This window comes from Cupressus sempervirens, chromosome 10, assembly GCF_028749045.1.
Source record: "Cupressus sempervirens isolate cs-2001-9-10 chromosome 10, ASM2874904v1, whole genome shotgun sequence".
NCBI lineage: Eukaryota > Viridiplantae > Streptophyta > Pinopsida > Cupressales > Cupressaceae > Cupressus > Cupressus sempervirens.
The window spans coordinates 900899071-900971159 of record NC_143127.1 but is presented as its reverse complement, the minus strand read 5'-3'; the positions used below and the strand labels follow the sequence as shown (position 1 = coordinate 900971159).

The window sequence follows — 72089 nt, the reverse complement described above, 5'->3', positions numbered from 1 at the left end:
CAAAAAGAAAATAAATAAAAGGTTTGATGGTGAAAACCAAATTGTGGAAATGTTGGAACCTAAAAAAGTAAAAATAAAAGATGTATCCAAGGGTGAAAACCTCTCTGAGGCACCCGCGAATGAGATATTTGATGCACTTCCTAGCCACTTTTAGGAAAGATCATCAGTGTTGATAGAGGCAACACAGCTGATCAACTTGGGAACAGAAGAAAATCCTCACATGATACATCTTGCACAGTCACTATCTTTGAAAGAAAAAGAGGAATCCATATCTTTCTTTCAAGAGAAAAAGATAAACTTTGCGTGGACATACTCAGACATGCCACCTGGGACTAGATCCTGATCTTGTTATGCATCACTTGTCTATTGCTCTAGGAGTTAGACTAGTTAAACAAAAACTTAGGAAAATGCATTCTCATGTTGCATTACTAGTTAAAGCTAAATTGGAAAAGCTTCTGAAAGTTGGTTTCATCCACGCTATTGATTACATTGAATGGATTTCCACCATTGTTCTAGTCTCCAAGCATGAAAAATCTATCAGAGTCGGTATAGATTTTCGTGATCTAAACTTAGCATGTCCAAAGGATGATTTTCCACTCCCTAACATTGATATGATAGTGGACATGACGGCAGGATATGAGATGTACTCACTCATGGACGAATTTTCTAGTTATAATCAAATAAAAATTACACTAGAAGATCAAGAAAAGATTGCTTTTACTTGTGTGTGGGGAACTTTCTATTGGAATGTAATGTCATTTGGCTTGAAAAATATTGGTGCTACATATCAAAGGGCAGTTACTACAATCTTTCACAATATGATGCATAAGACAATGGGAGACTACATGGATGATACTCTGGTTAATAGCACAAAATGAAACACTCATCTTTAGGATTTGGGACCTATCTTGGATCGCATGGAGAAATTTAGTCTAAGACTCAACCCCAAAAAATGCACATTTGGCATAACATCTGGGGAACTACTTGGCTACATTGTGTCTGCAAAAGGAATCAAGGTGGATCTAGAAAAAGTTCAAGTGATCATGGATATGCCTCCTCCCCTTAATATTAGTTAGATGAGGGGCTTACAAGGAATACTTCAATCCATTCAAAGATTCATCTCATAGTTGGTGGATAGATTACAACCATTCATTAAAACTCTACAAATACAATTGGAGCGAAGATTGTGATCAGAGTCTCACACAGATAAAGAAATACCTTGCTAATCCATCAATCTTGATGCCTCCTATCTATGAGAAGCCTTTGATTTTGTACATCTTAGCAATAGAAACATCTATGGGTATCTTACTAGCTCAAGAAGACAATGATAACAATGAAAAAAATATTTACTATCTGAGTCAAACGCTGATTTCTTATGAAATGAATTACAGTATCATTGAGAAAGCCTGCTTGGTAGTTGTCTTTGCTTCCTAAAAGTTAAGACACTACATGCTTGCTCATACTACATGACTGGTTGCTAAAATTGATCCACTAAAGTACTTACTTAGTAAAGTAGCTCTAACATGGAGGTTGGCTAAGTGGGTCATGATCTTGAGTGAGTTTGACATTCAGTATGTTGAATAGAAAGCTATCAAAGGATAAGCAATTGTTGATCAGTTAGTAGAGGCACCAATGTAGAGTTTTCATCAACTAAACATTGACTTTCCTGATGAATCAATTCTCATGCTTACACATCAAACTTGGGTGATGTTCTTTGACGGTTCCTTCACACAATAGGGATCCGGTGTTGGGTCATTTTTTATAACACCACAAAAGTACTCACTGCCTAAGGCATACAAGATTTTGTTTCCTTGTATGAACAATATTGCAGAGTATGAAGCTCTCAATAATGGCATGAAGATGGCAGTTGAATGGAGAGTAGATCAATTGAACATCTTTGGTGATTCCCAACTCATAATCAACCAATTCAATGATGTATATCAAACAAAGAATGAAAAATTGATTCCTTACAAATGCATGGTTGATGACCTAAAGAAATACTTTTCTCATATCACTTTCCAATACGTTCCTTGAGCAAACAACAAAGCGGTTGATGCCATGGCTACTCTAGCCTCCTTGTTATAGATGCCAGAGAATGATCTCTGAAATGAGTTCATGGTGGAAATGTTACTCTACCCTACCTATGATACTCCTGAATCTCAGATGATATGTTCTATTGTGGGATATGATTCATCCCGCTACCACCATATATACTCCTATCTATGAGACCAAATAATTCTAGATGGTCTAACCCAGAATGAAAAATGTCACCTTATCTGCGATGCTTCATGGTATATTCTTATTACTGATGACTTATTTAGGAGAGGTCTTGACGAAACACTCCTTAGGTGTCTAGAATCCAATGATCTCAAATGTGCATTAAGCGATGCCCACGAAGGCATTTGTGGATCTCACTCAAACGGTTTGACACTAGCTCGTGAGCTTATTAGAGCTAGTTACTATTGGCAGAATATGAAGCAAGAGGCAATCAAATATGCTAAGTCCTACAAACAATGCCAGCTCCATGGGAATCTGATTCATGCTCTAGCTAGGGAGCTAATTCCATCTATCAAACTATGGCCATTCCAACAATGGGCCTTCAATCTTGTGGGTCAAATTTAACCATCTTCTAATTCAAATGGACATAAGTTCATTATTACAGCTACAGACTACTTCACTAAGTGGGTAGAGGCAGCCCCTCTCTCTATAGCAAATGGTAAAACTATAGCTTTGTTCATCGTGAATTACATCATATGTAGATATGGTGTACCTTCTTCCATCATGACTAACAATGGGGGACAGTTTAAAAAAAAGGATCTTAAGGAGTTATGCAAAAAAATTAGAATCATGCAACATTGGTCTTCTATCTATTACCCCCAAGGTAATGGTCAAGTAGAGGCATCTAACAAGGCGATCCTTAAGATCTTGCATCACATAGTTAACAAATCTGGGAGGGATTGGCACCTCCAAATTAATTCAGCTTTATGGGCTTATAGAACAAGTATCGAAATTCCAATGGGTACAACACCCTTTTCTTTGGTCTATGGAGCAGATGTTGTGCTTCCAATTGAAGTTGAGATTCCAACTCTGAGAATCTTCATGAAAGGCCTCATTACTGACGATGACTACAGAATATGTCAACTTCCAGAGCTAGTATTGTTAGATGAATGTCGACAAGTGGTGTGTGACCATCTTTGGGCTTATCAGCAGCGTATGTCAAGGAGCTACAGTAAGAAAGTTACACCATGTGACTTCCAACTAGGTGATTTCATTCTGAGAGAAAACCCTAAGAATCAACAACAAAAGGTAAAAAAAGGGAAGTTTGAACCCAATTGGCTAGATCTGTACATAATCACTAAAGTGTGAATGATTTGGTGCTTACCAAATTTCTATAGCTGAGGGAGAGGTGCTCAAGGAGCCCATCAACACTCTCCACCTGAAGCAGTTATATAGCTGATCTGATCTCAAAAGCTCTATGTATATACTTAAAAGTCCTAAAAAAAATATTAAAAATTGCAAAGTCTTGAAAAAAATCATTACCTTGGTGAAAACCTAGCAATAGGTACCTTGGTAATACCAAAAAAAATCAAAAATACAAAAAAATATGAAAAAAGAGAAAAATTGAAAAAAAATTGAAAAACAAAAAAAAGTGCCATTGATGAAAACCTGGCAAACAGGCATCATGGTAGCAAAAAAAAGAATTTTTTCCAAGAAGGTGAAAACCTAGTAAATAGGTGCCTCTTGTTCCAAATTTTATATCTTGTAGAGCATCTTTTGGCTTTCTGTACAGTTGCTTTCCTGCTTTAGTTTGCTGCTTTCGCTCATGTATCCATGGATTGAATCTTGTCATAACTCGAGGGAAACACCCTATAGTGTCATAGGATTCTCTTTCATGACAATCACCAATTGTTCTGACTGTGTCTGCCTACTATCACTAGTGTCACTTTTAGAGATTCCTCTCACAGAAGATCTCTCACATTTGTCACTAGTTTTTCTAATTGCATCTACCTATTATCGCTAGTGTCACTTTAGAGATTCCTCTCATGGAAGATCTCTTGCATTAGTCACCAGTTGTTCTAACTGTGTCTGCCTACTATCACTAGTGTCACTTTTTGAGATTCCTATCATGGAAGATCTCTCACGTCATTCACCAATTGTTCTAACTGTGTCTGTCTATTGTCGCTCAGTTTCCTACCAAGGTTCTTCTTCTTAAAGATTCCTCTTTGACTTCAATCACTAGTTTTTCTAGTTAAGTTTGTCTACTATTGTCACACTATTGAAGAGATTTATTTCATACATGTTCTAGAAATTGACACTTGACATCAATCTTAAAACATAGAAAATGAACTCAAAAATGATGAATCTGTTTGGGATATGCTAAGTTTTTCTTTGCTTGTTTTGCTTTTGCTTTATCATGTCTCTTCAAGCGACTCGGTGATGTCTCTTTCGACTAGGGAAGCAAGGACTGGGGGCATGATCTTTTCTTTGTTTTTTGTTTGTGGTTTAGTTCCAATGATCTGAAGCATCCATATAAAGAGGGGTGTCCACTATAAGAGCCTCCATCTTGTATTGGATGGCCATGTGTACCTCAATTCCTTTTATATGGACACTTCATTGAGGTTGGTTCTTTTCGTTGCTTGTTTGAGTGAATTTTCTATGCTATAGTAGATACTGATACTCTTCCTACTAAGTGAATGTATGGGTCACTGCAAATATATCTAGCATGCTTTTGTCTCAGGTTACGAACGCAAGGGTCATTCCGGACATAATACTTACTAATTACTTAGCATAATAAGGATCTCTTATGTGTCTGGTGTGCTTGCACATAAGAAACATTCTGGTCATCCTAATGTTTATGCTATGATGCTTATGTTAACTTACTACATTGAAAGGGACAAATGTTCTGGTCATTATGGCTTCTTGTGCCTCGAATGCTTACATTTAATCTTGAAAAAACTAGACCATATGTCTTATTCATATTCCCATGATTGCAATGTTAGTGGGAATTTTATGACATTTGGGATTTGACTAAATGCTCAATGATGATAATTTTTGAAGCTTGGTAACTAGACCTAGTGTTGCATCTAGTGTAGGGTTGCATTGCATAAGCACATGGTTCGATCACTAATCTACTTGCATCCTTTGTAAGGAGAGGTTGTTAGTTTCTTCAAAGTATCATGTTTCTTAACAACTACACAAATTATTGATTAATCACCCTCTTGGCTACTTTGGTTGCTTTGAATCCATTTTCGGGATCGAATTCAAAATCTGACACACTTAAGCATCTCAAAAATGCTTTCTAGAATTTTGGGACCAACACGATCAAACACTTGTGCAGTCAAATTTCTTTGACACTTTGTGCATCTTGGAACCTTTTCAACTCACAATTTCCTCAAATTTTCCAAAATTTTTGGAAAAAGTCAACTTTTGTCAAACTTTTTCTTTTGGACCTCGAAATCCCTTCGGATTGACTCCAAATTTTCTTTAGATCATTTTGATCTCTTCTCTATTCTTCAAAATCTCATATTTCTTTTGTCTCTCTTGATATATCGCTCTACATCATATTTTTGGTGTGTCATATTTTGATTTCGCTCTCGAGAGGGTAGGATGATTACAGCATTGAATTTGAGTTTCAACTCAATCTGAATCTTATGTCCTCATCACTCGGGGCATCTCATTACTCAAGGCATCTTGTCCATTCTATTTGGCATCATTTTCCATCTATCTTATCTTTTCATCACCTGATCAATCTTATAACAGTTTTTGTCAGAGTTTGATCGATACGTATCGGGACAGTCTATACCCCGACTCCTAAGGATCAAGCCTCATTCTAGAGATTATTCTATGACTCATGATAGGTCTTGTATCTCTTTTTATCAATCTAGGTATCTAGGTGTTCTATCTAGATTCATTAAGATTAAGCTCTGTTCTAGAGATAATCTTTAATAGATTATCAATCTAAGTATCTAGGCATTCTATTTGGATTCCTTAAGATTAAGCTCCATTCTGGAGATAATCTTTAAAAGCTTATTAATCTAGGTATCTAGGTGTTCTATCTAGATTCCTTAAGATTAAGCTTTTTTCTGGAGATAATCTTTAAAATCTTATTAATCTAGGTATCTAGGTGTTCTATATAGATTCCTTAAGGTTAAGCTCCCTTCTAGAGATAATCTTGAAAAGCTTATCAACTTCAGTATCTAGGTGTTCTATTTGGATCTCCTAAGGTTAAGCTTCGTTCTGGAGATAATCTTTAAAATCTTATCAATTGGTTTTCATGTCATCAATTTTGGAACCAATCTCATTTCTTGATCTATGCTTCATACTTTTGATTTCTTTGAATTGAACGTGTTGCTCACACATTCATTTGAAGAGGGGCAAAATGTAATACCCCAAAATTGGCACATTGTCATATTAACCAATTCTAGTCTATTCAATTATTCCTAAGTCCTATTTTACTAGGCAATTCTAATTCTGATAATCTCTACTTGACCTAAGTGTCAAATGCAAAAAATCATTAATCTGTATTAATCACTTTAATTAATTCTTGAATATTCATTAAATTGGCTAAATTAACCTTTTAATTGAATTAATTTAATTATAAGTGTTCATACGTTAATTAAATTAAATTCACCCCTTTAGCTAACGTACAAAAGAATTAAATATATTTGATTTAATAAGATATCTCCTCCTTTTAATTATTGAATTTAATTATTCAATTAATTAAAGTTTATCCATTTATGATGTCATATTCTATTTTATCAAATTAAATATTATCCGCAAATCTTCTCTTCAATTCAGAAATGGAAACTCTGGGTGAACTAAAATTATAAAAGGAATTAAATCAATTAACTCCTTTTTCAAATCAAAATTAAATCAGTTGACTCCTTTTCCCACTCAAAAGCAATCAATTAACTTCCTTTTCATAAGGAATTTTCCATTATGATTGAGTCTCATCTTCAATCTTGATCGTCCATTTTGATTGATCTTGACCGTCAATCAATTCTGGGGCTATATTTAAGAAGCCTTTGATTCCTCATTACAAAGGTTCAATCAAATTTGCATTGAACTTATGCTAGAATATCTACTCATTTTCTCTTGCATTCTTAGCTTAATATTCTTGCATATCAATCTCATATAGTTTAATAATTCATCCATTTAGATTAATTGTTCTTTCGCATTCTTAGAATAATCTTGCATACATTTAGATTAATCTTGCATATCTCATATAACTTAAAATCCTTCGTTCTAGAGGTTTGGTTGCCGCTTCTCATTCTAAGAGCAAAGGCAAAATATTTCTAGTTAGAAGGCAACGGGTCTAACTATTGGATTACTTGGATGAATAATCTCATATTCATTCTGGGATGATCTTTCAGATAATGACTATGTTGAAATGTGTGTGAGGATCTAAGACCCACAATTCACATATACGAGCACCACTTGCCATCACCCAAGGTCAAGGAGAGGACCAACAAGAAGAGGAAGTAGAAATTGTAGAAGGTGTCAAGGGAGAAGAAGCCAGTGAAGCACCTACAACTATTGAACAAAAGAAAAGAAAAGCTAAGGAACCTACAACAAACAAACCAAAGAAGGTTGCAAAACCTACTGAGCCTATAGTACCTACAACTAGGGCTAGCACAAGGGCCACTACACAAAAGGCTAAGGAAGTAGCCAAACCAAAGGAGAAAGAGCTAGTCAAGCTAGCAAGGGTGAAGAATCTCAAAAGAGACCGAGGAGAAAATAATTTGCTCTAGTTGAATTTGATAAAGAGAAGATTGAATCTGATGACAACAACCAATTTCAAGTGGTAAGTCATAGTTCTTCTTCAGACTTAGAAAATCTATGTGAGAATATTAGAAATCATGCTAATTTATCTGGATTCTCTCACATTGAGTTTGACAAACTTGGGAAGATTGAAATGAATCAAGTTGAAGAGGTAGTATATGCCATGATGGAAATATTTAAAAAGGCTCCTCTTGAACTTGCCAACTCCATACCCAAGAGTTTGTATGAGAGAGTTGAGCAGAAGTGGCACTATTGCCTGGATACTGAAAAACAAATAAGAGAAACAACACTTGCCCAGGTAATGCTAGAACTAAGTAAGGGTGCATGGCAAAAGCCATTAAGAAACATACTGGAAATTTTGCACCAAAATACAAGGCATTCAATATATTATAGAATAACATAGAGGATGTTGTATAAAAGACTACTTTGATGTGGAAATCACTATATGGTTTGACAACATCCTAGGCAATATTTTAGGCACCTATTGGTAGGTGAAGAAAAAGATGGTGAAAAAGAAGATGGCACTAAAATAGATACAATTGAGGGAGGCACAGATATGAACATAGACACATAGCAACCGACTAAGGATGAGTAGCCAACAGAATAGAGTGTACTAGATACACTAGTGCCAAGTGCTAGTCCATAACATGAGGTGAACAAAAATGATGGTACTATAAAGATAAAGGATGTTTCTGATTCTATCACTCAGAACATCAATCCCCTCATAGAAAATGATTTGAAAAAGATACTAGTGGAATCCACTACCCAAGCTAAACTTTGTGAAAATCCTATACTGGTAAGTGTTGATGAGATTGAGAAGGCAGATGAGATAACTCCAGGGGAGGAAGTACAGAAAAAAGTTACACCTACTGCCCCTCCTCAATTTTCTATGATACAACCTACATTACCCCTTGTGGTATATCAAAGGAAGGAGATAGCTACTCCCACCATCAGTACAATGGCACAAAGTACTGTAGTCTCAGTCACTATAGAGGAAAGTATACATGATAAAGGTGAGACAGATGGAAAGCAAAAGATGAGACAAAAAAGAATGACGAGACTCAAATTCAAATAGGTTGGGTAGATACCCCTGCACCTACAACACATAATCAAGGTGTTACTATTAGTACAAAGAAAGAGAAGGACACATCTGAAAAATCAAGTTTGACAACGAAGTCAGAGGAGTAGATAGCAATACAAACATTGGTAACATTACCAAAATCTGCCACTCCTCCCAGTCAATTTCTTTAGAGGCTAAGCATAGAAGCCACACTATTAAAATCCTCTAGGACAACTCCAAGTACATCCAAGGGAGTTGAAGTTACATCATTTGTTGATGTAAACCTGGATGAAGTAATTGAGTTGCCCAAATTTGACTATGCAACTATTACTATTGAGCAAATGGGTATAATCTAGGAAGCTCTAGCAAAGAAGAAGCATCAAGAATTTCTTAAATAGGAACTTAAGCAGAAGCAAGCTTTGATTGATATCAAAGAAATTCTTATTGATGCATTTATTATATCGGCTCCAAAAGAAAACAAGCCAATAATTGAACAATTAACTAGCTTAGTGGAGAAGTTGAATGACACAGACCTAGATTCAAATATCAAATTACTTGAATGGTCTGAGAGAAAGTTCCAACATCAGGTTAATGAAAATATAACAAGTGTTATTGCAGTGACACAGGTTGAATTAGCAACCAAAATAGAAAGTGTGAAGAAGACACTAGACAATATTTTCTCTTTGTATACCAAACTAAATGATACTACACTCTTCACAAGGGAAGTTAGGAGTCATATCCTAAACTTGGAGAGCATTATGCACACATCTGGCATAACTCTACCAAAGTCTCCATCCCAAAGTGAGAAACACTTCAGCACCCACCTACATTCCCAAAGTCAGTTAGCAACATTATATGCAAATGAAGCCAACATCCAGGCCAAACTAATATGCATGGACAATCGACATTGACTCCACACATGGAGATACTGCACAAGGAACAAGCCTACGTAGAAAATTTCATGAAGAAAGACTCATCTTTCTACACATAAAATATTAGTACACCTTGTTGTCAAGCTGGCCATCCAAATTAAGTCATTGGAGGTAGCTTGTGATAATTGGGATGCAACTCTAAAGATTATCCTTGAGATCCACAATCCTTGAGATCCACAAACCATTTTTGGAAAAACACACTATTAGTATATAACCCATTGACATAAGTGTCAAAAAGGGGGAGTAAGGACAAAGGGGGAGTAATAATGAGAAAGACTATGGGGGAGACGGAGATAGAGCCAAACAGATAGAAAATTTACTCAGTAGGAGAAAGATTTTGTACAAGAGTATAGTAGAGAAAAATCAACTCATAAGGAGTTATGAAATTGAAATTTTGAGGTATGACCGATAAGTCATGTGTTGCCAAATTTTGATATTTCAAATTTTTTTGTATAGAAGCTAAACAGATACTAGTTATCTATGTTATGTTCATAAAAATAAGATCATTAATGTATGACCAAGTGTTTTTGAAACTCATATCAAAGGGGGAGATTGTTGATCTCAAATTGGTTTTGACTAATGAGTGTTTATACACTTAAGTGATCTACTTAGTTGATACTGAATAAGTAACATATGCCGAGCATAACATATAAGTTAGTGCATGCCGAGTAAACAGTGTATGTGATCCACTCAAGTGTTGAGTCAATAAGATTTCGAGCAGATAGTATGTGTCGAGTGATTCAAGTGTTGAGCAAGCAGTGCATGTCGAGTCACTTAGATCTCAAGTGATAGCATTGAAGTAATAGTTAGTGCTAAGAACCAGGGACTTCAGATGCCGAGTAATACAGTTTTGAGATAGTTGTTTGTATTGGTACAAACTACTATGTAAAGCATTTTTGGGCCGACTTAAGTATTGTTTTATAATTTTTTGTTGATAAGGACGAATCTTAATTGTGAATCCCTATGCATGACATGCATCCAGTCAGAAAAAGGGAAGGTTTAAGTGGCAATATGGGTGAATCACTACTGTTGATTCATACCAAACCCTAAATCATCGAGGACTTCTTAAGGAAGATGAACCCTAAACTTTAGAGAGGATGAAAAGGAATGCTAAGTTGAATTGAAGAGAGTTTACATGTGCAAACAAAGTATTCATGGTGATTAACGTGTTATGAATTGAGTTACATTGCAGAATTAGTTAGAAGGAGAATAGAGGGGAAAAAATAGAGAATAGTAGAGGTACATCTAATCAGAAAGGATCAAGTACACATCAATTTAGAGGTGATCTGACATCAAGCAACAAAATGCTAACCATAGGGTCATTGTTGAGACATTTTAACAGGTGAATCAGTCAAATCTCTTAATAGAGTAGTCCTAACAGGCTTTTGTAAATCCTTTAACAGGGTTCTTACTTCATTGTAAGTTAAAGTGCTCTTACTAGGCACACTTTTAGCAAGGTGTTCTAAATCATTTAATAGGGTAAGATCTAACAATCTTGTAAGCCTTTAACTTGGTAGACCTTTCACAGGATAGATCATGTTTCATGATCAAACATTGTAACCTTCATTGGATTCACTTTATTACTATAGTAGTGAAGATTTGTTGGTGTGATCCCCACCCCAGTTTTACCTTCTCTTTGGAGGGTTTCTGGGTAACCAAATATCTTGTGTCATACATGTGTTGAATGTTTTACTTTCATGCTATGGATGTATATGCTTAATTTGATATTTCAATTTATATGCATAGATTGTGAGATGGATGTGTGGTGAATAGTTTTATAGATTGAAAGTTTAAAGTGTTGATTCACCACCCCTCTCCCCCCCCCCCCCCTCAAGAGTTTACTTTCCTATTGTAAATTTCCAATAGTGATCTACACTATTTTCCTTCAATTTTTGAATAAAAACTTAAACTCAATTTTATAGTTTTGCATTTACTAAAATCTGGTTTAAAATTTTTAAAATCTAGAATATTTATTATTTTTTACATCAAATATTCTTGCTAAGAGATTTAGAATCTAGAATGTGTATTAACACTAATTTTTTAAAGTTAATAATTCATAATTATAATTCAAACTAGATTTTAGATAGAAATATAACAAAAAAACATTATCACAAATTATCAAATGACAATCTTCTAAAACCAAACAAAAGATTCATATGGTATTAATTTATTTTTCTAAAAAAAATATCATTTTAAATATAAATTTTTAAATAACTACTAAATATAGATAAATATTGATTTTCTTAAATATTTGATTTAACAAGTAATATTTTACTAAAATTTTAAAATAATATTCACAAAAATGTTAATTAATTTTAAAACATGTAATAGTGAAACTTTAAAATTGATGATCGAAGATATAAAAACATATACAGCTACATGAATAATAATATTTATAATGCATGTACTATTCGTAATGAGTACAAAGAAAATGTGTAAATATTACTCATATATAAAAGGGTATACAAGAAATGGATGTGAAACAATACTATAACAAAATTAAGTTGAATCTTTCTTAAAGAATACAAATATTATAATTCCTTTTACAAGAAAGAAAAATGTCCGCCAAGAGAACCTTGATAGTATCCTTATTCTTGGTGACAATTTTGTACTTCTCCTTTTAAAAATAACTCCCAACATTGGCTACACAAATCCCAATTACATTGGCCACAACTATAATTTCTTTTTTGGTCCCATGTACTTTTTCTACTAAAATAGCATGAGTTACAATAATATGCTGTAATCTCTCCTTTATCAATTGTCAAATCATGTTGTGGATGTTTTGGATGGTTTATGATTGTATCCCTAAAATATTTCCTAACCATTTGATTGCATTTTCCCAATGATAAACTTTCCAATAATTCCTTCCTCATTATCACATCCACCTCATCCATTTTCTCATTATTTATTTTGCACATCTTTACCATTTCATATCCACTCCTTGTCACCACTCCATCACTATCTAGTGCAACTAGCCATCTTTTTTCTATGTATAGAAGCTCACCAAGTAATTTGAGTTCTTCATTTATCAAATCTAAGTTACCATCAATTTCCTCACAATAATACTTGCAACGATACCAAAAAGTTACCATGTCCTCAAAAGATAGTTTAGGCCAATGCATTTCTTGTACCGCATCTTCATACACATCTTTGAGCATTGCAATATCACAATCTTCTTCAAAAAGATAGCCGACATATATAATTTGAACATTTCTATGGATTTGTTTTGATTGTTCTAAGCTGAATTTCATTTTGAGCTTTGAACTTGGAGGCTCAGCATAAAGAAAAATCAATTTATCTTCTATTATTCCCTTGTTCACCTGTAATAATAATAAAATATAGCTCTTATTAATAACATTTGATGATATATATATAATAGAACAATAAATTATAATTTATTTTAAAAATCATATAACAATCCAATAAAATAATATAAAAACTAATTACGTCAATATAACATCTTACCAGATTAGATTTATTGAAGAGAAAACTCAAGCTTGACTGAGTACGCATGATAGATACAATTTCATTAACCTTGCTTTTGGTGAATGGAAAGGCCTCTACACCCCATGACATCATTGCAGACAATGCATTTTGATTTGCAATATTTCCTTCTTCATCAAAAATAATGCAAACTGGATTTTTCCTTTCCACTTTAACCATATTAGGATTGGGAAGAACTGTCCAGCTCATTTTCTGAATAGCCCTTGTGTAAGTACCAAGCCCATATAATTCATTTTTAAGTAGAGGAATCCAGACCATTTCAAAATTGTGGCCTTCAGATTTGACTTCTTTATAAATATTCTCTAACTTTATATATTCAGGCGTATTTAGATCACTCATGAAGATGCCTACCACATTGCCCTTTAGCTGATCCAACGGTACCTGAAACATTTGTTGTACAACATATTACCTGAATCGTGCAACTGTGTAAAATTCGTATTAAAGGCAACTAAAAGTTTTGTTTCCAGTCATATTATACATTGAATATATCATTTTGCTTCAAATTTATGATTTCTATATTTACATGAAAACAATAATTCTGTAGTATTATTATACAATGAACGTACCTCGTTTAGTGAACCGTCGACGAGGTGTTGTGCATTGTTTTCCTTCAATATTCGAATAAAATCTGTAAGCCTGCTTTCATTGGGCGGCCCAGCTGTTTCAGAAGACTTTCCTGAACATATTGATTCTATGAACTCTCCAATTCTAGTGGAAATTATTTCTTCTTTATAGGAGCTATCTGAACCCTGCAATATGGCCTCTCCTGAAATGTCATCCTCTCCAAATCTATGTATGAAATTCCCAAATTTGTGTTGTTTATCATCCACCACTACATTCACCATGCAACAGGCAAGTTTGTTGTCAGCTTTGTAACCGCCACGGTCAAAGAAAATGTAGGTAATGAGATGATGGCGCCTGAGGTCAGTTGAAGCGATGCCACACGATCCTTTTGGCGCCAACTTCAAAATTTGTCGGAGACATTCTTCTTCTTCTTCTTTCTCTTGTTTTGTCATTTCACCATTCCCCTTTACTCTTTTCACATAAAAAATCCTCAGCCTTCCACTCGTAGAGTCCGTCTTTGCTTTTTCCATGGCCGCCCCAACGAGTCGTTGTAGAAGATGATGATGGTGAAATTCCATGCGCAGAGGGAGGCAGATCACGGCCACTGTCGTATTCTCCTCGAATAACGTCGATGTTGACCGCTCTATCAATTCCTGTGCAGTGCTGTCCCACTCTACGCACTTCCCGCGCAGCAAGCCCCCTCTCGCAGCCCGCTTCCACTCCATGAATTGAAAAGAACAGATACGAAAGATGAGTCATATATGTCTATTTTATATATATGAGAAGAATTGCAATGAGATAAACATGTAAAGATCGGATCCTCCACTTACCACAATATCGTCTTCAGTGATCACGGCCATCGGATAATCGTCCTCCTCCCGAATTTCTTTCCATCTCCCCATCAATCTAACACTTCCTTGAATATCTACATAGTCGCAATGCTGTAAGTTTATTATTTTATCCATTGTTGCGCCGTCCAACTCATAACATCTCGACAAATTCAGCATAGACAAAGATGGCAAAGTTTCAAAATCATCTGACAATGTTTCTAGTTTGTAACACCATTTTATTACTAGAGTGGCTAATCTTTTGAGGTTGCCGAATCCATCTGGAAGGCTCGATATAAACAAGCCCTTTAAGAACAAGGTCTGCAAGCATGCAAGCTCCCCGAACCCTGAAGGAAGACTCGCAAAGCTGTTACAGTCGAACAAGTATAATTTTTCTAAGGCCGGCAGCGCTTGAAATCCAGGAGGCAACTCCTGCATTTTCGGACAATTGTCCACAGTCATTTCACTCAATAAACTTAGCTTCCCAATGTCTTCTGGAAGCGCCACGATGTTGCTGCAGTCCCTTATTTCTAATGTTTTCAAACTTTTCAATAACACAAAGCTTTTGGGGAGAGTGGATAATGAGTTGCATGATATCAATTCCAGGTGAGAAAGAAACGGCATGTTTCCAAAAGAAGACGGAAGCGACTCTAATTTCAGCAGTGAATAGAGAGTGAGTGACTCTATTGGAAGCTCTGCAAAGCTTTCTGGCAGTATTTTCAAGGAGGTGCATCGAGTCAAGTCCAACTTCTGTAGACAAGATAGACTGCCAATGCGTTGAGGTAGTTCCCTCAAATTCTCACAGTCTCTCAGGCTCAGTTCTTCAAGTGCACTCAGGTTTCCCAGGTCTTCGGGTAAATATCGGAGAAGGGTGCACCCCGATAGCCTCAGACAAGTAATTGAAGATAGCAGCCCGACTTCTTCCGGCAGGGAAGCCAACTTTGTGCAGCTTTGCATGCTCAAATACTTCAGTTTCTTGAATTTTCCCATTCCTTGAGGCAAAGATTCCAAGTCACATTTATCCAGAATCAAACGCTCAAGAGCAGCCAGATTACTGATGTTTTTTGGTAGCTGCCCACAACAGTTCAACTGGAAATCTACTAGAGATGCAGGGAGCCCAAATCCCTCTGGCAGTTTCACCAGTTTCTTCGCTTTCACAGTAAATTTCTGTAAAGAACGTAGATTTTGCAATGGAAGTGTTTCAAAGGAATGGGCATACCTATCTGGTACATGATGACAGATGATCTTCAGACTCGGTGGAAGCTGTATACAAAAAACAAAACGTCACATAACCATCATTTTTTAAAATGAAGATTTTGGAACAGTACATGTTACTTAAATCCAGCCTGAAAACTAATTGTAACCATGGAAAGGAAGATGGTTACAGCAATTCATATTCATCGCAATAAAAAGACATCACCTTACAGCCGCAAACAATAAGCTGAGACCGTGTTGCTCAAATTGCAGTAGGGGTGAATATAAATTAATATACTGGTTATTTCTTTGTATTTAATTTGAAATAATTCTTACCTTATGCAAATTCATGCCTTCCTTCGATCTGTTGAAGAAAGCCTTGAGACCGACCAGTTTTGAAGCATCTTGAAATGGGAAATCAATTGTATCTCCCACACTGAGATATCTCAATTTTTTAAAAGCTCCATCGCAGCGAGGCCCATTGATCTTCACCCAATCTCCGATCATCAGCACTCTCAACGACTTGAACGTGGCATTTAGAACACTCGCCTCAAGAGAAATTAAGGAGTCGTTCCCAACAAGGGAGATGCCCTTTATATTTCTGAGATCTGCTTCATCATCTTCTATGACTTCTAATAGATCATTGTAATTTGATATTCTTGTTCGCTCGCCTTCTTTCTCCCCCATTAAGCGAAGGACGTCGTGAACAATAACGACGCCCAAGTCACTTTTATTTATTAGCATTTTGCTCTGAAGAGTCCTAACTGTATCATCATCTAGAATCTTACAAACAAGCTCCCAGTCCCAACCGTGGAAAAATTTGCAAATATCAAGAAATGCCTCTTGCTCTTCTTTCATCAACTTATTATAAACAAACAAAAGCTGCTTACTGATGAGATTCTCCTCCTTTGCAAAACCATCGGGATTTCCCTCACGAAGCGCCTTGAGAGCTTCTTTGTAACTCGATAGATTTCTATCATTTCTCAAGTGCTTTCCGAAAACAGACAAGAGTATGGGGACGCCTCTGCATGCGTCTGCAACATCATTGATGCAAGCATTCTCGTGAAAGCCGCCTTTGAAATGTGGATCGGCGTGTAAGATTGTTTGTCTCAAGAAGCTTCTTGCCACTTCATCAGAAAAGACTTTCACATCATATTCCTCACAGGTGATATTGAGTTTTGATTTAAGATTTTTCTCTCGTGACGTGATCAATATTCTCAGCTTTGTTTTTGACTTGTCCAAATTCTCCACTGACATATTCTTAGACTCGTTGAAATTCTCCACTGACATATTCGTAGACTTGTTGAACCACAGTAGATCTTCTGGCAGGAGTTGTTGGACATAATTTTTGTCAACAACATTATCAATGAAAAGAAGGCACGATTTATTTTCCATAACATCTTGTAGGCACAGATGGCCCTGTTCTGTATTTCGCAAATATTCTTCCCCCCCTCCAAAATCATAAATAATATCCTGTTGGAGCTTCATGATGTGCGATGTTACATCTGCATTTTTATCATCGATTATGACCCTGCAAAATTTGTAGTCTGCACAAATGTGGGGATGGTTCTGATACAAATTCTTAATGACAGAAGCTGCGAGTGTGCTCTTTCCCACACCACCAAAGCCGCATAATACAACGGCCCGTGCTGGCTCCGTGCCTTCAATATCCAACAATTCCTTCACCTTTTCTACTTTTGCTTCAATCCCGACTGTTTTGTTTCCTAAAAATCAAGACGATCATATGAGAAAGTGTATTAGCAACCCCTCTTATTTTCAAAGTTCCAAACAAATCAAAGTATAACCTATGTCAAGCAATAAGAATCATAAAAATGAATGCGCTTTTTTTAAGTTCCAAAGAAATCATCCATGTCTAACCTTAAGACTCGTTATAATGAATGCATTTGTTACCTGGCTCAAACTCAATTAGCCGGAGAGGCGATTCCTCGAGACGCATTCTAGTCCTTCGAAGAACCTCTTTACTGTTTTGAACAAGCTCTGTTATGTTTTTATGAATATCAAGGTTGACTACCAAGTCCAGAGATGTTCGTATATCTCTTACTCTCTCACTAGTCTTTCCAAGTTGGTCTTGTGTTGTTGCGGCGAGCCAATACCTATATACATGTTGGCACAAAACAAAAGCTACACGTTATTGATATAAAAACTTTTTTGAAAAAGGAATAAAGGCCATAAATGAATATTTGTACAAGGATGCACTATTCTTCTGACAAAATGTACTTTTGACTGTTTTCAGTGGGAATTCACAACACAAAATTTGGAAAAAAAGTTGGTGTTATGAAGAAAATAAAAAATTTGAAAATTTTGACTAAGAGGATAGTCCGTGCATTTGTACACTTGTGTAATTTGAATCTAAAGTTACCGTACAAATGAAATATTTTGAAAGTTGGAGGAGTTAATAAAAGAAATTAAGTTATCAAGAATATGTCTCAACTATAAGTCAAGAGCAGAAACAAATAGAAGGTGGAACATCATGATGAATATCATTAATTTAAACTTTGTTTGCACCAAATGTTAATAATGCTAAGTTTCAAAAAATTTGAATTCAAACTTGATTTTAGAAAAGGATAGTATAAGGAACACATGCTTTGAGTTTTTACAAGGTTTTGGGTAGCGTGGTGTTTATAAATAATCTTTGCATATGAGTGTGTCAAATCGTATTTACTGCAGAATTCATAGGGCTTATAATAGTTCTAGATAATTTTGGTCCAACAATTGATGCTCATGTTGGAGTTGTTGTGATGGAAGCTCATGGCATTGTCTCTAAAAAAATGCCCTCACAAATTTGTCTTGAAATTTCACGAGGTATGTCCTCATTTAATGTTGTGTTTCTTATTTGATATTTTGATAAAGCTTGTGCATGGCTAAAGAAAAATAATTTGAAAGGCTATTTTACAAGTAGGATCCTTCCTAAAAGCATATTTTGGAAATAGGTAGAAAAAAAAAGACTCCTTGTAAAGTTCAACTTGACAACATCAAAATCTAGACCAAGGGATTTTTTTATTTCATAATTCTAACCCTTCCCATGTTGAGGCCATCCTCTCTCATGTGCTACAATCTATTTGGTCCTCCTTATTGGTTTTGTAGTCTTGTTCTCAAGGCTTTACTGCCTCAAACAAAAAGAAACTAAGGGTTCCCATGTGGTTGAGTTCCTTGGCATTCCCTTGTCACTTTGGCCTTTCATGCAAATCATATCTTAGTTTCTTAGCAAGGTGGTTTGTCTTGAAATGATAATTTTTTTTATGCTCATCCTCAAGAGAGGGTTTGTGTTAAGATTTCCCTTTAGTGTAACCTCAAATAGACTATAGAAATTTAGGTGGCTGGTCACACCTTCACTAAGAAGGTTTTTTATTTAAATCTCCCCAACACCTACTATAGGTATCAATCAGGGGACCATAAGATCAAATATTTTCCTTTGGCTATGCTAGGAGTGATATCTCCTCTTACGGAGGTTTGTTCTCAACCTACAAAAATGGAAAAAAGAAAGAATGGACCATTGTGGTTTTGGAAAGAAATAACTTTGTGACTTCATCACAAAAGAAGCTTTTCCATTCAACTTGTCAACTCGTCATTGAGGCTCCAAAGCAAGCTCCTCCTGTCTTGGTGGCTTTCTTGCCAATTTCAAACCCTAGCCAATAAGGGAAGGAGGGGATTAGGAGCTCATCTCCTAGCTACCCTTGCTAAGAGTAACACACAAAAGTGAACCCTTTGGAGAATCCAAAAGAAATTATATAGAGAACAATGCAAAAATGTTGAGAAAATATTCATTCAACATGCTAGGCATAAGACTTACCTAGTTGCATCCATATACATTCAAGTTACAATAAGTGAGCTTAAGGGATTAGTCTTACAGAGCCAAACCTTAGTTTTTTCCTTCTATCTAACTCCATTCTTCTTTCCTAATCCTAGATCTCTGCTTATATAGCTAACAAGACCACAAGCCATCCTATTAGCAAAATTATTACGAAATATAGTTCTTGCCCCAAAGGCGAATTCAATCACCTTTCAAACAAGAAAATAAAAATTTATAGGGACAAGGATATGTCCAAACATGATCCAATATGAGTTTCCCAAGTGCATGAAAATCCATGATGTCAAACAAAACCTCATTCAAGCCGAACCTGCGCATTACTTAAGCATCTAGGAAATCAACACAGCTCAAACAAAGAGTACGATAACTCCTACAAATTGTAGAACTAGATTCTATAGCCTTAGGTAAAGGATCCATGATAGGTCCACACTAAGCAGCTAACTGTACAAAAAGAGAATACATGAACAACAATGACCATTCTCTAAACAACAATAATGAACAATGAAAGGAAATCTTTTCAAGGTTGGTGCCAGATTGTCCAAGCACCCAAGATGCTCTTGCATTAGGTGCTTGAGGTAAACCAAGAAATAATGTCCACGTCAAGAAACTCTGGTGCTCTGAGAAGTATCATAATGATCCAACTCAACTTCTATTATCCAAGAACTATCTTCCACAAGATTATTGTCTCACTAAACTAGATACTCTTTGTAATATCCTCCTTTGGTGCTTTTACTAATTTTGGTATCCAAAATCATGTCAAGTACTTTTGTCTTCTTTTCAAGATAATTAGGCTTATGAATTGTTTATTCATTTGATTTATGATACTCAATGATGGCTGAAATATTAAACACACATGATATTCATATCCTTGGGAAATTAAAGCTCAAAAGCATTACTAATGTCATGTTTCTTCAAGATTCTACAAAGTCCAAACTTCTTCATCTTCATCTTACTATGTATGTCAACTTGAAATATGTTCTTCTCTAAGTGTACCATTTCCTCATCTCCAACTTCAAAAGTCGTGTATCTTTGCTTTTTATTTTCTTTGTATTAACAGACTTGATTATTGTCACATATAATGCCTTTTACTTCTTCATACAAATTCTTTAGGAACTTCACAAATTCTTCGATTTTAGCACTATTCTTAACATTAGGATCCAATTTCTTTAAATCACTAGTTCCTTGAGGACTCGAGTCATTTACAATCATAAAAGGAGTCTTCTTAGTACTTCAATTCATGGAATTATTATATGCAAACTCATCTTGTGTAAAAAACAAATGTCATTTACAAGGCCTATCTCCAATCAAACATCCAAAAATGTTACCTAATTTTTTTTTAACAACTTTAGTTTTCCCATCACTTTGTGGATGAAATGTAGAACTAAATTGTAGATAATTATTCATCCTCTTCTAATGGGTCCACCAAAAATTGCCCATAAATTTAGTATCTCTATTTGAAATAGTAGTCTTACACAATCCTTGAAGTCTTACAATATCTCTAAAAAAGAACGCTATGTGTATTGCATTTGATGTCTTCTTACAATGTATGAAATGTATCATTTTTGAAAAAATTGTCAACCACTACAACATAGAAGCATTACTTCTCTAAGTTCTAGGTAATTCCAAAACAAAATCCATACTAATATCTTTCCAAGGCCTGGAAGGAATAGACAAAGGTGTGTATAACTAAACATTTTGACAACATCCTTTTGGAACTTGAGATATTATACAACTCTTTGCCATCTTCTAAACATCCTTACATATTTGCAGCCAAAAGAATCTTTCTAAAATGATCTTTATTGCCTTATCAATCCCAAAATGTTTTGCAAGTCCACCACTATGTTTCTTTTTAATGATATTTTCTGTTATAGATCTTATAGGTATACTCAATTGAATTCCTTTAGACAACATGTCTTCTCAACTAAAATAATCACTCAACTTATTTTATTCATTTGCCACAAGGTTATTACAAGCTTTCCAAGGTTATGCAAAATAAGGGTTAGTTTCATACAAGTTCTCCAAATCCTTAAATCTAAGTACTTCAATTCTCATCTCTATCAAAAAACTTCTTATGCTCAATGCATCTACTACTTTATTAGATTGTCCACTCTTATGTTTCAACATTAAAAAAAAAATGCATGTACTCAACCCATTTTATATGTCCTTGATTCAACTTATTCTGACTTCCTAAGTATTGTAAATCTTTATGAATAGTTATAACAAAAATTCTCTAGGAATCAAATAGTCTCTCCATCGCTTCAAAGCTTGAATAATTTCATAGAATTCTTGATCATAGACTAAATATTTCCTTTTAGCATCATTCAATTTCTCACCATACAAATCTATAGGCTTACGTTCTTGACCTAACAATGCCAATGGCATTACCACTAGGATCAAAATCAACTTGATTTTTTTTTATTAAAAATAGGTAAAGCAAGCACATGTAATTGTTTGACCTTCTACATGTTGGATAAAATTGATTAATTGTGTATTGTCTTTGATGTTACACAAATATCATATCATTATCAATTAGTATATGTCGAGCTCATTCGGGCACTGAAGACAATTTTCTGTGGCTACCAAATAATCCAGAGTTTGCCTAGTTCAGAAGGCAGTGTCTATCGAATTCACTCGAGCACCAAAGGAAAGTTTGTGGATGATAAGTGTTAATCAAGCTCACTCAGTTAATAAAGGAAATGTTAGATGGAACTGGTGCTCACCGAGCTCACTCAATTACCAAAGGAATTTGTCAGTATGCAATGTTGACCAAGCCTCACTTGGTTAACATAGGAAAATAGCTTCTAAGTTAGTGTCTACCGAGTTGGGTCGGCTACCAAAGAATTTTCTTATTCTAGCATATTGAGTTTAATTGATTTATCTATTGGTTCTAGCTGACTCAAGAAATGAATATTAGTTACTCTAATTTGTATTCCAGCTGACTTGACAATGTGAATGATATAAGTAGAAGGTCAAGTTGTGCAATAGAGTGTGTGAGTGCAATAATTAAAGATTTGATAAATGCTGAAAGGAGGCAAATAAGAAGATAAGGAGAATGTGTTTGTGGAGCTGAAAAGATACATTCGATCAGGAAGAATCAAGTACAAGCCAGAATAGAGATTGGTAATCAGCAATTTAGTTGCATCAAAATTAGGTTAATTCATTGCTACTCTCTAACCATTGTAGAAATGATCTAAATCTCTTAATAGAGTTGGTTTAATAGACATTTGTAAATCCTCTAACAAGTTGGTAGTTCTATTGAATTGTCTAAAGACGTCTGGCTACTCCTAATAGGGTGATTAAATCTTCTAACAAGGTCACACCTAATAGTGTGTTTTATAACCTTTGACAGGGTTGGCTCTTGCACGGCTTACTTTAGAAGAGTGAAAATAGTAACTAGTTGCAATTGGTGGTTTTTTTCAAATTGGGTTTTCACGTTAAATCTTGGTGTCCAATGTGTTCATGATATTTCTTTTCTATGCTTTTAATTAAATTAATGTAATGATAATGACAAATAACCTCTTAAGATCTACAAAGTAAATTCATTACTGAGTATATTCAATATTTACTGAGTTACAACATTTTATGTGTGTAAGAATTTGGTATAGCTCTGTACCATGTAAGAATTTTCCTTAGAGAAAATTCACCCAAGATCAAGGAGCACAATCACAAGCACACAGTAGACCAAAGAGTATGATCAATATGAAAATTCTTACTATTATCATAAGCATGTAGAAGCATGTAAAATCTTGTACATACACACTAGGAGAGCCTATATATAAAGGCCTCTACGATGCATCTAGAATGTGTCTAGAATACATACTAGGAGATAAGCATGACAACTAAGCACATATCTTCCACAATAAGACGATAAGCACGGTGAGGTGTCTAGAATGTTGTAGACACCATGTGCTCAAATAATTTGCTAACTCCTAAGTGTAGACAACATGTGCATAATTAGAGTGCAAACTCCTGTGTTGTCAACATGACAACTCACACCATTGAAAAAAAAGAGCTATAATAAATGGAGTGCTTTAGTCATCGATCATCTAAGAAGTGAGTATAAGGAAGTATTTTCTTATTTATGCTCTAATGAACTGATCTCTAACACTAAAATAAAACCACCTATTAACAGACTCTGGGATATTATTATCCTGAATATGAGTTCTGATACTAAGCATGTTATTAATAAGCTCATTAACAAGTTCCAAATAAACCAAAGTATAACCTATGTTAAGCCATAAGAATCATAAAAATGAATGTGATTTTTTAAGTTCCAAAGAAATCATCCATGTCTGACCTTAAGTGTCATGTCCCCTTTTCAAATATTTAAAAATAATAATCTTTGCTAAGGCAGCCAGGCCCAAAAAAGGTGAAATTTCGGCAAAAGGGGCTAATCTTTGGAAATCAATGGACTAATAAATAAAATTTATTATTAAAATATGTTTTATTAACCCCTCTTGGACGTGAGTTAGGGTTATGCCCTCTTTTAAGGGATTTGGAGGCATTTTTGGCTCATTTGAGAACTTGATTTTGCTCATTTTTTTGTTGTTCTTCAGAGGCTGCCAAACCTATGGAGAAGGAGACCCAAGAACGGGAGTTTACAAGTGAAATGTCCCTTTTCTGATTTTGTATGATATTTCCAACCTCTAATCAGATCTTTAAGATCAAACAACTAATATCACAAAGATCCACCAAATTTCTCAAGAAACCCCAAATCGGGTATGCCAGAAATTGTGTCAAAAGCTTCACAGCTTCACCTATTATTAATAAATCTGAAAGTGGACATTTTTACAAAAATTTCAGCAGCATAACAACCTACAAAATGACATTTTCAGATCCGTATAGCCTTTACACAATAGTTCTCAAATGTAGGACAAAAACTATGCTCATCAGGCTCCCGAAATTAGCACAAATATGCCTAGAAACACCACAAAAACACTAATAATCTATCTCAAAAGTTTAATCACATCCCAATACATGTATTCAGCTCTATTTTAACACCTTAAAGTTTGAAATACAGCAGCAACCCAAACTGATATGAAATACTCAACTGAAAACACCAAACTCATACCAAAAAACACACCCAAAAACCCACAAATCTGCACTGTTCAACACAAAGGCAAACTCTGTATGAGCATGCACATGGAATGGATTCAAACTCCCATCCTTAGCTTTCTTGGAAACTTGCAAACTCCCGTTCTTGGGTCTCCCTGGAAACCTGCAAACTCCCGTTCTTGGGTCTCCTTCTCCACAGGTTTGGTAGCCTCTGAAGAATAACAAAGAATGAGCAAAAATCAAGTTCTGGTATCTCCCAAAATGCCTCCAAACCCATTAAAAAAGGGCATAACTGTAACTCACATCCAAGAGAGGTTAATGAAACATATTTTAATAATAATTTTCATTTATTAGTCCAACGGTTTCCAAAGATTAACCCCCTTTTTCCGAAACTTCACTTTCTTGGGCCTGCCTACCTTAGCAAAGATTATTATTTTTTAATTATTTGAAAAGGGGACATAACAAGTCCTCCCCTCCCAAACATTGCTTGTCCTCAAGCAATGGCTGAATAATAAACCAATCAATCCACCTGGATCCCAAATGTAGTCATGAACTATACTACTACCAATTAACACAGGCTCCTGCAATATCCTCGGCAATATGACCAAGAGGAATCCATAATCAAACGGACAATTATAGCTCCACCAAATTCCAAAATCACAACTTCCACAGTCAGAAACCCATGAGGCACAAATTCTTAGAACATCAAGACCCAAGTAAAGTGGACTACCAACACAGTAAATACCATCAATGCATTCCACTGGCCTATACAGAATGTACAATCCAACTCTGCAACAATGGTGAATGCTCCCGAATGAAACTGTACCAAGTATGGAGAATCCACACACTATACAATGCCTGCAGTCAACACAACTCTGTGGATCACTGACCACTATCTCATAACCATAACTACCATGCACCCCTGATGGTGAAAAGCCATCACAAGATAAATAGCAAGAATTGGAACCCAAACCAAATTTTCCTGCCATCAACTCCTCAAAACAAGGATCAAATGCTAACTGATGTACATACCTTGCAATATAATGTTGATAAAAAAAACCAACCTTAGTCAACAACTCACCAGGAACAAATGATACAACCCACTGTGACTGATCACCAGCTAAGTCAGGAGATGTCATAGCCAAAGGAGTAGAATCAATAACAACACCCGCTGAAGCATCACTCTGAAACTCCTGCTCTAAGTCATGTATTATCAAGCTGTCAATTGTAGAACCTATCGCCATGTCATGCCCATCACAACCCTCATCCTGAGGTGTCAAACTATCCCATAACTGACGACAAGCACTAGGAACCAAAGTACATCTTTGTATCATCATCTCATCAACATGGTCATCAAAGGTCAATTGATGAGTATACCTCATAGTGTAATGCCAATAGAATGCGCCAATCTCAATCAGTTGCTCAAATTGTAATCCAGATGAAACTAACTGCAATTGATCAGTAACCATGTTGGAACTAACTACTACCTCCGAAGATATCACCAAGGGAGTAGTATTACTAGCAGGAACCATGCCAACTGCCGACTCACCAACATCACACATGATCTTTGATACATCTCTAGTCTCCGTGCCTTCAATACTAGAGGCCACCACCCTGTCAGGCATACAACAATCTGCTACAACACCCAACTCAACTAAACCTGACTCTAGTGGGAATGAACCTAATATGCCAATGTTAGTATCAAGGATGGATGCATCTCCATCTCCATTGTCTCTGACAATCTCGGCCATGGACATCCTCGGATCACCAAACACCACAACTTGTGACTGTATAGAATCAGGTAAAGACTGTAGTTGCTCTAACTCCATGGTCACCTTAGCCAAATGAAACTGTGACTCCTTGAAAGCCAACTGTGTACTCTCAAGAATCTCAGAAGTCACCTCAAGCTGCTCAGTAAGCTCACTCACCTCATCTTCCTTGGCCAACAATGCATCATATGTTGTACTGCCCCACTCCATAAGATAATCTCTGTCAGCTACCAACTGCATATAATTTTGTCTCAAAATCCAAATAGCCTCCCATAAAGAGTGGATCTCTGTCAAGGAAAGATAACTGCCTTCCTGCTCATCACTAGTAGGAGAACCCCATCCATAAACTGCTAACAACTGACGAGTAGCATTGAAATGCTGGCAAGTGATAGCAATGTCTCGGTCACTAACTCTCAACTGATTAGACACATGATGGCGCTGGCTTGACTGTCTCCTACAAACCTCCTCTGATGCATTGTCTAAAAGAGTATCCTCAAAGTTACTAGTCTCTAGAGTATTACCATCCATATCGTGTGAATCAAATCTAAAGCTCATATCAACATATGGAGTATCAAAAACATTAGCATTGCTGTCCAACTCCTCTATACCCAAGGAAACTAAGTCTTCAAAACTGCCCACTACATCCTCCTGGATGTCATCAATGCCAATATGATCCTGGGACTCATCTATACACACTGCCAAATATGAAATATTATCAACACATTCTAGCAAGTATGGTCGACTAGATATATGAACAAAGCCCAACATCAGTGTATAAAAACTAATACCAACATCAGACAAGATATTGGCACAAGAAAAGACAACATCGTGTAATCTGCTAATCAACTCCATGATAGCACCCAAACAAACACTGCTACCAAAAAGTGTTAAAGATCTCCAGTCAACTAAATCCCAAACACCAATATAACAATCTCGAGTCCATATCCGTAAACTAGAATCAACTGATAACTCAAGCAAACTCCTCACCTGAGTAATATGACCAATACCAACTAACTCCACATACCTGTCATGATGAGATAATGAAGTCACAATACTATCTTTGTTCACCTTCAACTGGCTAGAAAAATCATGTGAAGTACTACCAGCCTCAACCTCATGTGATGAAGCATCTAACTGTGCCTGGTACTCTTTCTCAGCAAAGTCATGAATGCTCAATGTCTGCTCATCTCTACCAGGTATCTCACCATCCTGCACAACAACATCCTCATAATCATCATCTGAACCCACTAGACTGTAGTCACTGCCTGTTGTAACTATACCATCCTGAATACCTGTGGCATCGCCCTTTGACGACCTGTAAACAATTGTCTCAATCTGAGTCTCAAGTTGACCGTTACTATCAATCTGTGTAATATCCTTTCCCACCACCTCCTGTGGCAGAGTAGAATCTGAGACCTCTACCTGGCTATCAGTTAGTTTCTCAAACTCCTCATGCAACTTCTTGGGAATTGTGTCATCTGTCCTATGAGAAAATATGCCAAATAGAAATCCAGTCAACTTATCCACCTTAGCTAGGTCAGAAAACATGTCATTCATTATACGGTGGTGCTCAATCAATTGTTCAGACATGTCATGGCTTATTTTCATAAGTTTATCTCGAATGTCTAAATAACCATCCTTTCTACTGTTTTGACTCTGGATATCAATTGTCCAAGATCATGTCCTCTGAGACTCTGTACTATACCTATCCATTCTGGATAAAGTAGAGTGTAACCCCAATAGGATATAACTTCTTCAAATACTAAGAACTAACATGCAAATGATTAGAAGTAGCATGCAACCATAGATTTTGACATGCAACTGATTAGAAGCAACATGCAACCACCAAATTATGACATGCAAGATCTGGGTAGTTGTCAAAAATGACATGCAAGATCTGGGTAGTTGTCAAAACTGACATGCAAGATCTGAGTAGTTGTCAAAACTGACATGCAAACTTCTACAACCAGCAAATTCACTAAGAACTAACATGAAAATGATTAGAAGTAGCATGAAACCATAGATTTTGACATGAAACTGATTAGAAGCAACATGCAACCACAAAATTATGACATGCAAGATCTGGGTAGTTGTCAAAAATGACATGCAAGATCTAGGTAGTTGTCAAAACTGACATGCAAACTTCTACAACCAAAAAATTCACTAAGAACTAACATGAAAATGATTAGAAGTAGCATGCAACCATAAATTTTGACATGCATCTGATTAGAAGCAACATGCAATCATAAATTATGACATGCAAGATCTGGGTAGTTGTCAAAACTGACATGCAAGCTTCTACAAACCCTCAGGCTGGCAAGATCATAGCTCTGATACCACTCAAATGTCCCTTTTCTGATTTTGTATGATATTTCCAACCTCTAATCAGATCTTTAAGATCAAACAACTAATATCACAAAGATCCGCCAAATTTCTCAAGAAACCCCAAATCGGGTATGCCAGAAATTGTGCCAAAAGCTTCACAGCTTCACCTATTATTAATAAATCTGAAAGTGGACATTTTTATAGAAATTTCAGTAGCATAATATCCTACAAAATGACATTTTCAGATCCGTATAGCCTTTACACAACAGTTCTCAAATGTAGGACAAAAACTATGCTCATCAGGCTCCCGAAATTAGCACAAAAATGCCCGAAAACACCACAAAAACACTAATAATCTATCTCAAAAATTTAATCACATCCCAATACATGTATTCAGCTCTATTTTAACACCTTAAAGTCTGAAATACAGCAGCAACCCAAACTGATATGAAATACTCAACTGAAAACACCAAACTCATACCAAAAAACACACCCGAAAACCCACAGATCTGCACTGTTCAGCACAAAGGCAAACTCTGTATGAGCATGCACATGGAATGGCTTCAAACTCCCGTCCTTAGCCTTCTTGGAAACCTTCAAACTCTCATTCTTGGGTCTCCCTGGAAACCTGCAAACTCCCGTTCTTGGGTCTCCTTCTCCACAGGTTTGGCAGCCTCTGAAGAATAACAAAGAATGAGCAAAAATCAAGTTCTGGTATCTCCCAAAATGCCTCCAAACCCATTAAAAAAGGGCATAACTATAACTCACATCCAAGAGAGGTTAATGAAACATATTTTAATAATAATTTTCATTTATTAGTCCAACGGTTTCCAAAGATTAACCCCCTTTTTCCGAAACTTCACTTTCTTGAGCCTGCCTGCCTTAGCAAAGATTATTATTTTTTAATTATTTGAAAAGGGGACATGACAACAAGTTTCCAGGAAGGCTAAGGACAGGAGTTTAAAGCCATTCCATGTGCATGCTCATGCAGAGTTTGCCTTTGTGCTGAACAGTGCATATTTGTGGATTTTCGGGTGTGTTTTTTGTAAGAGTTTGGTGTTTCCGGTTGAGTATTCCATATCAGTTTGGGTTGCTGATGTATTTTAGACTTTTAGATGTTAAAATAGAGCTAAATATATGTACTTAGTCATGATTATACTTCTGTGATAGATTATTAGTGTTTTTGTGGTGTTTCTAAGCTATTCTATGTTGTTTTCGGGAGCCCGATGAGCATTGTTTTTATCCTCCATTTGGGAGTTGTTGTGTAAATGTTATACAGATCTGAAAATGTCATTTTGTAGGATGTTATTGTAGACACCTAAAAACCTTTAGAAAATAAAGTATTTTTATTTTCTGAAAAATTCTTGATGACATCATCATTTATTAATTAATTAATTATTTAATTAATTTATTTATTTTTATGTCAGTAAATCCCTTTATCTTAATTAAAAATATTTAATTAAGGAATCCCTCCCAAAAATGTTTAAATCTTATTTAAACATTATTTCCTTATTTATTAATTATTTAATTAATAAATTGACCAAAAAACCCAAAATAAATAAAAAAATTATTTTTTGCCCAAAACTCGGCCAATTTCCTTAAGACCACTAACCTCTTCCAAAATCTTCTAATCCTTCTTTAATTTTGATTAAAGGCTAATCCCATCATTTCCTACCCCTAATCCCAACTCAAAATATTTAATTAAGATTAAATATTAATCCTCATGTTTATTCAAAAAAATTTAATAAATATCTCCTCAACCCAAACCCTTGAAATAAATAAAACTTTATTTATTTCCTAGGAATCTAATTTATCCTCATCCTAAGAAGTTCTAGACTCTTCTACAAAGTCTTCATCCTCATCCTAGGAAGTTCTAGACTATTCTAGAAAGTCTTTATCCCCATCCAAAGTCTAGACTCTTCTAGAAGATGTCTTTAAACCTAATCCTAATCCCCTCCTAACCTTGTCACATTCTCTAAACATGGGTTAAGACTTACTAACCCAAGCCAAAGTTAAAAAATATCTCCTCCTTCACCCACCCTCATTAAATTCCATCCACTTGCCTATCCCTAAGCTAATCCTAAACCATCCTAATCCATCCTCTAATCATTTGCACAATCCTAAGCAAGCTTAAAACCTTCCTAATCAAGCCCAAGTCAAAATTCCTCTCATCTCCTTCAAAATATCTCAACCATAAAACTTTATGAAGCCCACTAGACCATAAATGACTCTTCCAAGCCCTTTTATTACTCTTACAAGCCATTATGAGGGTCTTTATGAAGATTTTATCCCTTGAACCTCCTTTGTTGACTCATCCTTCCCCTTTCCTCCATCCTCTCACCCTATGACATGTGTCACTCCTTGATTGCCTATAAAGAAGCACAATCCATGTGCTCTCCTCATGCAATCTGAGCCCTCCATGAGCTTTTCCCCATCCTTGCATCCTAGCCCTTGATCCCTCAAGCCCTTTGCCTATTTAAGGAATCCTCTCCCAAGCCATTTTGACACAATCCATGAAGTAAAGTCATAATGCCATTTTAAGAAGTCATTTTACATCAAAACCATACACTCACACCCAAATTCCAACTCCATTTGAAGCTCTTTTTGAAGCATAAAGCTTGAGCATACATCCTATCTATTTAGACAAAGCTACTCAACATGAGAGCTTCTCATTGAGAGAGACCATTAATGGCTCATATTCTCAATTGAGAGCTCATCTTAGTCTATCTTGAAGTTTATGAATTTTGTTTAGTTTGTAGAAGCTTTATTTAAATTTGGTTTCTATTAGCATACTAACATTGCTCATATACATTTTGGCACGCCCAGTGGGACCCCGCATGGGTCATCTTCATTAGCTTTTTTAGTCAAGTTTTGTATGTCATTTGCTAATTTTGGCTAATTTTGTTTGTTTTTGTGATTGGTAGGATTGTATAAATTGGTTTTGTAAGTTCACATGAGCATGAAAAAGATAAAGGAACTCATAATCTATCTCATAGTGTTTGTAGATTTTTCAAGATTATAGGTGGACAAAGAACTTGGAATTCTTCTTCCTCTTCTTGTCTATATTCTTCTTATTCCATCTACTACTTCTTCTTCTTGTGGGAGATCTTGGCCATTTTTTTTTAAGAAAGCAAAATCATACACACTTCTTTTTAGTGCTTAAAATGAACCCCCAAATCATACTTAAATCTATTAAAAAATTAAAAATTTGCAAAAAAGAAAAAATCTTTTAACAAGTGAAACTAAACCAATCCAATCATTTGCATCCTTGCAACATCAAGGTTTTAGATGCATTCATGCAAAGTTAGGAACACTTCATTTTTGGAAATTTAAAAAGAACTTCAAGTTTCCATTTCAAAAGGTTCAAAATCAACTCTAAGTGCACACTAAAATCTAAATCAAACTCAAAGCATCAATCAAGGATAAAATGAACCTCATTTGCAAATATTTTAAAGTTCTTTTAAAAATCTCATGAAAACTAAGAGTCCTAAATGGTTGCCAAAAATTGTCCTAAAAGCTTTGTTATTTGTTCCAAACAAATGTCTTGTTGCAAAATCTTAAATGTTTCTTAAGTTTTTCATGCATCAAAACAATCTAGGAATATCATTTTTGGGCTTAAAATATGCAAACTAGAACACAAAATCTTGAATGAAAATCAAAGTCCAAAGAGTCATTTTCACTTTTGAGTCCAAAACAATCTTGAATGATCTAAGGTTAAAACAAAACACTTCAAAGTTCTTAAAATAACACACAAAATCTCAATCTTGAATGCTCAAAGGAAAAAACTTGAATGTTTAATCACTTGTCTTTGAATGCATGTTGCTAAAATCACTTTTGAGTGCTATGGATTAAAATCAAGTTTGTTTTTTTTATAAATGCATGATTAAAACAACAAATCCAATCTTGAATGCCATAGATCAAATAATCATCTTTTGGGGCATAAAAAGAATCCACATTTTTGAAATCTTCTAAGTTATAAAAACTAATAAAGACGCTTTGAGTAAGTTTGTAGTTGGACTCACCCTCTTTAATCACCCATCTATTTAACCATTAGTTGCAATCTCAGCGCCATCTATGGGGATGGGTCTATCTAAGAGGGTGTTAAGTGCTCCACAAATATCAAACTCCACTCACTTGGGTCTTTAGTGGTTTTTCTAAGTTGGAAAAATCCTTGAATGCGCATTAATCTCACTCACACTTCATTTGGGCATAAAAATTGGACAAATCTTGACGTAGAGAGCCTCCGAGCGCGTGCTTGAAATCGAATCTCACACACCTTTGTTTTGGGCTTAAAACAAAATCACACCAACTCTTGAATGCCTTAAAGGAAATTAATTAATACTTGACATGGAGGGCCTCCGGGTGTGCGGGTTTACTTTTTTGTTGACCCTAACTCTTCTTCTTGTATTCATTCTTCGCTCAATTTTACTTTTGTTAAACGCTTCACGTTGGAATTGAACATTGTCTCTTAAACATGAGTGCTTGCAAAGTCTAGATCAACACACATAAGAGTCAGTTGGTAAAAGAACAAGTGTGTTTTTTAGCCCAAGGTCATCCAAGTCTTCTCTCCCCTTGTCGCCTTTCGAGGCCATCTCGGGTGCATAAGATTAGGATCCAAAACCTTGTTTCTCTTTTTAGGAGGCCTGCTTGGGAATTTCATCACCCCTTGGGACAACCTCAACTCTAGCGTTCCGGCGGAGTATAAAGATTGGGAGGTGAATCCAAAGACACCTCTCTTGGAATCAAGAGTTTTTCACTCGGGCTAAGCCTCAAGGAACTTTATACCCTTGAGAAGTGAAAGAGGAGAAGTGGGTTACCGCTCCTCTCGGTTGTGTGACATCTTTTTGCTTTCATCTACAGATTTGGGCCTCACATACCTTGCGTATATCGAGGACTCCCTAGCTATAACAAATTTCATCCTTGTAGAAAGCTTCCTAGGATGTTGGTGTGTTTAACGTGCTTGCTCCAAAATTTTGTCTGCTTGTTTGTTCATAGCTTTTGAATGAATGTTTGCCAACTTTGGTCAAAATCCCAAAAAAGAAAAAATCTCCCAGCTCAAGGCATAATTAGCGTAGTCACTGCCTCATCAGAAAATCATCCGGGCTCCCTCGTTGCAACCGAATCTATCTAGTTCCTTGCTTTAGAACAATCCCAAATCCAAAGTCTCTCCAAATCATTCCCCCCAGCTAGCTAGCAACCCAATCCAAAATCACACCCAAGCCTTTAGAGAGTTGTTGTCATTCTGCTAGAATTTTCTATCCAATCAATCCGACCAATCCACCAGCCTCACCAAGGTTATCCCTTGGACAGAGCTTTGTCTAGGGTAATCTAGCTTTGTCACTTGTTATCCCTCATCACCTTGAGCTAAAGGTTGGGATCCACAAGTGGTCAATCTCGTGTCATGCCCATAGGATCATTAGTCTATCCTTAAGTTGACATAATCTCCACCAATCCAACGCATAGGAAAGCAAAACTCTCACTTTTTGATAGCATGCCCTCGAAGTCTTCCATCCATAGGAAAGCTAAAAATCTCTAGCCAATCCTCCTTAGGTCTGTCATACAGCTTTGACTCTCCCTAGGAAATCCTTCATCAGCCAATCCAAAATCTATGCTTAATCCAAATCCAACCATGAGCTTCCGTGTTCATCCATATGCAAGACCCCATCCCCATCCGACTCATCATCAAAACATGAAATCCCAAACCTATCATGATGTGTTCGGTCGTATTGTCCTTGCTCCCGCCACCTCCTATTCCAATGATGATGAAAATCTTGTTGACTATGACGGGTATATTGAAAGCCTTAGAAACATTCCCCCAAGCATCCCACAAAATCCATGCATTCTTCCAAACAATCTAGTCATGCCATCTGCTATCCCAGCTTCTCCTCCATCACCCAATCAACCAAGCTTCCAATCTTCCACCCCCATCACACTAGCTATTCCTGTCAATCCACCTCCACCTCTGACACACGAGTCTCCAAGGAATCTCCTAGAGGAAATACAAGAAAAGTCGCCTCCAACAGTCGATAAGCCATGTCATCTAATCCAACCATGTGAAGTAGTCAGTGATGAAGCTTCCCCATCTATAATATCACCTCCATCTCCCAAAGCTATCATCGCCATACCATCCATCAAATTGCTTAAAATCCTTCCACTTCCCACAAGCATCAAAATCCCACCATCTATCAAATCCCTCCAAATCCTATCCACATCACCTCCTAGCATTTCCCAAATCTCCCGTAATGACCCTTATGCATCCATCTTCTACTCACCCATCTCCACTATTGAATCTCCCATCTATCCATCCACTACCTTTGAAGAGTCTATCCCTTCAGCTCCTATCGCACCAGCCACTCCAAACCAATCCTATCAAGATCCTGCCCAAAAGCATGTTGGCATCCCCCAAAGCATAAACAAAGATATCATCGTACCATGTCTTCCATCCATAGTGCAGTCACTACCCCTCCATCTCCAAAACCTCAAGCCATACCTCCTCTACTACAAGATATGTTTTCATCCCATCAGCTAAATCAAGATCCTATCCTACCATCTCCTCCACTCCATGCTTCCATCTTACCACCTATCCAAGCTATTTCACCATCTATAATATACCCTCTTGGTTCACTTACATTCATCCATAGTGGCCTCCTCTCAGAAGAAGAATTAAGAATAGTATCTCCCTATTGCAATACATCTAATAAAGCACTTCCACCATTTTCTGCAAACAAAAAGTATCCTTAGCAAGTTCAAATGCTCAATCGATGGCATTATCAAGGTCAAGGTTTAGGACCACAAGAGCAAGGAATCAGAAAGCCTATTATTGCACAAAAAAATCTAGGATTTCATGGTCTTGGATATGTATCCAAAGGCTCACCATCTAAAAGTGTTGGTACACCACACCCCCAAACCAAGTCTATCTCCAAACCCCCCATGCCAGCCTCCCATCACTCCTTCAAGAAATCTTATGTCATCCCCCCTCCACCATCTTTGCAAATTAAAACAACCTACCATATCCCCCCTTCATCCGCTAAATCCATTTTGGGTCCCTACGTCCCAAAATCTACCATCCTCCATCCTCCTATCAGCCATCATTCAAATCCTATTCCCTCCATTCCTATGCAAGATCAGCAAAGGCACATATTGAGGCACATCATCCACCATCATCCCCCTACACACTCTCCCATATTCTCTCCATCTCACAAAGCTTCTCCTAACCATCTTCCCAAAGCTTACCACAGCAATGTAAATGCCAACTTCAAAATGCATAAAGCTAAAAATCCACATCCTAGGCAATCATATGTCTATTCTAAAAGACATACTCCAAAAAAGAAAAATCCAATCAAAGAATGCAAAATAATGCAAACGCCTATGAAAAGAAAATCCAAAACCATGTGGATCCCAAAGAAAAAAGTTGAAACCCAATGCATAATGGCATCCATCATTGCTAATCCCCCATCCAATGACTCGTGTCCCCCATCTCTTAACTCCATCTTGGGTGCCTATATCCCCAAGTGCACTTCCAAAAATCCACCATCAAGCGTGCATCTACCATCTATCCCTCATATGCTCTTTTCACACCTGTCCCAACATGTGCCAATGTTGATCCTGCAAGCATCCCCATCTCATGCTCCTTTCTAGCCTTTTCATCCCTCCATCTCCTACCATCAATCCCATCTAATCCAATCTATTGCATAAATCACACATCCGGTGTACCAACAGCTAGCAAAAAAATTGAACATTCCAACAGCCAGTGAAAAACCCCAAAAAAGCCAAAAATAGTTGAAGAAAGCCAAAATCATTCTAGCTAAGTCCAAAGTCAAAAAGTCAAAAAAATAAAGAAAAATAAAGCGTCCACTGGTGAAAACTTGGCAATTCAAGTGCCTTGGACAAGTACCATGATGAAAACTTGGCAAACAAGTGTCATGCGTAATCCCGCCATCTCCAGCTTAGCCTATCACCCTCATGCTTTTGGTCATCTCTTGATATCCAACTCCATCTTCCAATCTATCCACCTATCCTCCACCCTCTAGGTTCCATCTCACACCATCCACTTATCTCCTACAGCTTCAACCAACCATCACAGCTATCATCCATCTCTGTAGCCTCTTCAGCTTCTCCATCCTAGCTTCAATCCTATCACATCCATTGTAAGAGCTCCTTCGACATGTCATCTTCTAATTAGGTGCACTGTATTTCTTGGAGATCTTGTCTTGTCCATCCTCCCTTGTCATTGGTATCTAGCTTTAGGCTATCCTCATGCAAACCCAATGTCATCTCTTTATATCCATCATAATCCTAGCTATCTACCATCCTATCTAGCCATCTCATCCTACTCCTCTAGCTATCCTTGGTCATACATCTATCATCATCATTGGATACATCTTGCCAAATCCATATCTTCCGCTATCACCTCATCCTTAGCTTCTACATCTTGCACCAGCTTGAGCCATCCCACTATCTTATCATCTGGAACTCCTGTACAGCTTCTAAATCTTGTACCCCAGCTTGTAAATATTGTATCATCCCTTGTATCATAGCTTGTATATCCAATCTTGTCCAAAAAAACTTGTACATTTGTACCATATCTTGGTCCGTCAGCTTGTACATCCTCTTTAGCTTAGTACCATTGTATCTATCTAGCTTTCGTGTCAGTTCATCCTTGATCAACATCTTGCACACATCGCACAACCCTTGGTTAGCTATTCCAATGCATCCTTTAGCTAGATCTCCTATCACCAAAGTGTTATCCTTCTTAGTTCAGCTTGCCAGACGCATCACTCATCTAGATCCATCAGCTTAGGTGCTCTCCGATAGATCCTTGTAGGATATAGCTTTCCTCATGTCTGATCTTAGTCCGTTACTACCTTGTCCTACCCATCTCGTTGGCAAACAGTTCTCTTTTGGATTTTCACTTTCTTTCTATTTGGAATCTTCCCTTTTGGGTCTTGAAGTATCTTTTCCAAGCAATCCTTTTGTTCCCTCCTCAAAGTTGCCACGATCTTCCATATCATGGTATACTGCGAATGGGGTAGTCTGGGCATAAGGTCTTGATCAAGTCTTTTGTTTGTTTTTCTTTTTTGCTTGTGGGTTACCCAGTGTCAGTTCCACTCTGATTCTTTCAAGATTCATGTGTGATGTTGGGGCAATCCTTGCGTGTTTGTTTTGTGTCAGTCCATTAGTACTCTAAACAGTTGGTGAAAAGGTCTTGATGTTCTTGGTAACCTTGGCAATTAACCAACAGTCCTATAGCAAATCTAGTGCTCAGCTACATGGTGGTACTTCTCTTTGAAGTATCCCCTTGCTCAAAAAGCTTCAATGGATTTCCTTTCATCTTCATTATCCCTCATCCATCTCTAGCATCTGTCTCTCCTACCTCAGCTTATGGATTAGTATCTCTTTGAATCACTCCTCACCTTTAGCTTTAGGGATCCACAATCCTAGTCATAGGGATCCACCAATCCAAATCAATCCACCAAGCCTCATCTTTTGAGATCCACAATCCTAGTCTTAGGGATCTCCGAAACCCATCTTCCACCAATATGACTCTTTGAAATCCTGTTGCATCATCTTTTCAATCCCCTCATGCATCTCCTCATCTTGGATTCCTTTTATAGCGCTCCGCTCCTTCATCCCTTGCAATCCTTGAGAACTTAAGCTCGCTTCCTCTTGTGCCTCTAATTCTCCCTTTATCATTCTCCCATAGTGAGAGTTTGTGCTAACTAAACCTCTTCTCTTAAGCCAATCTGAGTCTTCTTGCTCATCTCGAATTCTTATACTTTTCAAGAAGTTCTCGAGCCTCACTTTCTCTCCCCGCCGCCTTCTTAAGGGGGCATCTTGCAGTCCATTCTCTCCTCTTCTGCTCTAGCCTTGGGCATCTTATTTTCTTATCTTTGATGCCATGCCACTTGCGGCATCACATCAAAGAGGGGCAAAATGTAGACACCTAAAAATCTTTAAAAAATAAAGTATTTTTATTTTCTGAAAAATTTTTGATGACATCATCATTTATTAATTATTTATTTATTTTTATGCCATTAAATCTCTTTATATTAATTAAAAATATTTAATTAAGGAATCCCTCCGAAAAATGTTTAAATCTTATTTAAACATTATTTCCTATTTATTAATTATTTAATTAATAAATTGACCAAAAAACCCAAAATAAATAAAAAATTTACTTTTTGCCCAAAATTTGACCAATTTTCTTAAAACCACTAACCTCTTCCAAAATCTTCTAATCCTTCTTTAATTTTGATTAAAGGCTAATCCCATCATTTCCTACCCCTAATCCCAACTCAAAATATTTAATTAAGATTAAATATTAATCCTCATGTTTATTTAAAAAGTTTTAATAAATATCCCCTCAACCCAAACCCTTGAAATAAATAAAACTTTATTTATTTCCTAAGAATTTAATTTATCCTCATCCTAAGAAGTTCTAGACTCTTCTAGAAAGTCTTCATCCTCATCCTAAGAAGTTCTAGACTATTCTAGAAAGTCTTTATCCTCATCCAAAGTCTAGACTCTTCTAGAAGATGTCTTTAAACCTAATCCTAATCCCCTCCTAACCTTGTCACATTCTCTAAACATGGGTTAAGACTTACTAACCCAAGCCAAAGTTAACAAATATCTCCTCCTTCACCCACCCTCATTAAATGCCATCCACTTGCCTATCCCTAAGCTAATCCTAAACCATCCTAATCCATCCTCTAATCATTTGCACAATCCTAAGCAAGCTTAAAACCTTCCTAATCAAGCCCAAGTTGAAATTCCTCTCATCTCCTTCAAAATATCCCAACCATAAAACTTTATGAAGCTCACTAGGCCATAAATGACTCTTCCAAGCCCTTTTATTGCTCTTACAAGCCATTATGAGGGTATTTATGAAGATTTTATCCCTTGAGCCTCCTTTGTTGACTCATCCTTCCCCTTTCCTCCATCCTCTCACCCTGTGACATGTGTCACTCCCTGATTGGCTATAAGGAAGCACAAACCATGTGCTCTCCTCTCATGCAATCTGAGCCCTCCATGAGCTTTTCCCCATCCTTGCATCCTAGCCCTTGATCCCTCAAGCCCTTTGCCTATTTAAGGAATCCTCTCCCAAGCCATTTTAACACAATCCATGAAGTAAAGTCATAATGCCATTTTAAGAAACCATTTTACATCAAAACTATACACTCACACCCAAATTCCAACTCCATTTGAAGCCCTTTTTGAAGCATAAAGTTTGAGCATACATCCTATCTATTTAGACAAAGCTACTCAACAAGAGAGCTTCTCATTGAGAGAGCCCATTAATGGCTCATATTCTCAATTGAGAGCTCATCTTAGTCTATCTTGAAGTTTATGAATTTTGTTTAGTTTGTAGAAGCTTTATTTAAATTTGGTTTCTATTAGCATACTAACATTTCTCATATACAGTTATGCTGCTGAAATTTCTATAAAAATATCCACTTTCAGATTTATTAATAATATGTGAAGCTGTGAAGTTCAATACTATTTCGGGCATACCCGATTTTGGGTTTATTGAGAAATTGGTGGATCTTTGAAATATTGGTTGTTTGATTTTAAAGATTTGATTAGAGGCTTGAAATATCATATAAAATCAGTAAAGGGAAATTTGAGTGGTATCAGAGCTATGATCTTGCCAGCCTGAGGGTTTGTAGAAGTTTGCATGTTAGTTTTGACAACTACCCAAATCTTGCATGTCATAATTTATGGTTGCATGTTGCTTCTAATCAGCTGCATGTCAAAATTTATGGTTGCATTGAACTAAGTGAAAGAGAAAAGAGATATTTGTAGCGAGAAAAGAATAAAGAAATTTTGATCAAACCTCCAGTTAAAAGTAAAAGTACAAAATCCAAGGAAGGAAAACATATGGCTGATCAAGATGAGATGGCAAAAAAAATTTTCCAAGACATCCAAGATACTTAGAAGCAAACAGTGGATAGTTTGGCGAAAACTAAAGAGGCTTTGCGGATATTGACGAAAAAATTGCAAGGAGTTGCATCTATTAATGAGAGAGGGAGCACTTCAAAGGAGCCAAGAAATCTGAAACCCACACCCTCTAAATCAACAAAAACTATTTTCTTGCCTATAGATGAGCCACCAATACCAAATTCAGCCCTTAATCCCATGGAAGAGGTTACAGGTAACTTGATTGCATTAAGAGCTACTTACAATGGTTTAGATGATGACTTTTGCAGTTCGGTACCTTTTAGAGAATATGTGGATATGATGAACACTTTTATGCCCAAGAAAGAGTACAGGAGAGAGCATGACATAAGTGGAAGAGAGCTCAAAAATAAAATAAGCAAGTTTACAGCACCTACTTTTGATGGAACAAATAAAATTTCAGCTAGAGCATGGCTACAAAAATTACAGACCTTCTTCACGCTTAACCATGAAGGAGAGTGATGTTGTTCAATTTGCAAGTCTACACTTGGAAGATGCAGCCTATGATTGGTGGTATCATGGAATGACTACTCAAGGTCATGATCAGGTAACTACATTTGATGATTTCAGTCAAAGAGTGATAGATAGATTTGACCTCAAGGATGATGAAGAGTACTTTAAAGCATTGTCAAAGTCAAAGCAAACAAAATCAATTAATGAGTATATAGAAGAGTTTCAAAAAGTGGCTGTTATGGTACCTGATATGAGTGAAATGAGGATTGCTTATCTTTTTCTTGATGGTTTGGAAGATTCTATTAAGGGTTTGGTTAAGGCTTTCTCACCCTCAACCTTACAGGAAGCTATCAAAAGAAGCTTGCAACTTGAAACTTGTGTTCCTATGAAATCAGTCACTACTCAAAAACCCCCAAATCTTGGGCATCATAAGGGAAATTTTCAGAAAAAGACTTTTCCAACACTACCACCAAAAGATGTGATAAATGTGACAAAAAAAAGGGTAGATGAAGAGACTAGGAGTGAATTATGAAGGAAAAAGCTTTGTTTCATTTGTAGAGAACCATAGGTTCTGGGACACAGATGTTTGGAGAAAGGTCAAGTGCACTATATTGAAGTTGCTTCAAAATTTGATTCAGATGAGCATGAGGAATTTCATGACACTAAGGAGGAGGAAGAAGAAGAGAAAGAAAAAGAAATCAGCAAGGATGGCACTTTAGCAGCATTATCAGGAGTCCCAAGATACCATCCCTTTCGAATTCGAGGGGTACTAGCAGGGCAAAGGTTGACAGTTCTTCTTGATAGTGGGGCAACTCACAATTTTATTGATGAGGGATTTGTCATGAAAAGAGGGCTTAAAGTAGAAGATTTTGAGGGATTCAATGTTACTATAGCTGATGGATTCACTATGCCTTGCGCACGGGTGGTGAAACAACTCAAGATGACCTTAGGAGATTATGAGTTATGTGATGACTTCTATGTTGTTGGCATTGGGGAGACAAATCTTGTATTGGATATTCAATGGTTGCACTCTATTGGAGGCTATTACATGAACCATCAAACTATGGAGTTTAAATTTCATTCCAATGGGAAAGAAGTCTTATTGAGAGGCTTATCAAATGGAGCACCTAAGGTGGTCTCTACAAAGAGGATGGAGAGGACTTTTTGAAGAGGACAAGTAGCATGGGCAGCAGGAGTCATAATCCATCCAACAAGCTCTCCAAAGAATCAAGTTAATTTCCATTTTGAAATTCAAAATATTCTTGATAAGCATAGTATAGTTTTCAATGACTTGCCTCCGGGATTACCACCAGATAGAGGTTTTGAGCATGTTATAGAGTTAGAATAGGGTGCCAAACCAATTATAACAACCCCATACCGCCATCCAAGAGGTTATAAGGAAGAAATTGAAAAAACTATTAAGGAACTCCTAGACATGGGATTCATAAGGCCTAGCTCTAGTCCATTTGCATCATTTGTGGTACTTGTCAAGAAAAAGGATGGTACAATGAGAATGTGTATAGACTACAGGGCTCTAAACAAGAAGACCATAAAAAATAGGTATCCCATACCACACATAGATGAACTCATTGATGAGTTACATGGTGTTGTATACTTCTCAAAAATTGACTTAAGATCAGGGTACCATCAAATTCGAATGAGGAGTGAAGACGTGGAAAAGACTGCTTTCAGATGTCACTATGGGAACCTTGAATTTCTTGTTATGCCATTTGGCCTCACTAATGCACCTGCAAAATTCTAATCTTGTATGAATAAGGTATTCAGCTAGCATCTTCAAAAATTTGTTTTGGTATTTTTTGATGATATCTTGATTTACAGTAAAACATGGGAAGAGCATCTAAAGCACATAGACACTGTTTTGGGAATCTTGAAGCAGCAATCTTTCTATGCTAAGCTATCTAAATGTGAGTTTAGTTTGACAGAGATCCTATATTTGGGACATATTATAAGTTCTAAAGGAGTACAGGTTGATCAACAAAAAATTCAAGCAATTTTGGATTGGCCTCCACCCACTAATCTTACACAGTTGAGAGATTTCTTTGGGTTGTGTAGCTACTACAGGAGATTTGCCAAGGGATTTTCTCAGCTTGCTGCCCCCTTGACTGATTTGACAAAGAAAGGAGCTTTTGTTTGGACACAAGAGGCACAAAAAACATTTGATAAGCTTAAAGAGGTAATGAGTTCATGCCCTGTGCTTGCAATTCCATATTTCTCTTTACCTTTTGTTGTTGAATGTGATGCTTCTGGAGAAGGTATAGGGGTTGTCCTAACTCAAAAGGGACATCCAATAGCATTTGAGAGTAGAAAATTAAATCAATCAGAGAAAGGTTACTCCATCTATGATAAGGAACTGTTGGTAATCATGCATGCACTTCATAAGTTTAGACAATATTTGGTATGTGGGAGATTCATTGTAAAGACAGACCATAATAGCCTCAGGTTCTTCTTGAATCAAAAGGATTTGAATGATCATCAAAAAAAATGGGTAAGCAAATTGCAAGCTTATGATTTTGATATTGAATACATGAAAGGAAAGAATAATGTGGTTGCTGATGCTCTCTCAAGAAAGCCCACTCTGTGTTCCTTAACATCTATCTCTGCTGATTGGAAAGTCTCCATAATTTTAGAGTATGCTAAAGATTCTTTTGCCACCAAGATTTTGGATAAGTTAGTGGATGATAACAGGTACAAGGTTCTTGATGAATTGATCTATTACAAGAAAAGAATCTTCTTAGTGCCAGGATCAAAAACTAAGGAGAGGATATTGAGGGCCTTTCATGACACACCTTTGGCTGGTCACCAGGGATACTTGAAGACATACAGGCAAATTTGAGAGTAGTTTTCATGGAAGGGTACGAAGGAGGATGTCCTTAAACACATTAAGGAATGTATGGTATGCCAAGAAAGCAAGAGTGAGCAAAATTTTCCTATAGGGTTCTTGCAGCCACTTCCTATTCCTGAACAAAAATGGGAAAGTATTTCCATGGACTTCATCACTGAGTTGCCCAAGGTTCAAGGTAAGGATTGCATATATGTGGTGGTAGATAGACTAAGTATGCACATTATTTTCCTATCACATCTGATTTCAAGGCATCACAAGTGGCTGAATTGTTCTGCAAGGAAATTTTTAGATTACATGGCTTGCCAAGAAACATTGTCAGTGACCGAGACAGTAGATTCCTCAACTCTTTTTGGAAGGAGCTCTTTCATTTGGCAAGAACTGAACTCACTCCCAGTACTAGCTATCTCCCTTAAATAGATGGACAAACAGAGATAGTTAATAAATAGATAGAGGGATATTTGAGGAACTATGTTTCAAATCAACAACATGCTTGGGTGAAATGGTTGCACCTAGGGGAGTATTGTTACAATACATCTCATCACATGTCTATTGCTATGCCTCCTTTTCATGCTCTTTATGGTTATGATGCCCTTTCCTTTGTTGATTTAGTACTTTTAGATAGCAGAGTACCTGCAGCAAGTGATTTCATCAAGCAAAGCCAAGACATAATAAGGTCCCTCAAGGATAATCTACAACATGCACAGAACCAACAAAAGTTGTATGCTGATAGGAAAAGGACTGAAAGATCTTTTGAGGTGGGAGATTTGGTATTTGTTAGGTTGCAGCCATATAAGCAAAGCACCTTGAAGAGGAGTGGGGCAGAGAAACTCAAGCCAAGGTTCTATGGTCCTTATAAGATCACCAAGAAGGTAGGAGAGGTAGCTTATGAATTGGAGCTCCCACCAAACAGAAAAATACATAATGTTTTCCATGTATCTTGCCTGAAGAGGGTTCTAGGCTAGCAGACCATAGTATCTACAGAATTACCACCTCTTAATAATGAAGGGAAATTAGTTTTGATACCAGAAGAGATTTTGGATACAAGAGAGAAAAGATTGAGAAACAGGAGCATCATAGAGCATTTGGTCAAATGGAAAGGATTACCACTAGAGGATGCAACTTGGGAAGGAGCACATATTCTTGAACATTCCAATCTTCATTGCTTGAGGACAAGCAATATTTGGGAGGGGAGGACTTGTCATGTCCCCTTTTCAAATATTTAAAAATAATAATCTTTGCTAAGGCAGCCAGGCCCAAAAAAGGTGAAATTTTGGCAAAAGGGGCTAATCTTTGGAAATCAATGGACTAATAAATAAAATTTATTATTAAAATATGTTTTATTAACCCCTCTTGGATGTGAGTTAGGGTTATGCCCTCTTTTGAGGGATTTGGAGACATTTTGGGCTCATTCGAGAACTTGATTTTGCTCATTTATTTGTTGTTCTTCAGAGGCTACCAAACCTATGGAGGAGACCTAAGAACAAGATTTTTCAGGTTTCCATGAAGGCTAAGGATGGGATTTTAAAGCTATTCCATGTGCATGCTCATGCAGAGTTTGCCTTTGTGCTGAACAGTGCAGATTTGTGGGTTTTCAAGTGTGTTTTTTGTAAGAGTTTGGTGTTTCTGGTTGAGTATTTCATATCAGTTTGGGTTGCTACTGTATTTCAGACTTTTAGATGTTAAAATAGAACTGAATATATGTATTTAGTCATGATTATACTTCTGTGATAGATTATTAGTGTTTTTGTGGTGTTTCCGGGCTATTCTGTGTTGTTTTCGAGAGCCCGATGAGCATTGTTTTTATCCTCTGTTTGGGAGCTGTTGTGTAAATGTTATACAGATCTATAAATGTCATTTTGTAGGCTGTTATGCTGCTAAAATTTCTATAAAAATGTCCTCTTTCAGATTTATTAATAATATCTGAAGCTGTGAAATTTTTGGCACTATTTCGGGCATACCCGATTTGGGGTTTATTGAGAAACTTGTGGATCTTTGAAATATTGGTTGTTTGATTTTAAAGATCTAATTAGAGGCTTGAAATATCATATAAAATCAGTAAAGGGACGTTTTATTAAGACTCGTTATAATGAATTCATTTGCTACCTAGCTCAAACTCAATTAGCCAGAGAGGCGATTCCTCGAGATGCTTTGTAGTCATTTGAAGAAGCTCTTTACTATTTTGAACAAGCTCTGTTGTGTTTTTATGAATATCAAGGTTGACTACCAAGCCTAGAGATGTTCTTATATCTCTTATACTCTCATTAGTCTTTCCAAGTTGGTCTTTTGTTGTTGTTGTGAGCCAATACCTATACATATTGGCATAGAAAAAAGCCTCCATGTTATTGATATAAAACTTAAATTAAGGAATATAGGCCCACAAATGAATATTTGTACACTTGTGTAGTTGTAATAGAAACATTTAATAAGTTGGAGGAAGAGTAAAAGAAATTAGATTATCAAAAACATGTCCCAAATATAAGTCGAGAGAAGGAACAGATAGCAAGTGGTGACATTATGATCAATATCATTAATCTAAACTTTGTTGGATGAGATATTGATAATCCTAAGTTGCAATACATTTGAATTCAAATTTTATTTTGAAATTAAATAGTAAAAGCGATATATAATTGAGTTTCGATAAGGTTTTGGGTTGTGTACTATCTATAAATAATCTTTGCATATATGTGTGTGTGTCAAATTTTATTTCATCTAGAATTCATACGGCTTACAATAGTTCTAGATGAATTCGGCCCAACAATTGATGTCGATGTTGGAGTTGCTACAATGGAATCTCATGGCATAATATCTAAATAAATGCCCTCGCAAATTCATCTTGAAAGTGTTTCACTATGTATGCCCTCACCTAATGTTATGTTTCCTATTCAAAATTTTTATAATGCATGTGCATGGCTAGAGAAAAATACTTTGATAGGCTATTTATTAGGTTGGATCCCTGTTGAAAGCATGATGGGGGAATAGGTACAAAAAAGCATAGACTACTCATAAAGTTCAACTTGACAACATTGAAATCCCAACCAAGGGCTTTTTTTGTTTCATTTTTCTAACCCTTTATGTGTTGAGGCTATCCTCTCTCATGTGCAATGGTCTATTGGGTCTTCCCTATTGGTTTTCTAGTGTTGGTCTCAAGATTTTACTATCTCATAAAAAAGAAACTAAAGGTTCCCATGTGGTTGAGTTCCTTGGCCTTTGCTTGTCATATTGGCCTTTCATGCAAAATGTTGCTTAGTCTCTTAACATGCTAGTTTATCTTGAACCGGTCATCTTTTTAATGCTTGTGCTCAAAAGAGGATTTGTGTTAAGATTGCCCTTTCCTATGACCTCAAAGAGACTATAGAGATTTAAGTGGGTAGTCACACCTTCACTCAAAAGGTTCTTTATTTAAATCTCTCCAACACCTATTAAAAGTGTCAATTGGTGAAGCATAAGATCAAATATTTTCCCTTGGCTATGCCAATGGTGATATCTCCTCCTAAGGAGGTTGGCTCTCAATGAGTGGAAGGGGCAAAAAAGAATGAATAAACCACTGTGGTTCAGAAAGGAAAGCACTTTGTGACTTCTTCTAGAAGCAACATGAGCATTCAACTTGTCAACCGATGGTCAAGGCTCCAACCCAAGCTCCTTTTGTGTTTGTGGTGTCTCCACTAGTTTCAATCCCTGGCCAATAGTGGAAGGAGGTCTCTATAGGTGCATATAGACCCTCTTGGGTCCATGCTTGGTAGGAAGCATATGCTAAATTTTAGATCCTAAATCTTTGTGTCATTCTTGCAACCCTTTTGGGCATGTTGAGAATTTTGATAAGGGTTCAGAAAACTGAAGAGTCATCTTAGGTGGAGATTCATTGTCTAGCTTCAAAAAATAATTCATTTTTTTAACATAATAGTTTCTCCTCCCTTAGGATGAGGATGATATACTAGAATTTTCTCATGAATTACATCTCTTGGAATGTTAGAGGTCTGACAGACCTCCATAGAAAAGACTCTATTAGAGATGTTCATCAAAGGGTTTCTAGCCTAGATGTTCTTTGCCTCTAGAGGTTAAAATTTTTCGTTTCATTATTTATGATACATGTCCTCTTATTCAACTAGATAGTCTTATTTTTCCTTCCAAGGAAGAAGCTAGTTGAGGTGGAGTTACTACTATCATTTAGCAATCATCTATTTTTATTAGTTCCTCATGCATCCATTAAGTGCCTAAAGTTAATTACATCAACCAATAGAATTTTTAAATTAAACCATTTCTAAAGTGTGATAGTTTATTTTTCACATACATTTTTAAAAGTAGAAAATCACTAATTATATGTACTCTTATTGGCAACCACAAAAAAAGGCAAGGAGAAAATGTATTTTCAAAATCAAAATTAGTTAAAATTTAAAAATCTCAGGACAGTGGTAGGTTTCTGTCATTTAATGTCACATGAATGGAAACTTTATCTCTGTCATTCTCTAACTTTTTTAATCATTTTTTCTTGCCACTATCTTTCTCACCTCTTTGTTCAAGTCCCATCTGTATCTATGAAAAGTGTAAATTCAATCTTTAGGGTATCAAGAACATAGTGAGAAGACGTTCTTTACATCGAATATGATAGGGGAATTGCTAAAGTTGAAGGAATTAACTTAGACCAAAGAGGCTTATCTATACCTATGCACTATTAAGATTTTGATTGAAGCAAAGTGCTTTCAGATTGAACAATGAGTATTGAGTCACCACATGTAGGTAAACAGAGTCATTTTTCTTCTTGGTGTAGATGATGGGAAAATAATTTGCTAACAACAACTTCTAGGATTTCATGACATCCCTTTAGGTACATCAATCTGAGGGCTCTAAAATTTTTCTAGAAGAGTATAGCTCTGATGTTCATACACTTCGAAAGGAACATATTAGAGTCAAGCACCAACTTTTTCTAATCAACCATCAATTTCCTATTTTTATTTTAGGTACTTTTCTTACCATTAGTGTGAGTCAACTTATGGTTGTGTGATAATGCTACACTTCAGGCCCTAGTCTAATACACTTCACTATTCTTGCAGCTATTTTTTATTGCTATACTTTTGCCCAAATTTGACGAACATGACTTAGTATCTTAATTCTTTTTCTATATTTTTTCTAAAGAATTTTTTTTATTGAAATATAAAAAATTTTAAATGGTTTTCTTCACAGTGATGTATGAAGGCCTGTTCTGTTGTTCAACTCACTAGTTTCTTGCTCTATTTGTTGGGAGCTATGATGATAACCCATAGAAGCTTGGGGACTTGTCTCCATGTCCACTAGGTGTCGTTCATTATCCACATGTTCCTCTCATGGTGCCTACTATTCCAAAAAAGCATATTTGCCTCATTCTTATAATTTTTTATTTAATTTTTTTTAGTAGTTTATTGAAGAGTTTACAATTACACATAAGCTTGTCTTGGAATTTAGCTATAGTAGCATATACCTATTTCTTTTGATCTAATTTTTTTTTCCAAATAAATACTATTTAGACTAATGGGTATGTGCAAGGTCATGGTGTGCCAAAAAGTGGTGATCTAAAAAATCTGTAGTTCTAAAATATCTCAAACCATTTCAAAATCTATTCCAACTTTTTCCCCACTCACCCTAATACTAAATGAAAACAATTAATATCTTTATAAGGTCTACTATATTTTTTGATACCAAACCTATATGATCAAATTTAAAAACATCCTAAAAATGCACTTGGCTAATGACTTTTTTTTCACCAAAATTTGATAAAATGAGAAGGGTTTCTTAAGAATGTTCATATCTTTCCATAAATGTAAGGTTTGTCAAATTATGAGTTTAGTAAGTAATTATTACTTATGTCCTCATGGAGTTATGTATAAAGTGCTGATTGACACACTACTTGAAAAACAACTATAGCTTTCAAATGGTACAACATTTTTTAAATCTAAAAGATGCATCACATTCTATATTTCTTCTATTATAAGGGAAAAAATGAAAAATTTAATTTTACAGAGTTTTGAATTCGTTAAGGTGGTCATACATGAGATTTTTTTATTCCACAAATACTAAAGTCAAAAATTAATTATTATTTATTTATTTAGAATAAAAATACCCAAAAATATGTGTCACATCCAGGTATGAATCTACTACTTATATCTAGAATATTATTTAAAAATATTATCATTTGATTTTGATTAAGGTGGTTAGACATACGTCTACTTCTTATTTTTGTTCTGAAATTTTTGTAATATTACATTAAAATTCAAAATTTTGACCAATCAATTTTTGTTTTTTTGAGATAAGTCCTAGTAGTTTAGAAACTAGATTCAATTTTCTAGAGATTCTTTTCTCTCAACTATTTTATGTAAAGTTAATAACAACTAGAAAATTGCACGTCAAGTTGACATAAACCTGATTTTTTGATTTATTATTGTCACTTAAAGGCATAGTTTGGTTGACTATGATCCTACACATATCCTAACTCTTCTCTAAAATAAACCAAATTAACTCTTTTCCAAGTCTACTCTCATTTGACCTTTAAATATTTCAGTCCAGGGCTTTCTTTCTGCCAGCTCTATGTTTTGTTGTTCTCTACATGATCAAGACATTGTCCATTCCCTATAAAGGTAACATTTACTATTTTTCTATTTTGTACCAAATGTAGCACTTGACTTTTGGTATGAAATTAAATTATGAATGAAGTGTGAAATTGTTGAAAATAGATTGATACAAGTATGAGAGTGTGTTTTAATCATTTTTTTGTCACTGATATCAAACTTGCTACTTGCTAGTAAGATAATTGCTTAGTTGATTTGAGTATTGTCATTTGTTTTATTGATGAGGAGGTTTTGATCAAATAAGATAACAAAGGAACCTAGATAAAAGGTTGAGCTATGGTATGAAAAAGGAGTAGAAAGATCAATTAAGACTGATGATATAATACATTGATTATCTACTTAAGGTTGCAAAGGTTGGGTACACTGATTAAGTCTAGAAGAACAAGTAAGAAGAATTGAGTCTACCAAGCTTGACTGAGTGGACAGTAGGTGCCAAGCAAAGTTAGTGCAAGTTGAGTAGAAAATTATTTGAAGCCAAATAAATTCAAAAGTTCAGTATATGCCAAGTGATACAGTGTAAGCCGAGTAAAGCTTAGTTGATGTTGAGCACCAATAAACTTTAGTGTTAATTTGTTGAGCTATGTAGTGGATGACAAGTGGAAGAACAATATGGAAGCCAAGTGATGACATATTGATGACGAGTGTCAGTATTCATGTTAAATCATGGATTTGATGAATCTGAGGCAACTTTTTTTTTTTTTGAATTTTGTGAAGTGTGTGGAAGATAATATGATAATTTAGTGGCACAGAATTCATGGTAAACCATTTTGAGGTAAATTCAAAGAGGATTGAAGAAGTTTCTAGAAGTGACTAAAATGAAAAGATGGGTAGATTCATTCAATCCTACCTAATCCCACCTAACCCTAAAATGGATGATAGAGAATGAATGATAAAAGATCTTAATTTTCTATTTATAGAGATGGCTGGTCAGAAGCAAGGTCGGTCAATGTTTGAGAATCTAAGTTAGACAAGAGGTCTAAGGTATTGCTTCATTCAAAGACTGAACAAAAGAGACTGTTATTAGCAAGCAAAGTAAGAAGGCTTAAGAGTATGAATGCTTAAAGGGTGAACAAGCTATTAGAGCTAAGTATGTGAAAACCAAGCAGAATGGACAACTAAAACAAAGATCTATAATTTGCAAGTGAGTTGTAATTTGTTATTAGCCTTATTGTCACTTTCTAATCATTGTACCAATCTAGGATAAATCCTTTAGATTAAGGTTGACCTAACAGCCATTTGTAAATCCTTTAATCGAGTAACATTCCAAGTGGATGATCTAAAGACATCTAACAAGGCTCACTCCTAACAAGGTGATTGAAATCCTCTAACCAGGTCACATTTAACATTGTGCATTGTAACCTTTAATAGGGTTGGCCTTTCATAGGGCATCACTTTAGAAGAGTGAGAATGAGTAGCATGTTACTAGTGGTTTTTCCCCAATTGAGTTTCCACGTAAAATCATTGTGTCAAATGTATTATTGAATATGTTATGTTTCATCTTACATTTCTATAAAGTTGATTTGATAGTAACCTATAAAGTTTAATTGATTGTATGATCTAATGGATGCATGCATGAATATGTTTTATGAATATGGGTTAACTAAACTATGAAAATTTTTATTTGTACATATGGACCTTGGATAATTGATTCACCCCCCTCTCATTTATTCTAAAATAATTCCAACAAAAATGAATGTGGAAAGTGCAACTCTCAAATCTACAATGAATAGGTGATTTAAATGATGGGAGTCAACAATTGTCCTAGATTGCCAAGATGTCTCAAAAGAGGCATTCTACTTCAATTAGATAATACTCCAATTTCTCTAACACTCAAATTTCTCTAACAAATTCCCATTTCATGGACTACAAATGAGCAACTTTATAAATTTGAAAAATTGTATCAGCCTCAACTGTGGTAGTCTGCCACATCTTCACATCATAGATTGAGCAATGCAAGATGTGCCTTAATTTTTTTAATCAAAAAATATAACTAATAGATGGTATTTTTAAATATTTATATTAAGTATAATATAATTTCTAAATATAACTTAAAAAGTAATTATTTTTATTATTATAAACATAACAGTCTCAAATGTTGGTACCATACTGTACATTATTGTTGTATCGATTGATTTCAAATATACAAATGGACTAATCTATAAAATAATTCAATAGGTGTGACTAAGAAACATTTCAATGCTTACGAAAATGTAACCATGAAGTTTTCTATTGTTCATATTGTGACATTTATACCATCTCTATTGTAGTCTTTCCAATATATATTAATTATAACCTTTTATAGGGGTTGAAAGGGGTTATAGGATAACCTATGATCCCTTTTGACACATTTTATTACAGCATATGTCTCTATAGGTCCTAGGACCCTTAGGGACATATAATAATCATTTATATGGGTTCAAAGGTGTCATAGGATAACCAATGACCCCTTTCAACATATTTCATTACAACATGTCTCTAGGAGTCCTAGGAACCCTAAGGACATATTACAATTGTTTATATGGGTAGAAAGGGGTCATAGGATGACCTATGACCCCTCTCAACACATTTCACTGCAATATATGTCTCAAGAGGTCCCAGGACCCCTACGAACATATTAGAATCATTTATATGAATCGAAAGGGGTGATAGGATAACCTATGACCCCTTTTGACGTATTTTATTACAACATATGTCTCTAAGGGTCCTAGGACACCTAGAAACATATTATAATTATTTATATGAGTTAAAAGTGTTCATAGGATAACTTGTGACACCTTCCAACACATTTCATTAAAACATGTTTCTAGGGGTCCTAGGACCTCTAGGGACATACTATAATCGTTTATATGGGTAGGGACATATTATAATCTTTTAAATGGGTTGAAAGGGGTCATAGGATAACCTTGACCCCTTTCATCACATTTCATTAAAGCATATGTTTCTAGGGGTCGTAGGACCCCTAGGGACATACTAGAATCTTTCATATGGGTCGAAAAGGGTCATAAGATAAGGGGTCCCAAGATCCCTATGGACATATTAGAATCGTTTATATGAGTCCTTTTCAACACATTTCATTACAACATATGTCTCTAGGGGTCCTAGGACCCCTAGGGACATATTAAAATCTTTTATATGGGGTAAAAGGGGTCATACGATTACCTATGACCCATTTCAACACCTCATTACAATATATGTCACTAAGGGTCCCAAGACCCCTAGGGGCATATTATAATCATTTATATGGGTTGGAAGGGGTCATAGGATAACTTATGATCCATTTCAACACATTTCATTACAACATATGTCTCTACGGGTCCTAAGATCCCTAGGGACATATTATAATTGTTTATTTGGATTTAAAGAGGTTCCTATGACCCCTTTCAACATATTTCACTACAACATATGTCTCTAGGTGTCCTTGGACCCAGCGACATAGTATAATTATTTATATGGGTTGATATATTTCATAACAACATATGTCTCTAGGGTTCCTAGGACCCATTGGGACATACTATAATCATTTATATGGGTTGAAAGGGGTCATAAGATAACTTATGACCCCTTTTGAAATATTTCATGAAAACATTTGTCTCTAGGGGTCCTAAGACCCCTAGGGATATATTATGATCATTTATATGGGTCAACAAGGGTCATAGGATAAGTTATGACCCCTTTCAACACATTTCATTATTACATATGTCTCTAAGTGTCTTAGGACCCCTAAGAACAAATTATAATCATTTATATGGGTCAAAAGGGGTCATAAGATTGCCTATGACTCCCTTTCGACATCTTTTTTTACAAAATATGTCTCTAAGGGTCCTAGGGCCCCTAGGGGCAAACCATAATTGTTTATATGGCTCAAAAAGGGTCATAGGATAATATATGAAGCCTTTCAAAACATTTCATTATAACATATGTCAATAGGGGTCCTAGGACCTATAGGGACATATTATGATCATTTATATAGGTTCAAAGGGGTCATTGGTTATACCTCGTTCCACATATTTTATTATAACATATGTCTCTAAGGGTCCTAAGACCCTTAGGCACATATTATAATTATTTATATGGGTCGAAAGGGGTCCTAGGATAACTTATGACACCTTTTGACACATTTCATGACAACATATGTCTTTAGAGATTCTAGGACCCACAAGGACATATTATAATAGTTTATATGGGTCGAAAGGTGTCACAGAATAACCTATGACCGCTTTTGACACATTGCATTACAACATATGTCTCTAGGGGTTCTAGGAACCCTAGGGACATGTTATAATCATTTATATTGGTCATAAGGGGCCATAGGATGACCTATAACTACTTTTGACACATTTCATTACAACATATGTCACTATGGCTCATAAGACCCCTAAGGACATATTATAATCATTTATATGGGTCGAAAAGGGTCATAAGATAACTTGTGACCCCTTTTGACACATTTCATGAGAACATATCTCTCTAGAAGTCCTAGGACCCCTAGGGATGTATTATAATCATTTATATGGGTCAAAAGGGGTCATAGGATATCCTTTGACCCCTTTCGACACATTTCCTTACAACATATGTCTCTAGGGGTCCTAGGACCCCTAGGGACATATTATAATCATTTATATGGGTTCAAAGGCATCATAAGATAACCTATGACCCCTTTTGACATATTTCATTATAACATATGTTTCTAGGGGTTCTAGGACCCCTAGGGACATATTATAATTATTTATATAGGTCAAAAGGAGTCATAAGATGACCTTTGACTCGTTTTGACACATTTCATTACAACATATGTCTTTAAGGGTCCTAGGACCACTAGGGATATATTATAATCATTTATATGAGTCAAAAGGGGTCATAGGATAACCTATGACCCCTTTCGACTTATTTCATTACAACATATGTCTGTAGGGGTCTTAGGACACCTAGGGACATATTATAATAATATATATGAGCCGAAAGGGGTCATAGGATAACCTATGACTACTTACGACACATTTCATCACAACATATGTTTTTAGGGGTCTTAGGACCCCTAGTGACATATTATAATCATTTATATGGGTCAAAAGGGGTCATAGGATGACCTATGATTCCTTTCGACACATATTATTACAACATATGTCTTCATGGGTTCTAGGACCCCTAGGAACATATTATAATTGCTTATATGGGTCGAAAAGTGTCATAAGATAACCTATGACCACTGTCAACACATTTTATGACAACACATGTCTCTAGGGGTCCTAGGATACCTAAGGACATATTAACATAATTTATATGGGTCGAAAGGGGTCATTGGATAACCTATGACCCCTTTCGACACATTTCATTATAACATATGTCTCTAGGCATCCTAGGACCCCTAGGGACATATTATAATCATTTATATAGGTTCAAAGGGGTCAAAGGATAACCTATGACCCTTTTCAACATACTTCATTACAACATATGTCTCTAGGGGTCCTAGGAACCCTAGGAACATATTATAATTGTGTGTATGGGTTGGAAGGGGTCATAGGATGACGTATGACCCTTTTCGATACATTTCATTACAATATATGTGTCTAGGGGTCACAAGACCCCTAGGGACATATTAGAATCATTTATATGGGTCTAAAGAGGTGATAGGATAACCTATGACCACTTTCGACACATTTTATTACAACATATGTCTCTAGGGGTTCTAGGACTACTAGGGACATATTACAATCATTTATATGAGTTAAAAGGGGTCATAGGTTATTCAACATATTTCATTTCAACATATGTCTCTAGGGGTCCTAAGACCCTAAGGACATATTATAATTGTTTATATGGGTCGAAATGGGTCATAAGATGACTTATGACCCCTTTTGACACATTTCTTTACAACATATGTCTGTAGGGGTCCCAAGACATTTAAGGACATATTATAATCATTTATATGGGTTGAAAGGGGTCATAAGATTACCTATGACCCCTTTGGACACATTTCATTACAATATATGTCTCTAGGGGTCCTAAAACCCATAGGGACACATTATAATCATTTATATGGGTCAAAAGGTACCATAGGATGAGCTATGAGCCCTTTTGACAGATTTCATTACAACATGTGTAAGGCCCACACTCGTACCCTATTATTAACCGTAAGGAATGAACATGATTAGGAATTAATTAGGTTGTGATCGAAATTTTCATTATTAACAATGATTTATGAGATCCTATTAGAGACTGATGTAGATTTTGATTATTATAAGGTTGATAACCCATCCAATAACATTAGGTCGACAAGATAGTATCACATGAAAATGAGACTCAACATGTTCAAGTTGAGAACCTAGTCACGAGATTCAAGGTATGATTTACTAGATGATTAGGAGAGATGAATTAACATTCACTCTTGTAAGAAACAACAATGAATATAGATCAAATGATAACAAAACATAATGGTTGCACTCATAGATTGGTTTTAAAATATGATGACGTAATTTAGAAACATTCAATGGCATGAGAAATTAACCCTAGGGGTGCACACACCTCGTAATGAGTTAAAAAGGACACTGTTAGAAATATTACATTGGTCAGTTGATTTAAAAGGATACTAGTTAACAAGCCTGCACAATAGTGATTTCACTTATGACATATATACTAAGATTCATTTTTCATGTTTTTATGATATGACTTCGGTCTTTCATTGTTATGATAGATAAGGATTGTGATAGTATTTAGAATGGTAACTTTGTTATGATTAGAAAGATTAATGTTATACATGTCTTGGTATTTCAATGTTTTGAATATTTTATGGAAACGATTAGATGGAAGATAATTGAAATATGTTAATGCTATTGGATTATTTTTCACTTATCTGCATGTATTTCTATATTATTTCATTAGACTACTAACATTAATTTGAGTGTGTAGGAAAGTTGAACCATGGAGTTATTGGGGGAAACAAGGTTCAAACTTATGTGAACACAATAAAGCCAAGGTGAATCTTTGGAAGATTCAAAACCTCGTTGTAATATGTTTATTTCACAATGTGATTGTGCATGAGTGTTATAAGTTAAAGATCATGATTAATTAGTGACATGTCCTCGTGATGTGTAAAGTGTTTAATGTGTATGTGTCATTTGACACTTGTGTTGTTTATGTGTAAATGACATGTCATCTAAGATTTTGGGCATGAAGTCACTTAACCTAAACTTAATCCCATTATGAAATTAAGTTAACCCACCTTGGAGAGTGTTAGGATGAGTCACCTTCATGATGGAATTCAAATTATATTTGATAGGAACTTTAGAGAGCCTAAAAGTGGTTCCCAAGTGTTATTTTGGTGAAAATAAGTTACCCACATGGTAGTAGTATAGGTTGGGGATCTAAATATAACCATAAATTGGCCTAGGGCACTTAGGAGACCCTCTAAACTAGTCATTTTCAAGCCAATTCGAAAATATGAGTGTCACATGACTTTTTTCCTCATCCCTCCACTTGGGTAAGTTCCTATTGGTAGAAGGTACAAGGGTGTAAGAGGGGTAGGTGAGGATGGAAGTGGAGATCTTTTTAGAGAGCTTGTGCCAAACTTAGGGGTTGTTCACCCACTCTCTAATGGTGGAGACACTTAGGGTTTGGAGAAAGGGACTTGGAAGGAAGAAGGGAGCTCTTTATCACCATTTTCATAACCATAGCTTGCAAGGAGGTTAGTGCTTCATGCCATGTTTTTTTTCTCATCTCATGATAGATGAAGAATAGAAATTGGAAGAGTGTTCTTGTAAGATTAATGTGTTTGCATTTGGTGTATGTAATAGTTGTTGTGTTTGTAGATGAGCATGTTGGATTTACTTGTATTTGATTTGGTTTCTTGATTTTGTTGTGGTGGATTGAATATTGTGTTGGGTGTGAAGGCTTCACTCACCCTTGGGAGGGAAGAGAAGCCTTGGGGTGAAGAGGTTAGTTGGGCTTTACATTGGAGTTGAGAAACCCTTCTCTTGGAGAGGGGATAGTTTTCATGGAGAATGGGCTCCATTGAAGCCATATGCCTTTCTATTGTTCTATGGGAGGTATAAGTGAGGATATGTGGAAAGGAGTAAGTGTTGATAGCCTTGTTGAGGCATGTGTTATTGATAGCCTTGTTGTGGCATGTTTCTTGGAAGCTTATTAGAATATTGCAATTGCAAGATTTGTTGTTTCACAAGGATATGGTATTCTCGTCCTTGAAGAGCCCACCTTCACCCAAGTTTATGATTCCATCTGTGAATCATTGTGCAAGCCTTGGTTGAGGATTATAAATGTGTTGTTAAATGGTGGTAATCGTATTGTTCCTTGTTATTGTGATGTTGTTTGAATATATCCTAGTTGAGCCTTGTTTTCCCTAGCACGAGGGTGGCCTCTTTGAGGCCTAGCTTGGGAGGTGAGCCTCCATGGTTCTATATTTGTCTTTTATTTGCAAGGTTTTGCTTGAGGCCTTGGACATTTGGAAATTGTGAATTCTTACTCTTGCATAGAAGAAGAGAATACTATTGCTTTTGTATTGAAATGGAGGACAATTCTATCATGTTATGTGTATCCATTGTATTGTAAGAGTGTTGATATTCCTCTCATGTATATGACAAATAGAGAGATTGTGAAACATCATGTTTGTGAAGTCCTCCGTTGTGTATCTTGATTTGATGATTCCATCACCCCATCGCTTGCTTGATATTGTGATGTTGTTGTCTTATCATTATCTAAATTTGGAATGTGTTGAAGAAAAGAATTTGTATCATGATATACCTTGAAAGAATGAATTGGACATTATCATATTGATATCTTTATCTCCTCAAATTTCATGAGAATAATTCAATTGCTTGATGTTTAGAATTGAAAATGAATTAGTTGTAGAATATGCAATTGATAGCAATGGATTTGTAGATAGCTTAAATCATAGAAATTGAATGTCATTAAAGTATATTGAATTTAGTTAAGGATTTCATTGAGTTTCATGTTGGTGTATCTTGCAATTAGATTTTGTTAGTAATATGATAGTTACTTTATGTTAAATTTGCTTATTAGAATAGAAAATTCTAATGCATTTAATGCAATGTTAGACTATCACCAATTCAATCTAAACAATCGTAGAGAACACTTGGAAAGAACTAGACCAATAAGTTAAGCTCATATAAGACCTGTAGATGCATATTGCTTGCTAGAAAATGTATGGACTAAAACAAAAAAAAAGTTCCTTGCTATTACAGTCAAATAAAAAAATAGTCCTTAAATAATAAATTAATATCTTGAATTGGTAAGTAGATATATATTATTTCCAAATATTTCCTATTAATATATGTCAGACTTGTCCTTAATTATGATATGACCCTATACCGAAAAAAAGTACCAAATAAAAAAAAATTGAAAAAAAAAAGAAATCTATTATAATCCTACTTGTCCTAACATAATAAATAAATAAAATAAACTTTTATATCCTAGCTATATTCTCCCACCTAAACGTACTAGATCTCATCCCATCAAAATAATAATTCCAAGAAATTAAAGGGAGTATGTGGTCCCTCTAGGTGGCTAGATAAGGAAATGAGTTGACTTGAGAGTTTAAGGAATTATATTTATTGCCATGAATGACATGAGAGAATCCTATCCTTAGTGCCTAGTTTTGGGGCATGAGAAAAAGTGAGATTTGATGACTTCAACTACCCACACCAAGTAGAGAGGGAGACTTACGTTGGAAGGAGTTTTGGAGTGGAACTTAGAAAAAGGAGGTGCATTTAATGTTTACCAATTGAAGATTTAGTGCAGCCACATAAATAATCATGATGGGGACCTTGTCTAATCACATGGAAAAGTGTTGGACACATAATTCTACCTCCAAAGAAAAATTTGCATGGTCTATAGGAAGTGGGGAGAATTATTAGAAAGTTAGGAGGGGGACAAGTGGCATGTAGGTATAGATGTAGGTTTAGGTAAGAGGGGTGTTGGGTGTTGCTATTCATATGTTGTTATTTTAAAAAAAAAAAAAAAATTATTTATTTACTATGATAAGGGAATGTTATGGGTTAACTATTCTTTTTTTTTGAAAAATATGTATAAAACATAAATTGTATTATCTTAGACTTATGTTAAAAGTAATAAGATATATATATTTATAGAACTAACTAATATAATATTTATAAAATGATAATAATGGTTAAGGGATGTATATGCAGAATAGTGAACATGGTAAAATTAAAATGTAATAATAATAACAATATCAATATATAAATATACATTGTCGGCATTTTTTTTGTATTGTTAATTCAAATAGAGGTTAAGATAGTATTATGACAAGCATAACTAGAGGGATGTTTAGTATTATACTATACATAATCAAAGATGTTGAGTTTTAATATTTTATTAAATATAATTAAAGCATGTCAAGTTTAGCATCATAATAAGTATATTTTGATTTTAGTTGTTTCAATTATATTTTGATTTTGTGGATAGTGTAATCACGATTATAGTATATTTTGTTTATATGTTGATTATAGATAATTAGATAATTTAAAGGATAATAGATGTATCTTAATTTTAAGATAATTTAATTATGGCATAGTTGAATATAAATATTTTGGAAGTTTAATAATTATATATATAATATTGAAGGAATAGTATAGAGTAAGGATGGTAGCTTTATCCTATAAATGTTATTAGCGATTAAGGTAATTTTAACTTAATAACAATGTTCGTAAATAGAGTAAAAGACGTATAGTAAGAATGGTAGGCTCAGGTGAATTTTTTTAAAGGTAATATTATTAAGAACAAATAAATAATAGCAATAATAAACATATTAATAATAATATATATGTTAAGATGGGTTGTGCAGGGAATTGTTTTAATAGGTATATTATGCAATGAAATTTTAAGTACATGTAAAACAAATTATCAGTGTTTATAACCATACCACCTCAACATAATCAGTATCTAGCAATCCAGTGATTACCTTATAGGGAACTTGAAAATATAATAATGATTTTTCTTATAATAATAGTAATAAAATAATAAATTAAATTAAATTTAAGGGTACAGGATAATTATGTTCAGGGTGAATACTTTAGGAATCATCTATATAATGTTAAAATTCCGTACACAAATCTAACATATGAGAGGATGTAATCCAAAATAGGATACCTTGAATAGCATACATGAATATGTACCATTAGCACCATGATATTGTAGGGCTAACATATAAAACATTTTGTCCTAGGGTTCATCTCGTGAAAAGTGCAAAGATTGTTATGAAAGTATATAGTAAATATACAAGTAAATAAAATGGTATTCTTATATTCATGTAATTTCTTAAGTTGGATACTTGGGATTTTTAAGAAGGTAATGATATTTTATCATTTTAACAAAATGAATTCATAAGCAAAATTTAAACTAATTACATCAATATATATATATATATATATATATATATATATATATATATATATATATATATATATATATCGAATAGGGTCTTCATACAAAAGGTATATATGCCAATGAAGTCACAATTGCATCGTTGTGTGTAACTATGTAATTTAAATACTTTGTAAAGATTTAAATATAAAACTAGAGATATCCTATTCTTAGGACATAGGATTTAAGTCATCTACAATGTTCTGCAACTAGAACTATAATGTGCAATCATAATTGATTATGGATATGAACTTTATTGATGAGCATTGGAGAATAAATGACTAACCTAATGTTATTAGGTATTAGTTGTAGGGGAAATTAAATTTTTTTGATACTTACTCTCTAAGTCACAACAGTTTGTCCTAAAGATAACTTAACCTCCTAATCGATCATCACATCATTTGATATCTCTAATGTATAATCTAAATGTCAAAAAAAAAAACATTAAAAAAAAAAATTTGTTGGTTGTGTTTGCTTCATAGATTTAGGGCATGACAATATGTCTCTAAGCATCCTAGGACCCCTAGGAACATATTATAATTGTTTATATGGGTTGAAAGGGCTTTCGACACATTTCATGACAACATATGTCCCTAGGGGTTCTAGGACCCCTAGGGACATATTATAATAATTTATATGGGTTGAAAGGGGTTTCGACACATTTCATGACAACATATGTTGTTAGGGGTCCCAAGACCTCTAGGGACATATTAGAATTGATTATATGGGTCGAAAGGGGTCATAGGATAACCTGTAACCCCTTTCAACATAATTCATTATAGCATATGTCTCTAGGGGTCCCAGGACCGGAGGTTTGTATTATAATCGTTTATATGGGTCGAAAGGGGTCATAGGATAACCTATTACCCCTTTCGACACGTTTCATTACAACATGTCTTTAGGGGTTCTAGGACCCCTAGAGACATATTATAATCATTTATATGGGTCGAAAGGGGCCATAGGATGACCTATGACCCCTTTCGACACATTTCATTACAATATATGTCTCTAGGGGTCTTAGGTTCCCTAGGGACATATTATAATCATTTATATGTGTCGAAAGCGGTCATAGGATAACCTATGACACCTTTTGACACATTTCATGACAACATATGTCTCTAGGGTTCCCAGGACCCCTAGGGACATATTAGAATTGTTTATATGAGTCGAAAGGGGTCATAGGATAACCTATGTCACCTTCCAGCATAATTCATTACAATATATATCCCTAGGGGTCTGAGGACCCCTATGGACATATTATAATTGTTTATATGGGTAAAAAGGGGTCATAAGATAACCTATGACTCCTTTTAACACATTTCATTACAACGTGTGTCTCTAGAGGTCCTAGAACCCCTAGGAACATATTATAAGTGTTTATATGGGTCGATAGGGGTCATGGATAACCTATGACCCCTTTCGACACATTTCATGACCACATATGTCTCTAGGGGTCCTAAAATTCCTAGGGACATATTATAATTGTTTATATGAGTTGAAAGGGGTCATAGGATAACCTATGACCCCTTTCGACTCATTTCATGACAACATATGTCTCTAGGGTTCTCAGGACCCCTAGGGACATATTATAATTGTTTATATGGGTCGAAAGTGGTCATAGGATAACCTATGACTGCTTTGACACATTTTATTACATATGTCTCTAGGACTCCTAGGACCCCTAAGCACATATTATAATTGTTTATGTGTTGAAAGGGGTCATAGGATAACCTATGATCCATTTCGATGCATATAAATGATTATAATATGTCTCTAGGCATCCTAGGACCCCTAGGGACATATTATAATCATTTATATGGGTCAAAAGGGGTCACATATTTCATTACAACATGTCTCTAGGGCTCTTAGGACCCCTAGGGACATATTATACTTGTTTATATGGGTGCAAAGGGGTCATAGCTTTCTAGGTGTCCTAAGACCACATATGTTCCTAGGGGTCCTAACACCTCTAGGGATATAGATTATGTGTTTGAATGCATTGAATGAGATCATAAAGTTTCCTATGACCCCTTTTGACTCATTAAATAAGAAAATACATTCCTATGGGTCATAGGAATATATATTGTTTGTATGAATGAGTCGAAAACAGTAATAAAGTATCTTATGACCCCTAAGAACACTTAATGTCATCAAATGGGTCAAAAAAGGTCAAAGGGTATTCTAAAGCCATTTTGAGTCATTAGATCACATCATTTATGTGGTTAGGGGTCCTAGGAACCATAAGCACACATATTGTAACTAAATGGGTTAAAGAGTGTCAAAGAGTACCCTATGACCCCTTTTGATCCTTTGGAACCATTATATGTATGGTTAAGGGTCCTAAACCCTTTAAAAAACATATTATCCTAAAAAGAGGTCATACTATTATTAAAGAATTTGAAAAAAAAAATTGATTTAAAAAAATTAATTAAAAAAAAAAAAAAAAAACAAGTATCCGATTTGAGAAGAGTTACCCAATTTGGGAACAAGTGCCTGATTAGGCTTGGTTTTGCTCTGATGCCAACCCTCCATGGTCAACGTGAAAAACATGTTTGAGGCCTATTGTTGTGTGTTTCTAACTTCGATGATGTAGCTAATGATTTTTTTCCATCCAAATTTGATGAAATGAAAAGGGTATCTTGAGAACGTTCTCAACTCTCCATCGATATAATGTCTATCAATTTATGAGTTAGGTAATTATTACTTATTTTCTAATGGAGTTAGCTACAAAGTGTTGATTGACATATTGATTATTGGGTTTTTATGTACAAGGCCTTTTGATTTGGGCTCCCCAAGTGGCATAATTATCTGTAACCTATTTGTTGTGGCAAAGTTTGGCAAGTTGAATTTGCAAATGAACATCAAAAGGATTAAGGGTGAGAGCTTTAGAAGCTTATTTAAGCACAAAAGTAGTGGATTCATAAGACCACCTTTTGAAAACTGCTCACTACCATCCATAATGTGTAGAAAGTGAGCAGTTCTGGTAGTGATGTCATTCCACCACTGAATCCACCCTATCTGGGCATGTGGATGTAGCTCCAAATTCTAGACATGTAGGATATGAGCAATAGTGGAAGCATGCATCAACACAGACATGTTGAGGAAGAATTGTGACTTGACAACTTTCTTGATAGCTATTTGCCATGAAATGGAAAAATAAATAGGATAGTGGACAGATAGCATCACATCTGGCAAGGGAATGATAGATAAATCTTGATCCTCAGAAAAGGAGAAAAAAAAATTGTACAGTAATCATGGCATGATTGAGACGCTTTAAAATGCAGTCAGAGCCAGCTCGAAAGTTGGACCAAGTGTGCCAAACCCCACTATGTTGGTGGTGGTTAGTATTGGAATAAAAAATGCCCAATTTATTGTGCATGTAGTACCAAGCTTCCCTTTCTCCATCTTTCTAGTGAAAATGAGAAATGTCATCTTTGTCAGAGGCCAACTCAACCATATTGAAGTCACTACACATAACCCAAGTAGCTGAAGGCAAGTTGTTAGCCAACCAACCCCAAAATTTCAATCTTTCCATAGCATCATTGGAAGCATAAACATTTACAACTCTAGAAGAAAGATTGTTAATGAGAAACAAAAGCCAAATTATTCTATGCATGGGGTCAGAACTATGCGAAATAATAGTAGAATGAAGACAAGGTGACAAGAGAGTAACAACACAACTGCCAGCATCGTGTTGAGAGGAAAACATAATGCCATCTCTCCAAATGATGTGACGTGAAAAAGAAAGCATGAAATTAGAGATCTTAACTCCTTGCATACAGAGAAAATCTAAATTTCCAAGTCTATGATGAGTATCCTTGACATAATACTTTTTGGAGAGGTCTGTGAGACCTTGCACATTCCATGATAAAAAAAATTCACAAAAATTCTTCCATATCTTCCTCGTCCTCAAGAGAGGAGTAACTATTCTCCAAGAAAATGGAAATCAAGTTAAAGCCAAAAGGAAAATCTTGTGGACTAATGGCCCATCATTTCTCCTCTAGTTTCTCAGCATGTATAGGAGGACTGCGAGAATGCCACACATTCTGAGTCACTATGGAAGAAGTAACAAGACGGGTATGAATCACAACTGAGGTGTTAGCCCTGGAGGCCACCATAATCCCCTGTGAAACACTAGGGTTTGGTTTTGAAAAAACTGCTTGCATCCATAAACTCGTTGGGGTTTGCACTCTTATTGAAATAGGATGAACCGAAATGACCACCACATATGACTGTTTAGGAGCCATGGGAGCCTTTCTCTTACACCCAAAAATAGTCCATTCTTCCCTTTTCCCTTCTACTGGTTTGGCAAGAACCTGTTTTGGTGGGGGTTTAACCCTAGGCATAGCCAAAGGGCAATCCCTAATCTTGTGTTCTATTGGTTGGCCCTATAGAAGGTGTTAGGTAGGTTCAAATAAAGAACCTTCTGAGAAAAGATTTGAGCCCCAATCTGTATTTCCACAGAATCCTTAAGATCCTCAGAAAGATCAACCTCAACGCAAATGCATTTCTAAGGGCAAGCGTTGAAAAATTTTGCATGTTCCTTTGTGATAAATTTTCCAAGAGTATTGGCAATAGACTCACATGGAAATGGTAAACCTGGGAACTCTACCCACACAAGAACCCTAAGCTTTTTATCATCAGATATAGTGAAGTCCCTCGACCATTTTTGAAAACCAAGCAGGGAGGAACACATAGACCAAGGACCATTGCTAAAAATCGTGTCTTCCTACAACGAGTTGGTGAAGTGAAATAAAAAACCTTTGGTAAGGTTTTGCACAACATCAAGATGGACTCCATGAGGAGTCTAGATCTTGTTAACCCATTCTTAGAACATAGCTTTAGGAGGAGTCCTACCCACAAAATACCCTATTAAGATATGTTTTTCTAACGAATCACAAGCAGCATCAAATTCTTGCAAAAGAAGGATAATATTAGGATTACCTCATGAAAAACCTTCGGAATGAATTTGCAAGGACTTTTGTTCAATGGAGGCACCATGGCTTTCCAAAGTAGCAATATGAACACTAGTATCAACAACTGGGTCACCATTGGCTAGGGCAATTATAAACTAGCCTAAAAACTCTCATAGTAAATGTGGTTTGACAAATGGAAACAACAAAAGGAAAGCTCAGACAAAGATCCATACAGAAGAAAACTAAAAGATCACACAAAACCCTAACAGAGCAAAAGAAAACTCCATTTTGCATGTATTACTACTTTTAATGATGTAATAACCATATGAATTTGACCTTTAATATTTTTACAACCTTAATATATTAGAATGATTTTTCTAATTTCATATTAAATTGAATGTAAGATAGTGAAAATTTTGAAGAATCTAGTAGTTAACTATCTTATGGTTACTTTCATTATTTCATACTCCTTCACAAATAACATAGCTTATAAACTTTTTTTATTATATTGCATGACCATACATATGGAATTGTGTAGTCATTATTGGATCATATACACTATTAATATTCTCACAATCAAACATTTTAAATATTGTTGGCAAGATATCTAATATGTTTGGTGTATTGAGAAGTATTCCACAATTTGAATGAAATAAAATATTGTACCTATATTAGATGGGTGATAAAAAAATATGGGATATCAAGTTTTACATGCTATACTCTTTTTTATAGAATTATAATGCAACATTTTTCATGAGTTGCTTAATAAATAATATAATTTTCATATATTTTACCATTTATTTATTGTCACTCATGTTATTTTCATATTCTTATTATTTCTATTATATTAACTAAAATATTATAGAAATCTACATTTAAAAAATCAAATTATGAATATTGTAGAGTAGAAAAAATTGATTTTGAACTCAAGAATTAGCTTTGAAATTTCATAGAATTATCTAAACCATACATGTGTAATAATTTCTATTGAAAAATGTATGTTAAAAATATTAATGATGATTCTCTTTTCTAAGATCACGCCATTTAAAAATATGTCGCATAACAAGCAAAAGGAAGCATGAGGTTCATATTATATTTAATTTGTAAAATATTTGGTTTGATAATTATCTCCTTTATTAAACTACAACAACGTTAGTTTTCGGGTTGGCAAAATGATTCTCCAAATGATTGAGTTTCGTTGTTGTGTCCATTTCAAACCCTACTCTAATGATTTTGAAGGCCTTGTAGAAACCCAATAATTAGGTTAAGTATGTCAAACTGTATAAGATTTTTGAAATCCAAAAGATGCATCACATTCTATGCTTTGCCTAGTAGAAGAAAAAAAAAAAGAAAAAAATTAATTTTGATTTTTTTTTTGAACTAGTTAAGGTGGTTAGACACGGGAGTTTTTTAGTTCTGAAAACACTATAGTAGAAAATTCATAATTGATTATTTATTTGGAATAAAAATTCTCAAAAATATGCGTCACATCCGAACATGAGTCTACTTTTTATATCTATAATTATATTTAAAAATATTATCATTTGATTTTGATTAAGGTGGTCAGACATACACCTACTTTTTATTTTTTGCCCTAAAATTTTTGTAGTACTGCATTCAAATCCAAACTTTTGACCAATCAAATAATTTTTTCTCCACATAAAGCCTAGTAGTTTAGAAACTAGATTCAATTTCCTATAAATTATTTTCTTACAACTTTTTAATATAAAGTCCAGAACTACTTTAAAATTCTGTGTCAAGTTGACATAAACCTGATTTGCTAGTTTTTCACTGCCACTTAAGGCCATAGTTTGGTTGACCATGATCCTACATATACCCTCTAGCTACAAGATGGCTTTACCCTCTAGCTACAAGATGGCTTTACCCTCTCTTGATCTCCCTTCTTGCTGAGTTTTGGAACTGCCTAGAAAGTGACATAAGTGATCATGGAGTAGGCCAAAGCTGGCATATTGACTAGTTAAACCATAACTGTTGGGGGCACTACTGAAACAAAGGCCTTTGATGACCATTAACACACAAGATAATCATAAATTTTGATAATTTGCATAACTAAAATAGAAATGACTAGATGTAGGCTTCACTCTAGAAATATAGAAGTTAAATTATGGGTCGAAAAAGTTCATACTCTTGCATACATCTTAAATAGAACACCTTTTGAGGAAATCTTGAACATAACACTAGAAGAGGCATGATGTGCTCAAGAAATGATGTAGTATCTCATTTTAAAGTCTTTGGTTATAATACATATGACTGCATTTTTTATGAAAGAATGGACAAATTTGATTTATTGTGGAAAATAGCTCCTATTTATTAATTGATGAGCTTAAGGGACTTTGTAATGAATGGTTCCTAAGATGCAACGCTTGGTGAAAATTTTGCTAATGGGGTTGTAAGAAGACTGGGTTTTACTATGGAGGAAACACCGTAGTTAAGTGTCACCTCAGAAACATGAGCATCACCTAGATCCAATGAGTGATCCAATGAGTGCTAAGTGTTCCATTCATTTTATGAGAGATGACTTCGTGTGAATCACCTCTCCTGAAAAACATAAGTCAATAAATTTGACTCGAGTGTTGAATCATGCAAACTATTAATTATATATCTATGATCCCTTCTATTTTGCTCTGTTCTACTGTCACGCTCTGCTCTGCTTTTATACTGTGCAAATAATGTACTCTATTATTTTGTTTGTTCTGTTTTGCTGTTATTTTATTAGATCAATACACCATATATCCTTTGTACACGAATTGAATCATATTCTAGCGAATCCCTGGACCACTATTTGTCCTACAGCGTGTAAGTTAATGGTGGGAATAATTACATCAGGCCTGTGCAAACTTAGAGCATCCCTGGTGCCTTAAAGTTTACAACGTACAGTCGACACTACACAGCCAACAGTTACAGATCCCATTGGCCCAAGATTTGGTAGAGGTATATCGATATATAGATAGATTCGTTCTGAGGATCAACAACATTAATTACTCTAGTAATTTAACAACAATGTTTTAAATTTTCTACTTCTAGTTATATTCTCTTATGAACGAGAACAGAGTACAGAGAAATACCAACATGACGACATAAAGAACAGTAAAATGTCTTTAAAAGCAAAGCTCAATATAAAGTTGGGCCAAGATTCCTCTACAAGAAGCCTATTAAAATCTAAACAAACTTATCATTAATCCAAATCCCATTGTCCTATCTCGGGCCCATTTTTATCTAGTAAAATTAAATAAGAATTTACTGTCACACAAATAAATGTGTTGAGAGTGTGCCAAACCTGGAGAATTTTCCATTATTGATGTAATCAGAGCACATGATCGCCCCCTCCACTACGATCTGCACTGATCCACGTAGTCTCTCCCTCTCATGGGGCATCCTCTCCCTAAAGACCTTGAGGTCTTTCGCAAGGTCAACAATTGCTTGCAAAAGGTCGATACATTCGGAAACATTAGATCTCACTGTCACGCATCTCTTCAGTGCACATGCAACCACCGACAGCCCCAAGAATACCCAGTGGGCTTCCCCGACCTTCTTCAGCCCTTCCAATGCTATGCTCCCCATTTCCTTCGCAATGTCCTGGAAACACAGAGTTTATAGTGTCAATTATAATATACTACAAATTCCTATATTTCACGTCTCGCCATGAAGCAAACTAGCAGCTGTACCGTCTTCTGTAGCTTTTCAGCTTCTGTTGAAATGAAATCGATGAACTCAGCAGCCAGAGTTGTGTTGGAGGCCACGGAAGTCAAGTGAGAGGATGACGATGATGATACCTCTTGTGAGGAACCCTGCAACAGTCAACAGACAACTACTACTAAGTTCATGAACATTTGTTAACAAGTTAAAAGCCGTACACTGGTTAAGCACTGTTTGGAGGGTTCGAACTGTTTGCCTTGATGCTGTGTAGATGATAATCAACGAAGCTGATGAGCGGCTCGATTTGATCAACTGGATCGACTTTCTGAATGCGAAGGTTGAGGGAATCGATGGAGAGAGGAGAGGAAGGCAGACTGTTAATGGGTGGTTGAGGAGGCGGGGATGATCCTTCATGATGAGACAGAGGCGGAGAAGATGTGGTGGGTATTGGAAGATCAGTAGGGAAATGCTGATCAGGGGATGATCCTTCTCTTCCATGAGGAGGACTTGTAACAGTATGCCGATCAGAGATGCAAGATTGGCAAGAGTTACCCATGTCTGCCTGCGATTGCTAACAGAGTTAAGACACGCAGAAATTGAATAATGAAGAGGAAACACAAAAAACAGCTATGGAATGGAGCTTCTAGCCGGTCTTCTTATAGCAATTTCCAGTGAACATAACTATTCCCCTGTGGAAGGATGGGTGTATTGTTGTGGGCAACGGCTAAAGGGTAAACTATTTTGTTTACCCTACCTATGCCGCCTAGCCCCTCGTATTTTGCCCCGGTCAAATCAAATTCCTCGCACCATACAATGTATGAGACATTACTTTCAAGCCGAGAAATGTACAGTTTAAATCCGTGGGCAGAAGTATGCAGAAGTCCGTCCCGTACACTAGAAATTGGAGGTCTTTGATTTGATTCTCCTACCTCATCATCATTCTTTCAAGTATTTGTTTTCTCTGGTTTTTATATTAGCTTATCCGCTCTGATCAGCCTTAGCTTTTTCCTTCTAATTTTTTCACTTTCGCTATCAGCCTATCACTATACAATGATCTTTGTTTGTTTGTTCCTATGATTTTTATGACTGCTTTGACTATTGGTTTAACTCATATTTAGCATTATTTTCGGTTCATACATTGAGTGGACTAGTTTCTTAAATAGTGTTTGTTTATTCAGATTCAAAGAGACATTAGTTTTTAGGGTTATATTAAATATTAGACTAATGACTTCTCACTGTTATAGTATTCATTTGTTAAAACAAAATACATTCTGTATCTAGCTATAACTTATGAAAAATTGATATTTTATTTTATTTGGCCACATTCAACACTAGATTAATTCTATGTTATTATAATATCTAAGCACTAAAATAAGTTTTTCATTTTAATTTTCTA

The 72089-nt window shown here is 35.5% G+C and overlaps 1 protein-coding gene across 2 annotated transcripts; it reads right to left on the bottom strand.

The window, feature by feature from the left end:
* Window positions 1-12265: 12265 nt before the first annotated feature.
* LOC149536912 (uncharacterized) lies at window positions 12266-71504 on the bottom strand. Of its 2 annotated transcripts, none has more exons than XM_089805625.1 (9): window positions 70950-71504; window positions 70723-70845; window positions 70335-70633; window positions 17775-17977; window positions 16200-17587; window positions 14673-15932; window positions 13845-14561; window positions 13240-13659; window positions 12266-13094 (listed from the first exon to the last, which is right to left on the bottom strand). In XM_089805625.1, the coding sequence occupies exons 1-9, from the start codon at window positions 71247-71249 to the stop codon at window positions 12363-12365; spliced, it is 5442 nt and encodes a 1813-aa protein (XP_089661751.1). In that variant the 5' UTR covers window positions 71250-71504; the 3' UTR covers window positions 12266-12362. The 2 variants fall into 2 exon arrangements, with proteins under 2 accessions (XP_089661751.1, XP_089661752.1); XM_089805626.1 differs by having other exon boundaries at window positions 16200-17575; window positions 70950-71503.
* Window positions 71505-72089: the final 585 nt, after the last annotated feature.

Bases quoted from the DNA above. Each gene is read 5' to 3' on its own strand.
- LOC149536912 (XM_089805625.1), bottom strand. From the start codon at position 71,249: ATGGGTAACTCTTGCCAATCTTGCATCTCTGATCGGCATACTGTTACA. The intron at 14,562-14,672 runs GTAAGTGGAGGA...CAATTCATGGAG, and splicing joins TCACTGAAGACGATATTGTG to TGGAAGCGGGCTGCGAGAGG. The intron at 13,660-13,844 runs GTACGTTCATTG...CAAATGTTTCAG, and splicing joins TCGACGGTTCACTAAACGAG to GTACCGTTGGATCAGCTAAA.